We start from the raw sequence: 72,089 nt of genomic DNA, 5'->3' as shown, positions 1-72,089 counted from the left end.
TTTTATATTTTTTATCCTATTACTTTTATATTTTTAATTGAATCGAACCAAAATAATCATAATTCATGATTTCATGGTCATGGTAATTTGAAATATGATTAATTACTTTTATATTTCAACTTGAATCTATGTGCGATTTCATGAATACACTATGATCTCATGAATACACCATGAAATAATGAACCAAATGGAACACACCATTTTTTTAGGAATACATCATGATTTAATTAAAAAATAATAAAAATTTTGTTGAACATGACATATTTCGAAACCCATATTAGAAAACCATAAATAAAATAAACCATGATCTCATGAATAAAATAAACCATGAATCGCACCAAAACATGAATAAATCTGAGCCATGAACCAATGATTACAGAACTAACCATAAACCTAAATCCCACTTTCTTTTGTTTCCTCTTCAATTTCTTCGGATATTGTCTCAGCAACACACAAAAGATTGTGGCAATAAACAAGAGTCTTAGAAGAGAATTGGAAACGCTATAAAAGGGATTTCCTCTAGACCCCAGTTAAATCGAATGAGAGTAGATCTATGAGAAATTCTAAAGAAATCGAACCAAAATAGCCCTTAAATCATGAATCGAACCAAAACATGAATAAATAAATAAAAACATGAATAATCGAACCAAAACAGACATCGCGACCCAAGCCCAGCCCTCGCTGACCACCGACGAACATTTTTCGGCCACTGGCAACTCTCGACAGACCTTGAAATCTTTAAATCTGGTACCTAGTGGTTGTTTCGACCCCCGACGCCCCTCCAAACACCTTACATTATCGTCGAACCCTCTCTAAATCCCGTTTTGGTTCTCGTCGCCTCTTGCCGCTAGCCGAAGCCACCGATGGGTTGCATGCGTCGCCTTGACAAAATCTGTCGACCACTCCAGTTTCGAGACCATTGTTGCCATTATGGGCAAAGCCGACAAAGCTGAAGAGGTAGTCGACGACAAAGGGCTGGCCGATGGCGGAAAGGCGAGGGAGGAGGGAGAGTTTGGACTTGAAGACGTCGGAGAAGAGCGGACACTGGGAACAAATTTTAAGATATTGCGATCGTGAAAACTTTTTCACTGGAATATTGTGGCAAGGAGTAATGGAAGAGAATCAAGAGAGAGGACAAAATCACTGGGAGGAAAATGAATTTATTGTTGGATTAGGTGGGGGTTATTCATTGTTGGGAAGGGTTTGTGGTGTATTTAAGTAAGAGCAATTTACGGGATTTCATCAGTAAATTTTCTATTAGGTCAAAAACTTGTACCCTGGGTTTTAATGCGTAATTTGCCCTATTTTCTATTCAAATTGTCATTTACCTGATGAATCTTTGACCGATATCTCGACGCAAATTTCGTTACTTACCCTTTCCTCAATAATATGATTTTATTGCATGCAGTTCGTAGCAATGTTGTTTAAAATAACGAGGGCTGAGTGATGCGCACCCAATATTGTAGATTTTTGGTGCGACTAGTCCCGTTTTATGTTGCTTTAACTTGCATTTATCTAGCTTTTATAACGATATTGCACGTAAGGTGTGTTTTTAGTGTTTTCAGGTAAAACGTGCAAATAAGGCGCATTTTAACCCCATGGATGGCCCAAGTGCTTCCAAGTACCCGAAGACCCTGTCGGCCCCTTAAAATCTGTCTAAGTATGGAAAAATGACTTTCAGAAAAAGTATCGATTCTCGAGATTAAAAATGGCGGTAATTGATCCTTGAATTTTTCTAAGAGTAACTACAAAGTTACAAGGTTTTATTTGAAGAGTAAGGTCATGTTTTGTGCCATTTTCTCTTGTGGAAAATGTGCAGTTTTCCATTTTACACTAAAAGTGGGGGGTTGACATTTTGATTTAATTGGAATCTTGAAATTCTGGTAATGCCATTGTTTCCAAATGGGGGGTACTTTCTTATTTTCATTAAATAAATTAAAGTAAAGAAAAGGTAAAAGAAAGGTTTAAAATGTAGTCTTTACTTAAGTTTAGAGAATGAAAATAAGGTGTTGTGGAGCTGTGGAAGTTGCTGGGAGCCGTCGGGTGTCAAGTCTGGGAGGCTGGCCTGAAGATTGAAGATAAGCTCTGCGTATCGATACGGATTAAGGGCCGTATCGATACGCGTTTGTTACCTTTCCAAGCAGAGCTTCCCGTATCGATACGGCCATAATCTGTATCGATACGGGATTGTTACGGGAGATTGGCCTTTTCAGCTTAACGATGTGGTATCGATACTTTGCTTATTCTGTATCGATACGGAGAGCCTTCGGCCAGATATTTTGCTACTTTTTGGGGTTTCTATTTATGGAATACTTGCCTTTTATAGTATGTTTTTAGATATTTGAGGAGAGAGAAAACCATTGTGTATAAATAGGGGTCTCCTCTCTCCCTTTTGTAGGTAGTTAATTATTAGCTTTATTTTTTTCCTCCATTAATGGTCTTTTAAGCTTTTCAAGTTATTTCCTTAAGAACTCAAGTAAGTAATTCTCGTTTGTTAATTTCTTGTTTATTAAAGTTGTTCCTAGTGACTAGATCTTTTATAATATCAAGTTTGTTTTCGTTTTCATCGGTTAAAAGTCATGTCTCGTTTTTATGCTTTCTTTCATGCTTTAGCTATGTGTGAGTAGTTGATAGGCCAAGTCTCGGGGTAATCTTTCCCGAGTACTTAGGTGGTTATTTGGTTCTCAAACCTTCGGGCTTAAAATTATGATTTTCGGAATCGGATTAACCTAGCCTTTTTGGTCTAAGCGAGGCGTGTTAACTCCTTGGTATGAAGTTTAGTCAAGCGGTCTTGGCAAGCGACATATTGAGGGCTCGTGACCTCCTACGTGTTAGATACATTAGCAAAAATAGGTTGATTTAATTCCGGTTAATCACATCTTTTGATAAACGTAGTCATTAAAGCTAAATCTTCCGGGCGTGAGCACGCGGTCGTGACTCTCGCCTGAGTTATAATCGAAAACCGGTAACGGCTTAAGTCAACGGTTAGACGATCCCTAGACTTGCCTCCTTTTAGTTTATTAAGCGTTATCCTAGTTCTTTTGCCTTGACAATTTTCCACCGTTAGAAGCAAAATCAAGTTGGCTGTCTTAAACGCCACAATCCACCATATAAAATCTACATTCCGATTAAGCTACATTCGAATTCTCTGTGGGTACGATCCCGGACTTCCGGATATTATGCTACCGACGACCTAGCCCTACGCTTGGGGTTTTCAACCTTATATTTGAAGGCGAGGTTTGAAGGCGAAGCATTGAGAATGCTGCAAAGAAGTATGAATACTTAAATGTGGTGGAACTAGTGGGGTGTGTTGGGTCCGTAGTTGTTGAGTTTATTGCGTTGGTACTGGAGCATGTTGTGTTGCTTGAGAAGGTGGTAGTAAATCCTCGTATCACATGGTGGGAACGGTTGCTGCATGAGTATGAGCTTAGGATGAGCCGATGTACAAATTAGCAAGAGAGTACGCTAGGAAGCTGGTATCACTACTACCTCCGGGGGTTGAATTTGTCATACATTAGTACTCAATATATTCCTGAAAAAACTACTACCCCATTACTTAATGTTACTCTCTCCGTCGCATAATTTTAGACTCTTTTTGGAATCCCAATTTTTTAAGGGAACATATATTTAATGCACTTTAAGTCACTTCAAAAGGTGCTTATTGCCAAAATTGCCCCTTAAATTCAAATTTTGAAATTGTTCACACCCCTTTGTGAAGGACATTTTTGGAAAATGACAGATTTTGGATTTGATTTTTGAAAGTGGACATATATTTTGGGATGGTCCCAAAATGGAAAAATGGACGCAAAAAATGGGATGGAGGGAGTAGATATTTTCACCACTTTTTCTCGTCTCAAAAAATTTGTCCTTTTAAAATAGTCAGGAATAAATGTTGAATTTCAAAAACAAACCCTCAAAAGTGATTAAAAATGGTTGCAAAAGTAAGAAAAGAACAATGCTGGAAATCAAATCCATGAGACATATGTCCCCTTAAAAATTGAAATCCCTAGAAAGGTCTAATTTTTTGGGACAAGAGTAGTAATGTTTATGTACCGCAAACCCAGTCGAGGCACTACATGATGATGCACGTTTAACTTATTTATTGTTATTTATCTTGTTATTGTTTTAATTGTTGTTTTTTTTAGATTGGAATTTAAGTATTTTACCTGTCCTATAAAAGCATTGCCGAAAAGTAGTGGTGGTTGTGTGACATGTTTGTAAATTTCCTAGTTTATTTTAACTGTTATTACTCTGTTTGTTTTTGCCATGACAAGAACTTTTTTTTTTTTTGATAATTCAAATTTCTCATTAAGAACTTAAGCAAGGCCTATCCTTCATAAGAAGGCGGCTAAGCCCAGAAGGGATACAATTTGGATTACAAGTAAAGCTCATGTCTAAAACATGGGTTGCTAGCCAATGAGCAACAAAATTTTGTTCTCTGTAGATCCAACTGATTTTCCAGTTCCTTTGCTGAACCCATTGTTTAATGTCTTCCACCATTGCTTTAATTTCCCACGGTGGTCTACTGTTCTTGTTGTTGGTACAGTCGACTAGTTCTTTGCAATCCGACTCAAAAACTACATTAGATAGGTCCATGTCCACCATACCACAAGCTATCTGTAATGCCCAAGTTTCTGTAGCTAAGGCTGATGAAGCTACAATCCAACCAGCTCTGTAACATTGGATTCCTCCACCACTATCTCTGCTAAACAACCAAAGGTAGCAGAGCTGCGGGAGGAAGAATAAGCACCATCACAATTGAATTTAACAAAAGAAGGGGGGGAGGATTCCATTTCTTTTCTCTATATACTTTCTCCTTAGTTGTCCTGGTTCCATTGAAAGTAGCCCTCAGATAATCAGAGTTTGCAAGTCTTGCTTTGTCCATTGTTCTTTCTGGGTTGAAAGGAATCCATTTAAAAACAAAGTCGTTCCTGGCTTTCCATATAGCCCAGCAAACTTGGAAGATAAACCCTACTTGTTCGCTATTAGTTTCCTTTACAAGATCACCACAAAGCAAATCTTCCACCCATTTATCTGCCAAACTAATGGGCTGCTCTTTGATCCAGTATGAAAGGCCACATCCAAACCAAATCGTCTCAGTCCAGCTACATCGAAATACCACATGCTCAATAGATTCCTACTCTTGCTCACAAATAGGGCACATCGGTGATTGGGAGCATTTTCTTCTGCACAAATTATCCTTGCATGCTATCCAATTCTTAATAACTCTCCAGACAAAGTTGAGTACCTTGGGAATAGCAGGAACTGTCGAGAGTTTTACCCAGAAGTTGTTTGGAAAGCAACGTGAAGAGGATGGTTGATGGCTTTTGGCTCTGAGCTTAGCTTTAAAAGCTTAGGCGTATCCCGTTTTGACCGTGTAATTTCCATTTTTTGTGTGGCTCCAAATGATGTTATCCCTAGCATTCATTACACTGATTGGAATTTTCTGAATGGCCTTCACCTCTTCTCTTGACACATAACTTTGTAGTTTCTCCACATCCCACACTTTTCCTTGCTAGCATACGAAGTCCGAAACCAAGGACCATGGGCAGTCTGCAGGTGGTGTTGTTATAGGTTTTCCATCAGCCCAATTTGGTATCCAATTGTCTCCCCAAAACTTGATACTATCCCCATTACCAACATTCCATCGAAGCCCCCCTTTTCCAAGAGCTTTGCCTTCCAGCAGACTACTCCAAAGCCATGAAGGTGAGGCCCCTCTGCTTGCATCCATGCACGAGCTATTAGGAAGGTAAAGTCCCTTTAGCACTTGAACCCAGAAAGCATTGGGATTGTTTAGGATTCTCCAGTATTGTTTGGCCAGTAATGCACAGTTAAAGGTTTCCAAGTCTCGGAAACCCATACCACCGTTTCCTTTTGCATTCGTTAACTTATCCCAAGTTCCCCAATGAATTTTTCCCCCTTTCTCACCATTCTCCCACCAAAATTTCCCCACAATAGAATTCAGCATGAAGCATAGAGATGTGGGCAGCTTGAAACACATCATGGGATACATTGGGGTTGCTTGTATCACAGATTTAATTAAGACTTCCTTGCTAGCTTGGGGGAGTGTCTTCCCATTCCACCCGTGAATCTTTTTCGAGATCCTATCTTTGATAAAGGCCAACGACTCCTTTTTTGATCTCCCCAAAAACATCGGAAGGCCCAGGTATTTAGCTCCGTCAGTCATCTTTTCCATCCCAAAAATATTTTTGACTTCCGTCTTGGCAGTCATGGAGGTATTTGGAGTGAAAAATAGACTGGACTTCTGGAGATTGATATCCAACCTTGAAGCTTCACTGAAGCACATCATGAGGTCTTTGAAGTTAGAGCAGCATTTTGCATCTGCTTCGAGAAAGACCAAAGAATCATCAGCAAACAACAGGTGCAACACAATAGGACACTTCCTTTTGAGCCGTATTCCCGATAAGGACTTTTTAAGAATAACTTTATTGATCAAGACTGAAAGCACGTTTGAGGCAATGAGGAAAAGATACGGTGAAAGAGGATCCCCCTGACGCAGACCCTGATTAGGCGCGACATTGCACACCTGCTCTCTATTAGCAGTACTTGAAAACTTCACAGAACACATACACTCCTTTACCCAATTTCTCCAAGTGGGAGAAAAGCCCATTTTTTCGAGCACCCTTAACAGGAAGTCCGAGCAAATTCTGTCATAAGCTTTGTTCAGGTCTAGCTTTATTGCCACTGCCCCTTTCTTTCCATCTTTCTTATGTTTGAGATAATGGAATGCTTCATGAGCAACAATGATATTATCATGGATTTGTCTTCCTGGTATGAAAGCAGACTATTGCTCCGAAATAATGTCAGTAATAAAAGGTTGGAGACGATTTGTAATGATTTTGGAAAAAAATTTGTAATTGAAACGACATAAACTGATGGGGCGGAATTAAGACATGGATTTAGGATTTGGTACCTTGGGAATGAGAGTGACATTGGTATGGTTCAATTCCTTCAAAAGCTGGCCTTATTCAAAAAACTCCTGAGCTGCCTTGAACACATTTTCACCTACAATGCTCCAATATTTTTGGTAAAATAATCCAGGGAATCCTTCTGATCCCGGAGCCTTTAAAGGACCCATTTGATAGACTGCTTCTTGTTATGGTTCTAGTCATAGCAACATTCATCTCTGGTGTAATGACATTGTCCACTAAGGAGATTATATCCTCAAAGTCCTTTCTCGGTGGGGGTTGGTACATTTTTTGAAAATGGCCTTTGATAATACCAGTAATGCTTTCTTTCTCATTCTGCCAGACTCCACCCTCATCCCTTAGTTTCACAACTTGATTTCTCTGTCTTCTATGAATTGTAGTTAGCTGGAAGAAACGAGTATTCTTGTCACCCATCCTAAGCCTGTTCACCCTTGATCGTTGATGCCAAAACATGGACTCTTTTTGCCATAAATCCCCCAATTTGGTTGTCAATACTTTCTCATTCACGTAAATATCAGAGTTGCTCTCACTTTCCTTATGTATTCTGATCAGCTGGTCCTTTATTGTGGCAATTTGGAGTCTTAAATCCCCAAAGTTTTTTCTATGTCACGCTTTCAAGTTCTCCTTACAGCGTCTAAGCCTCTTACACATTTGGAGCATCTCTGTGCCATCTACTTCTCGTGCCCACGCCTTGGAAAAAATGTGATGACACTCCTCTTCCGTTGTCCAAAGATATTCAAAATGAAAAGGCCTTTTAACTTTGTTTAAGGAGAAATCTGTGTTAAGTAGCAATGAGTTATGGTCAGAGCCTATTGCTGCCTCCACAAAAACCATTGTCGTTTCAAAGAGAACTCTCTATTCCACATTGGCGAATGCCATATCAATCCTCTCCATGATAAAGGCTCCATCTGCTCTATTGTTTCTCTACGTGAATCTTGGTCCTTTGCATTCTAAATCCACCAGTTCACAGTCGTTAAGCATGTTATGAAAAGCACCAATTCTACCAGAGTCTGAAATGTTGCCCCCAACCTTGTCACCAACACTAAGGATTTGATTGAAATCCCCAATGCACAGCCATGGCAGTCGTTCAAAGCCAGCGATGTCACGAATCTCATCCCAAACTTTTTCCTTTCTTGTATGCGTAGGACACCCATAAACAAAAGTTGCAGCCCAACTCAAGGATTCTGCTTTTATTGTGATGACTGTGTGCATTAAGTTCTTGTGAGAGAACTCCACATCAACAGAAACATCATTATTCCACCATAAAGCTAACCCTCCGGCTAGCCCTTCGGGATCAACATAACTACCATAATCAAACTTTAATCTACAGCGGATGGTCTCTAGCTTGACCTTATTATTCTTTGTCTCCATCAGATAGATGATGGAGGGGCTTTTCTTCCGAACTAAATCACCTAAAGCCTAGCTTGTCAGGGTGCGCCCAATACCTTGACAGTTCCAGGTTAGGATCAGTATTGGGGGTGTGGCTATTTCGGGCCAGCCATAAGCCCCTTTCCATTTTTTGAGACGTCGGCTTCATTTTCCTCATAACCTCGAACAACTTTAATGGGCACCATTCTGGTATCGCCTCTCTGACCTTCCAACTCTTGGCCAATGTTAACTTCGCACAGAGTATTCTCGGCACCATGGTTAATGCCAACATCTAAACCATTCCCATTTGAGGTAAAGAGAGGGATTGACTTCCTCGGGGATCGACGGAGCAGGTGAGAGGTTTTGGTTCTAGATGTGGGTGAGAGGTTTTTTCTGGTGGTGGGTTTGGTAGTAGGTGGATGGTCGCATTGGTTGGGGTTATTGTCAGGGGCACATAGATGAAGGATTTTGGATCTATGGGGTTCTTCGACATCGTCTTGTATTTTTCGTTTGATAACAAGGGAACTGAACACCTTTACGAGGGAGACATCAGTGATTTGGGTTACGGTTTTTTGGTTCGATGGAGAAGAAATGGGTGAAGTGGGGCTATTGGGTGGGCTGATTCCCGTAATAAGAGCACTGGGTTCTACAAGAGAGTTCAAGGAAAGGGCTTTTGGGCTCTGTCAAGGGGTTCGGTTACAAAGTATTGGTGGACAGTATTTATGGAGTGGGCTGGATGAGGAGTTGGTGTAGGGTTATTAGGGTTATTATTTAGGCCCAAAGGAAGGTTAGGGATATAGACCGAATCAGGAGGGTCCGAACCGATTTGGGTACTGGATAATAACATTGACTTTAACAAATCATTGTGGATAAATCCCAAACGGGTAAGGTTCTTAGGGGAGGATGATGTACCAGTTTCCTTTGTCGTTTTGCCACCTGTCCCATCCAATACGCCCGCATAGGCTTGAGAGCGTGATTGCCTCATTCCCAAAGGACGCGGAATATTCTGCTCCTCCTGGGTAGTTCTCATGCATTCCCTCGTATCCCTCATGTCACGCGCATCACCATCATCGTGGGCAATCGGCCGCTGCTGTAGGAGGAGATTAACCCTAGCCTCTGCTTCATCAACCTGCTGTTGAATTTCTTCTATAGGGATAGCTGACTGTCTTGCTCTGCCCGCACGCAGCTCCGGGCCGTATCTAGATCTCTCCCCAACCTCTCGGGATACAAACTTGCAATTCTTGTTCTCATGCCCGATTCTCCCACATGTATAGCAATAGTTAGTTAGCTTCTCATACTTGTATGAGATCCAAAGGTCACTACCCCAACCGGATTTCCGACAGAGGAAGAAGCCCTTGGGGAGAGGCTCATCCAGCTTGACTTCTGCACTGACTCTTAGAAAGCTTCTTCCCAGAAGGATTCCGTCATGAGAGTTTTCGACGGCCAACAAACGTCCAAATCGTCGTCCCATGAGTTCAGCGTTGGCTCTATTCATCTTTTCGACAGGTAGCCCATGAATTTGTATCCAGAACAGGCAGTGCGTGAACACTACATCCGCCACAGCTCCTCAATTTGGGAGAGGTTGGAGAACAAGAAAGTTATTTGCCACCGACCAAGGTCCCTCATTTAGGATAAAATCTCTGTCCTCGTTCTCTTCAAAACGGAAAAGGAAAATATTGTTGTTCCAGGGGATAACAGAGAAAGAGGCTCTTGTCTTCCACGCCACATTACAAACATTTGAAACCGCTGTAAGGTTACACGGTTTAGGACTGAGGATTTTCCCAACTAGGCACCGGTTTTGGAAAATTCCGGTTTCCCCAAATCCTTCTTCGAGATCTAGAATTTCTGTAGCCGCCATGGCTCACGAGCAGTAAAGAAAGGGGACAGTAGTTGAGATGGGTTAGGGTTATGGATAGGAAAGGAGTGGAAGGAATGGAGGGTGGGTTAAGAGAAGGAGGTGAAAGAGACGGGGGGATAAATGGATCCGAGGATGGGAGGGTGTAGGGAGGAGGTGAACAAGGAGGATATGAAAAGGACAGGAGATGGTGGTGGAGGTGTATGGGTAGAAAATGGTGAATGAAGGGCGGAGGAAGGAGGCACGGAAAATAGAGGGACAGTCTATTCCACAAGTCCACTATGGGACAAATCTCTCATTTTAGAGAGAGAAACTCTCATTCTAGAGAGAGATTGAACAAGAACAAACCATCTATCCCATGACAAGAACTTCATATTACGTATTTATTGAGAAAAAAATTATATTAGTGAAATGTATCTTTAGTTCTGTTACATTGTTTTGATGGCGGAGCACAAGCACAATCGGAATAGAGAAGACGAGCACTTTCGAGTACATGGGGACCATCATTTGAAACAGAGAAGACAAGCACTTTCTGTAAACATAAGTTATGAGAATTGTGTATCTGCAAATTTGAAATTCGAAACATAACAGATGGTCTGGTTTATTTGCACTCTCTCTCCGTGGTACGAATTAGATGTGTATACTGTATTGTAAGTTTACAAGATGTGAGGCCTCATTTCGTGTTGTGGTGATAGGCCCCTGAACAAGAATCAGGATGAGTTTCATTATATTTAGGCCGGGCTCTCCGAATCTATACTTATATTTTTAAGATGAAATTTTGAATTTATTGTCTAAAAATTTCCAGCGTTAATTTAGAGCTTTTGGTCCTCCAAAGGTTGTCGGTTCAAATGACACATACTCGCCATTTACCAGTCGCGTCTCTTGTGGACTATATATTCCCAAGTCACGCTAATATAGATTATCTCCCTCCCTCATTTCATTTTCGACTTTCTTCCAAGTGTGTTTTGCTGTTCTGCATACTCGGTTTGCATTTGCATTCAATAGTGTGCAAATTCCGTTCTGGTTCCCTAAGGCACATAGATGAAGTGAAGTACTGTTACTTTTGTGTGGATGATCGTTGTATCTTGGGAGATAAAACGTCTGGGGCCATAGTGAGCGACAAATCTATCGTAAGTACACAGTGGATACTGGCCTTGATCTGATCTGTACAGGTTACTACTTCCGAATACATGCAGCAATTCTAGGGCACCACAGCCACTAATTAACCTCGTCGTTCGAACGAGAGGAGGATTCGCAATCTGCTAGTGGATTATATTGGGAAGTCATATTGCCAGGTTATGGATTTGGACTGGTGTTTGGAATTGTTACTGGTTATCTTTTGCTCTCAGCAGGAAGACCTCAATGGCTTGCGAGGATGATCGAAGATGGAGGGAGCATAAGTGGGAAGAGGGTGAAAAGGCATGCTCAGAGGCTAGTAGAGAATTGCGAATCAATCCAGAATGCATGGGCCCATATGATTAGCCGAATAATTGTAGAAAATGCAAGCAAGAGGGAAAAAAAAAATTATTAGTTTTTACAATATCGTAGAAAGTGGTAGAAAGTAAATTTTTTTGTATAACCCCTCTTTTGAGCTTGCCTTATTTTTTTCTCACAAAAAGTGCAAGAAATTTTTTTTTCTTAACAATAATTACTATTACTTCCTTATTTACCCTATTCAAAAAAAGATATACATTTTTTTATTATTATCTTCTTGCAAAATTTTCATCCTAATCAAATGGATGCAAGAAAAATAATATTTTCTCTTTATGTTCTTTTACTTCACTTTCTATCATTTTCACTTTAAATTAGTATCTTTTTTTCGTTAATCAATCGATCCTTGGTGTTTTTTAGAAACGCTACGTTAACCATCTCTGGTGATCCACCTTTTGGGTACACTAAGTGATATGTCACCACTAGTGATGTGTACAATGTACTCTATCAATACAATAGTGACACATTACATGATACAAAACGTAATCGCCGGAGATGGTCACCAGAGCATTAAGAAAAGTCATTCTCTCATAATATATCAATTTTAATTCAAAAAATAAATACTTATTTTTCTTAGTGGAATGGGAGCTTATTCCAAATAGCATTACTTTCACATTGTAGTGAAAGAAATTTTCCCCCGGCCGGTCCTAATTTATTATGGAAGGGGCCAGTTTACCATGACCGTACAAGTCTTTTTGGGTGTTTCTTGATTGCTTTAGACCTGATCTGCGTGAGAGTTTTACAATGGCAGTGTAAAACAAATTATAGAGAATTTGTAAAACTTTTAGGAAAGCGATTTCTATACTTCATTTTTTTTTATAACCACACTCCCTTTTTCAGATTTTAGTATTCAAAGTGTATGTTTTTTTTTTCACTAAAAGAAAAAAAGAAATGTGGATATCAAAAAAAGGGAGTAGAAATCAATTTCCAACTTTTACGATGGATATTTAGTTGATTTGGTTTTATGGTTCTTGCAACTTTTACACTAACGGATCACCGATTGTCTGCGCGTTCTACCGAGCTGATGAGGATATATTTCATTCCGAATCAAATTAAAGGAGGGCCAGACTGCGGTTATAATTAACGAATCCCATTTAACTCATATGTGTTGTTTTCTTTTCCCCAAACCATACCTATGAGTGAAGGTCTTTTTGGAACTTGTGGAAAATAAAGGGAAAAGAAGACAAAATTATGGAGAAAGAAAAATGTAGGGAAAATGTATTTTAGTTTTCTATTTTCTTCTCTTCCTTTCTTTTTCCTAATATCCAAACAAGCCCTGGGTAAATTTTTTAAGTTGTCTGGAAGCATGTTGAACTATTTAGGAGTAGCATAGTTGGTCACCGTTGTCAGTAACGGATCCAAGAATTTAACATTATAAGAACCCTTATTTATAACAGCCGTGAATATTCTTTCTATTATCAACTGCAACAAATACCTTAGACTAGTATAACTATCTACAAAAATCTATAATGCAAGAGTGAGATATTATTCAGTGAGATGTAGAAATGCGTATATCTTTTTAAAGTTTGAATGGGGTACGTAACCCCTACACAAGTCTGCCCCCGACCATCACACACTTTCATTAAGCCTTGAGGAGTAAAATTTTATCACAAGTAAGAGTTGGAGTAATAATTAATCTTTCTTTTAGGGAAGTATTTTTTGTTAAATTTTCTCTTTATTGTCAATTTATATTTGTAACCCACTGAGATTACGAATTCCCACATGGTTAATAAAGTAAATAAAATTGTATGACCTGCAGATCATTACTAAGGAAAAGCCATAAAGAAAGGGGACATAAATCAGCCCCCCTCATTGCTTTTTGCACTACGGATCGCAGCATAATTTTTGCTCAACTAATAAAGATTTGAAACAACATAAAATTATGGGAATTATGGGAAATCGAGATTGCATTCTCACTCCCATCAAAGATGCTTGTCATCCAAACTTTTAAAACCAACTTTTCTCAAGCACAAACAGAGGCCAAATTTACAAGAAGAAGAGACCACCAGCTTCCCAAACTTCATTTGTGCTTATACATATCTGAGGATATTATTGTTGTGTAATAACGTTTGTATAACAAGGCCTTGTAATGCCTAATCTTATTTTTCCTAAGAATGATACAAGTGGTTATTCAAAGTTCAAACTATACAAATCCCCAGACTTTACAAAAAGGGAATTCTTAGGGTTGAGAAGAATACCCTTTTTTCCCCGTCACTAAGACATACATATTGGCAACCAGGGATTTCCATGCAACCCCGTATGAGTTTGAATTCATGCCTCTTGTTGATAAGCTTCAAGAAACTGTCTTATTTGGAGTCTTTCACTTGTTGTAAGATCGGGATCATTGCTCGTCAATCTCGCCCGCAGCGCTGCTGTAATGCTGTCCGGATCATCATCTGTGACCTGCACATAAAAAGACAAACACACGTATGCAAAGTTTGTTTTTTTCCAAGCCAAACAAAAAAAGAGGAGAAAAAAAAAAGTTTGTTTTTCTTTGTGTTCCCCTACCCTCCAGTTCACTTTATTTTGCTTCCACAAATTCAAGATCCAAACACAACCTAAAAGACAAAGACCATAAGCCAGCAAAGGCCCTTTGTGGGGGTCAAAAATGGAAATAGGGTAACCACCTAAAAGGGGATTTCAAGACACACGTATGCACTCAAAATACTTTATTAAGGGCTACGGGAAGAAAAAAATTCCTTCTAAAAGATATAACAGAACTCCATTAATCCTTGAACTCCATTAATCCTTCAATCACCATCAAAACTCCTCGTGAACGACACAAAAAGAAAACCTACTCTTAAGATGGGAAAATATCTGTAGCTTAATGTTACCTGGACATAGTTGTTGACATGGCCGTCTTTGTTGGCAGGAGTTACAAGCTCATAATAATTGCATGTCCACTCACCATCAACAACATACTTGTATTCATAACGTCCTTCCTGCGAAAGAAGAGCCCGTGATTTTAATCTCCTCTAAATTAGCAAGATGATGGCAAGTTGCAAATTCCATTCGGGTTCGACAGGTATCCAGCTAATTCCTAGACAAGAAGTTAATGGTGGATCACAATTATCCTCATTCATATTGGTGATCCACGAATGCCATCGTGAAAGGGGAGTGAAAACACCTAGGTTCTCTTTAATGAAAGTAACATGAGTGTGGTCACACCATCCCTACCCAAAACTTGAGAATCCATTGCTTGAAAATGAAAGCAGGGAGTTTTCTCTTCTTCCCCTTTTCTAGGGGTGGTTAGTAATTTGACTGCAGTTGGAAGCTATAAATTGTAGAACGCCTTCCAAATACTACAACAGCTGTCAAAAATTAAAATACTAAAATAGAAAGAAAAAAGAACTCCATAAGTTCTAGAACAGAACACCTATGGATGCCTCCTTTCACCCAAACTTTCAAAAAATTGGCTATTACCAAGTACCTTTATAAAATAGACCATGGATTGTGGTTATTGTGGTATTCAAAGACGGTTGCCAAGTCTTAGAAATGATTAGCAACAAAAAGTTGTCAACAGCAAAAAAAAAAAAAAAAACTGAATCAAACACTTTCACCTTCTTAGGACCACAACTTCAGGAGCTTACCGGCAATTCCCTCTGGAGAATCCACAGACCTCGTTCCTTATCAAATTTCATAGGTATCCTCTGAGAAGTTCACGAGAAAATTGTCAGATGAGTTCCGAGTCATGAAATGTAATGTCTGAAAGGTTCATGAAAATATCACATGTGGAATGCAAAAAATGTTAAATCTTTTCACCCCATATGTGTGTAAAACTTGAGACCAAAACTTTAACTTCGAATCAGAATTCGTCAGGTACAGAGTGGTTGAGCTTGATATGTGTTACTAGCAGCCTTTGCAGGCATCAAGTTCTCCAACACCCTCGGTCGAGTCCCTCACGTGCAAATCAATTTTGTGTAACCCAATCTTGCATGCAGAGACAAAAAAAAAAAAAAATCCAAACATAGACAAGTAGAATGCAAGGGAAAACGAACAAACACAAATCGAGAGAATTATCCTAAAAGCTTAAGCTATTAGGAAAGAAACTCTTCAACACTTAAAGAGTCCAAGGCAAAATGTTCTCCAGGTAACTATAAGAGTCAACACAAAAGGCCAATTATCACAAAATAAAAAGAAACAGAAAGTCCTAATTCTGTTAACCATGACTCCATTACCAATCCACGAACCCAAGCCTGGAACATCCAATGTAACATTGCAGTCATTAATTAATGTGATGATATGATGAGTGGGGTAGAAAACCTATATTTGCCACCCTGACGACCTCTGTTAGCAAAGAATCTTGCAAGAGGAAATTCCTGCTTAGTTACAAATGAAACCATCTAAAGCTCATGTACCAAGGCATCAGCAATAAGAGAGCAGCAAAGGTTAGAAAGAAAAAGAACACAAGTATGATGGTGATGATGACAGCCTGGATGGCAGACCCAACCAATTTCGAAGTTCTACAATTGTTTCTTAAACCCCCAGCGGCTTTACTGCCTGCAGGAACAGACAAAACCCCATTTTCACACAATGATACTGGTCGAGCTGAATGAGCATTAAGAAGAATCCACCTTACTAGCTCACCTAACTTGTTAGATGTTTGTTTTGAATATATTCGGACGACGGAATATCCATTTTGCTGATACAGGGAGAAAAATAAAAGTAGCAGTGTTTCAAGTTGGGTGAACCAACTAATGCAAACGTTCTTAGGTCATAATTGATAGATTCATTCATACATCAAAAGTCAAAATCATAGGTACACCTTCGGCAATTTACAGGCAACAAAAGCAATGAGAACAAAGTTTCATTATCTAAGAAAGATATCCAAAATCAAAAACTTGACCATTACCTGACCCCACCCAATATCAAGTCCCGAGACTTCCACATTTGAACAAGTGCTGCATTCCCAAGTCAAAGTGACAAGCTTCTTTTTGAGGCCTGTAAGCTTTAAACAAGAAGATTTGCATATAAATGCCCAAACAAGGACGAGTCCTTTTAACCAAGAGAAAATGGTAATCTCAGGGAAGAGCCAACTCACAATATCAGCAGCGGCACTTTTTATAGCATCCAGTTTTGGGAAGCATGAGCGCTTGCTCTACAGGGAAAAAGAAAAACATTGAGTTTCTTCATGGAAAGTTGAATGCATGCCCTTTTCTCTTGTAATTCATAGTAATAATGATGACTAGTTCAGAAACAATTTCCCTCACAAAATCCGCATTAAAATAAAGGTTGATACAGAATTAGCAGCCTATGGAATGTGCAGGAAGGTTCTGTTTCCTTGTTACAATGATCTGTCATTGTCAGTAGTCCAAGGCTCCAAGCTATGGAATTCGCCAGGACAATTATTCAACTTGATCGAATTCAATAGTTAGTTTGTAGGATGGCTCATGCATAAATTTCAACAACCGTTTCAAATAGACCATGTTTGATCTTAAAATAAATAGGTCAAATACCAACACATAGAAGAATCATATAAGCATGAAGTGACACCATTCAAGAGGATTACACAAAAAGTAAATTTACCAATAGCAAATTGTTGGCCTCGCTTAGCTTGTAGCCTTGAATCCAAAACATGTATGCCAACTGTAATTCACAGCAAAGCTTCAGAAAATCTTTTACAAGAGAATCAATCAAACCGCACACAAATGTCAATATCTACCTAACCACCGTATGAAACATTGTGTCCCTTTTTTTTCGGTAAAGAAACATTATGTCCCCTGTTCATGAAGGATGGCAGTTTCAACAGAGTAGTTGAAATAAATTAACTGTAACGACAAAAATTATAAAGCTTGACAATCTATAGTATTTAGTCTATTCAAACAATGACAATACTCCACTTAACAAGAATAACAGTTGAATGATACATGTGAAAATAATGAAAGGTACAAGCAAAGACAGATGAAAGAACTAGCATGACCATTGACCTCTATAATTTGTGTTGTCTGTTTTTGCCCTTTATTTATATCCTGAGGGTAAGATTGTCCTTGAGCTGTGATGTGATATCCTGGGAGGTCAAGGGGTCTAACTATGTCTCCTAACTTGTTCTCCAACCTCAAACTTTTTGCACATTGAGCACATTGAGTATAAAATAGAGCTAAGGAAGATTGTGGCAATTTGTCACGACGAGTAGAATCTGAGCATACAAGGAAAATGGATAAAGATTAGACACTTACTGCAGTTGCAGGAGCTCTCCCTAATCCAGCTGTACAATGTATATAAGTTACACCTCCATTCCGGTTAATGGCCTTGTGTAGTTTGCTCACCACAGCTGGAAGCCGCATCCGCAAATCAAATGAATCAAAGTCCCTGTGACGCTAGACATTACTTCGCAATACACAAAGTAGAACTGCACTAAGAGGGTACCATATGCAAGTCTGGAAGCAAAATCAATGATTGGACGTAGTGGAGAAAATTGTTGCACGGTCTTGAGTAGAACTCAACCCCAAAAGCTAACAATTGAAGTGAGGGTGCCCTCGCGCTTATATACTTCATATCACTTGGTACCCATGCGATGTGAGACTTCGCTTCATACACTCCCTTGTGCGCAGCTTGCTCACTCGGCAACACCTACCGCGTGTAAGCTAGAGACACGCACCCTACTCATCTCTGGTACCTAGCGTTGATACCATGTTACACAGTCTTGAGTAGGTAGACTTTGGACCGGGTGAAGAATTTAAAATGTTCACTAGAGCTCAACCCCAAAAGCTAGCTATTGAATTGAGGGTGCCATCACGCTTATATACTTCATAATACTTTGGTACCCAGGCGATGTGGGACTTCGCTTCACAAAAAGTTTTACAACTTTTTTTTTCTACTTAAAGCTCATGTCTGCTTTAGGAATCTTCAGTTCGGTACACATATAAAACAACTATTTAGAATTATCACTTTATCACACATCAAGAAATCCAATCAGTAGTGTACACCTCTTTTGTATTTTACAATAGTAATATAACAAGAGAAAGCTTAAAAAACTCTCTTCTCAGCTGTCGAGTACCCAAAATTACACCGTTCCTGATATTAAAATTTCTCTGGTACATAAATAGGCAAGGGAGACAACAAATTTAGCTTTATGAAGGATTACCAAAGTAAGTAAGTAACCACATCCTGCAAGCAATAGAAAACCACAAGATGTTACTCCCTCTGTCCCAAAATGTTGGTCCTCTTTGGGAGTGCGTGTCATTTTTCAGTTGATTATATCTTGCAATCTATATCTTTTAGGTGATTTAAAAAACTATGTATAATAGAGCTCATTGAGATCTATCAAACAAGATCCACATTTGATATAAAAAATATTATAAATTAGAAGATATAGCCAATCTTTTGAGACTTCCAAAAAATGAAAGAGGACCAAGAATTTGGGACGGAGGGAGTAGTAACTTATCTAGAACAATCACCATTATCGTTGACTAACCTTATTTCAGCACGTAAGTGTTCAATGTCATCGTGTGTGCTGACATATGCACGAATGGCAGTGATATCAACCCCAAAGTATCTACGAAAATCAGTAAAGGACATCAAGCGAACATTATCACCAAGTCAATCTGGTCAAACTTTGCGTCATACCCTTGACTGCTATACGTGAAATGACTACAATGATCATGAAAGAACATGAATTATATGCAATTCTTTGGATACTCAAGATCTGGATCTTGTTGCAAGCAAAATATAGTTTTCACTCCCACGCTACGAAGCTTGTCAACATCCTCAGGAGTCTGCCATTTTCAAAAAAAAAAAAAAAAATTAGAATTTAAAAAAAAAAAAAAAACTGAGGACAGAACAGAATACATTAAGCTCATATACTCAAGCGTAGAATTAAGGATTACCTGTAGGCATGAGCCCACAATCAAGTCAGGACGGATGAAGTTGTAGTTCATTCCTAGTTCATGTCTATAGGTCAACACTGTAGAAACAAACAAGGAAAGGTAACCCAAAACAACATTACATCGGGCAAAAGCAATATCCATGAGGAAACCCTAAACTAGGATATGCCAACTAAACTTACCTCCCCCTCCCGCACGCACACCTCTCTTTTCTGGGGGCCCTATAAGAACTTCACATAGTGTGTTTGGTGCTAGTGTTTAGTGTTAGATGACAAGAGGTGGTCTGGGTGAGGCTCAGCCCCAATCAGAAGTGATGTTTGCCCAAGGCCTTATCATCGGACTCAAGTGTCTTCTTCCAATATGACTTTGAGGGCCTGCCCATTAAGCTAGTCTGATCCAATTTTTAATTTTTTTTTTTCTGCAGGCTACATAGCTTCAAGGTTGAAGAGCAATGAGAAGAATGTGTCAATAACCAAGAAAAACAAAGACTCACCTAGGTAGAGTCCTACATGGAAATGCCTAACTTTGGGGTTCATATTTTGTTAACGACTTGATACTCCAGGGTCACGATCAATCTTTATGCCTCTAACATGTAAAGCAAGCCTGAAGCTTCCCATGAATTCCTCCTAAGCCATGCATAAAGTCAAAAACATGAAGTCATGGAATGAATCAACTTACCAGCACCCATAGCTTCAGTCATAGTGTTGCTATATGTTTCAGATATTTCCTCCTTGACATTAGCATTAGCGTTGCTCATCTTGGTGCTGGATGTCGAACCAGAAACTGCCTAAAAATGACATTATATACATATAAAACCATAAATGGTAGCACAAACCCACCCATCTGAGGTAGTTGCAAACAATAACAGAAAAGGAATAATATATTTGCTGATGCAGCTCTAAAAATAACCACTAGAATATCTAAGTTCTAACACAAGTGAACTGTTCATGGGCTCCTTTTTTTTTTAACTACCTGGGACCAACCCCACCACCTGCAACTTTAGGTTGAGGTATGTTGGTTGCATTAACATGTTCTCCCTCTTTTCTTTATCTGATAGGGAAATCATATATTTCCCATTGACTGTCTCAAAAACGGGAAACTACTCATCCACATGTTTTCACTTCTTAATATCAAGGGAAAACAATCTTTTTCATGCTTGCTTTTGTCTTGTCCAATGAAAAAAATTGGAAAATGAAAACATTGAAATAACACATGAAACAATGGACCCAAAAATTTCACCACCCCACTCTGACTTACTCCCTCTGTCCCAAATTGCTGTGCATGTTTCCTTTTTGGAACCTCTCAAAAAATTGCCGACATTTCACAATCTATAATGGTTTTTTATGATTTCGAAATCTTTGTTTAACAAAATCAATTGAGATCTATCAAACAAGACCCATATTGAATATAAAAAATATTATAAATTAAAAGACATAGATAATTTTTTGAGAAGTCCCAAAAAGGAAACGACACAACAATTTGGGACGGAGGGAGTATTTTACGTAGGCAAAAAGGGTAAGGGAAGGAAAAGTTGCAATTCGCGGCAGTGACACAAACCCAGGCATCGCGCCTAAGCCGATAGCTCCTCAACCACTATGCCAAGCAGTTGGTCTTAGCCCATACTCTACCAATAATGTTAAATTGGACAAAATGCTCTATTGTTTGGCACCGAAAAATAGAAAATCCCGGTTCCACCACCGATGGTATTATCTTACTGGCAGTTGTATTAGACTATTCAAATTATACTCAAACTTAAAATAAATAAATAAAATTGAATGCATTGACCAATGGAGCAAAAAAGAAATAGAAGCCAGAACAATGAGAACAAAAACAAAATTGAAAACATGATAAAAGGAACAAACATCTCAAGAGGGGGACAAAATACAACAGAACAAACTAAAAGAATATTCCATATAAACCAACTGACTATGACACTTGCGAAAATATCTCAAAAAATTGTTCTCTATATTCCAATCTCAATGTTTCAATATGAATTGGCCCCTAAATACATTTTTAAAAAAAGGTAAAAATAATCTAAACAAGGGCAAAAAAATACGAGCCAATATAATTAGCAGCAAAATCAGCAATATAACTCCTCTACAGAATCGTGAGGTACCTTAACGATAATAACACGGGGACGATCAACCGAATTCATCATTCCCTGCAAAACAAACTTGAGCCTCGTATACAGACACAAAATACAAATATACAAGTACATATAGATACATGGATGCAAGAAAGGACGCAGGATTTTATAGTTGGGTGGGCGTCAATAAACATTGTAACGTTTTGTAGCTAAAAACTAGTAAAATTCTAGTAGCAATTTGAAACATGCGTGCAGCAGTCACCCGGGTTCATCCGCCCCTCGGTCCATCCTTGTTTAATGTTTAAATATATGTGTATATACTCAGTATATCTGTGGAATTTTCAATAACTGAGTTAAGTTAAAGCGGGAGTGTACACTACCACTGTACTGACACTACATGGAGGCTTGCTCGCATTGAATTTGAAGGTTTGAATGGGCAAAGCAGAGGATCTGGAAATTGAAAACAAATAAGTAAGTGATTTACAGATTTTGAAGTGTTAAACGGCGACATATAGAACTCAACATTACATGGAAATTTAAAGCGTGCCTGGAGAGTGAGTGAAGACAATTCATCTGCACCAAACGGAAGTAACAAATCTGCAAGAGGAGATAGAGAGAGAGAGATAGAGAGAGAGAGTCGATGCAACAAATCTGATGAGTAGACGGGAGAGCAATCTTGGGGGTGGATATTTTTCGAGTTAGATATTTTGATTTGTTTTTATAGGTATTGAGTTTAGTAAAAGAAAGGACTTTAACTTTCCGCAGATTCTCGAAACTGCCATCTCTAGGCCGGCCCGTTTGGCATTGAAAAGATGTTTAGGTGTTTTCGGCAGTGAAAAATTTGTATATTTTTATTTGTAGTTGAAAATATGTTAGGTGTTTTCAGCAGTGAATAAATTGTTGAGAAATGTCAATTTTATTTCTAAAAGTGAATAAGTTGTTGATGAGTTTGTGAGTAGGGTTCTGTATAAAAAAGATTTACGTTGAGAATTTTTTTGTTAATAACAACGAAATAGTAAAATGCTGAAACCTTTTTGTTAGTAGAAACGAGATGATAAAATGCGTTAAATATTTACGGCCCCTTTGGATGAAGTGATTTCAGGAGAAAAGAAAAGAAAGGATTTTGGTTTTCAGTCAAATCACTCGTTTGGATTGATTATTTTGATGAGAAATGGAAAGAAAAGTACAGAAATAAAATATTTTGATTGGCTTCTCCCCTTTCTCACCCAATCTCACCAAAAATGGTGAGATTTTATGAGAAAAGACTGCCCTTTCTTATCTTACTCTTTCTCACCATCCAAAAGGGCTGTTAGTGTTTTTTGTTAGTGGAAACACCCTCATTATAAAACAAACACACAAACACTTTACACACACTCACATCTTTTGGGAGTCTCACACATACTAGAGGTGTAGTGTATGTAGGCCCCAATGTGAATATGAGTGAATTTGTGTAAGTATTTGTTGTTATACAATGATTGAAAATACACTGAATCGTGAAAATCATTCAAAACTGAATTGATCCACTCGTTTCAAATTAGAATCGTGGACTAATGGATTAGATAAGGATTCAAAACTTAGAAAACGATGACTCGCAATTTGGTCCACGGATTTTTATCTACAAATCCTGGATTAACTAAACCGAACCGTGAAATATTTTTAATATATGTAAATAAAAAATAAATACACGTACGTATATGGATATATAAATAATTTTACCACTATAATAAATATTTTAACTATTTTAGTATTTTACATTAATGTGATATACTTTATATCCATATAAAACTTGGGGGTAAAGTAGAATTCTTTGCTAAATAGGATAAAACTATAGTAACTTACACATCTACTACACACTTGACTGACATTACGGAGTATACTCCTAAATCAAAACTAAACCCTAATTCCTAAATATGTTGCTTATACTACTTACTTTCTAGTTGCTTATTTTTTTTATTGAATGTAATCGGTAATTAAATTAGAACCGATCTGTGACTCACAGATTGGATTGAAATCGGACTGTATGACTTTTGGTCCAAACACAGATTGCATTTTATAAAGCCGTGACTCACAAATTGGATTGAAACCAATCCGTATGACATTTGATCCAGACATAAATTGCATTTTATAAAGCTATGACTCTTGAATTAGAATTGGATTCGTAAAGAATCCTATTACCGTGTGCAGCCCTACCTCTAACTCCATTTTGTATTTCATTACAACAGGTAATTAAGTAAACTCTCATATTGCTTTTTTATCCACCCACTTTATTCCATTCATTTCAATTACCAAACAAATTCCTTCTTATAATAAATCTCTCATTCTTAACTATTTCTCCCATATAACAAGTTTCTTAACTATTTCTCCCTACAACAAGTTCCTTTTTGAGAGAGTGTTACTTTTAGCTTGAGATTAGAAGACAACTTTTGAAAAGAGAAATTGTACGCGAAAATCATTTTCCAAAAATGAAACAATGGTTTGGGTTTTATCATGGAATTGATTTCTACACTCTCTTTTTAGTCATCCACACTCTTTTTTTTTTTTTTTTTAGTCTTTATCCATTTGAATTTATTATTTTGCCATTTTTTCAATACACTTCTTCACACATTCAAGGACAATATCGTAAATTCATGTGGATAAAGACAAAAAAGAAAAAAGAGTGTAGATGACTAAAAGGGAAGTGTAGAAATTCATTTTTCTTTATCTAAAGATACTTGTAGTTTGCTAGATTAAGGGCAAGTTTGGAATTTGGAAAAAAGAAAAGAAAGGAAAGGAAAGGAAAGGAAATTGTGGAGGAAAATTATTTTTTATTTTGTTATTTTCCTTCTTATTTCCTCTCAAACGAAATAATGAAAAATTATTTTTCCTTCGTTTCTTTTCTTTTCCATAGGTTCCAAACAAACCTTAAAATCTTTCTTTGCACGTGTTTGTAGCTTTTAAAGTAAAACTGTGACACCCTGTCCTATTTTTCTACATGTTAATTTGGCATGTTTGATGTAAATTGACTTTCACATGATCCTTAGTATTTTACGTGGTATAATCTTAATCGGACGAATTGGAGTTAACTATTTATTTTCGTACTGTAGTAAAATGATTTTGGGCCGTGGGATTACATCAATTAATTTTCGTTTTTCTTTTGTATATTAGCACCTCAATAGTGGGATATCACATTTAGCTAGCATATAATTATTTAAGCTTTTGGGGGACTGTAACATTAAACAAAAATATGATGTAATTTTGCGTAACAATATTAGACCCATAAAGTTTTAGTTGATGATTAACTTACAGTCAGGGCTGGCTAATATATTTTAGAGGCTCGAAGTGAATTTCCTATATTGACCTCCATACATATTCATGAGTTTTTAAAAAAAAATGATAAAAATACAAAAATAACAAAAAAAAAAAAATCAAACTAAAAGGATACAATTATGACAATATAAATGTAAAAATATATTATTGCAAGAGTTTTTGAAGAAAATAAGATACAATTGTGTTTTTATTTAGAAACATTCTAATATTAATATGTAAATTACATTACAGTGCAACTTCAATTTTGGATCAAAATTCGGGGCCCGAAAGCAGCCGCTTCCCCGGCTTACGCCATGAGCCGGCCTTGCTTACAGTAATCGATGATGAAAGCGACCGACATCATTAAAAGAGATTGAGAATACTAAAACGCAAGTCTGTTATGTGAAATCCAACATCAAATAAGTAGATGCAAATAAAAGTTCATATAAAAGTACTTAAGGTGACCGGAGATAAAAACAAAAGCAATTGGGGAATCTAAAATATTTATCATGCGAGTACAAAGGAAAATACTATGATAAAGAAACTAATTAGGGAATTAACCTAAATTACAAAAAAAAAATAGCGATAATTTTTAAATAAGGATAATTGCTTCCAAAGTAAAATTTTGATACTGCTGCATGACAGTAGTAGATATTGAGCAAATGCAAAGGGGCTAGTCACTCACAATCACATTTCCTTAAAAATACATAAGCATGCACATGAGCCGAAACAGAAGAAATACCATAATGTTTACAGCTTTCTTTTACACTAACGGAAAATGTTTTTCGGCAATCGCTAAAGTTAGTAAACAATTCAGTAACAAAAATATGACATACCCTCGGCTGAAAGGACAAGAAACAGAGAGCAGTCTACATCTAGATACAATTTCCCCCAAAAGATACAAAAACAACATGTTGAAGGCCAACAATGGCTAATCCGAGTTAGAGAAAGGAAAAAGGCCAAGCAAAAAGTGGGACCTTAATTCGTAACCCAGGGCTAATTCCACCTTTCGGATAACTTTGCAACAGCTTACATACCCACTCCGAAAGCACCCCAAATATTTTGATCATCGGATTGTGGATCTCCTATAAGAGATTCAAGGTTTGGTCTAGCAGGTTGATCCCTACCAATGGGGAAGTTCCAAAACCAATCGGACTTCTCAAAAACTACGTAGAATGCAACAGCTGATGCCAAAAATAATCCCAAAAGAAGCAAATAAATCTGCCAATCTGCACAGAAAAAACAAGGCATCAGCCTCATATAGCAAACTTAGGAGAGAGAGAGAGAGAGAGAGAGAGAGACCTTTCCAATCAGCAGGAACAGTAAGCTTAGTCACCATGGCTCCCCATTCCTTAGAAGTAGTAAGCACAACTCTGCAGAATATGTCCCAACAACAAATGTTTACGTTGAGTTCGAAGTTTAAAAGTGAAATAAACAGTCCAACAATAGCTTATAACGACAAGCCACAAAAAAAAACCCAACCATTCTCACCCCCCTCCTCCATTTTCCCACAAACCAAACCAAAACAGAACACAAAACATAACAAGAGTGAGATTAGGAGCTGTAGGCTTATAGTTATAGATCAATGCAGAGTTTTAAACGTTAATTTTGTGACCAGCAATAGATGCATCGACTTTGGAGATCAAGTATCCTTACATGTGAATGATCCACTGCATCTAATTCCTTGTTAGATCTAGTCATGATAACTCGTCAAGCAAAATATAAGAAATCTCTACCGGATAACAGCTAGAACCTAGTTCTTCCTATAAAGCTTTATAGGCTATGTTTCAAGCAAAGATTTCAAAGCAAATTAACTTGGGATAGAAATGACAGGAATCCAAAAATAAATGTAGCTTTTTGACTTCATTTTTCACCCGTCTTTTCCATTTCTCTATAAATCCTTCCACAACTTCTCCGTCCAAAAAACAACCTTAACAATTCCACTTAGACATCCTATTTAAAACATGCACATCAGAGTCGGGTGCATCATATGATCATGAGAAAAGCGCCTTTGTGCTCTTACCATACCCTAACCAGAACTTGGAGCAAAAACATCCCAGGCATCCAATGACAAGAACAACTGACTTGCCGCTGATATTCATCAATTATCAAAGAAACCAGCCTTCCCATCAACGCCAAAGAATAACTCCACGTATCTCTATAGATCAGCCCTTTTTCCATAAACTAGAGGGGTGGCAATTCAATTTAGACATCCTATCTTTATTGATATTGTTGTAGTGGTTTTGATAAGGTGGTTTTTAATTGATTACTAGTTCTTTGCCCATAACAGTTATTTAATGAACATTAAAAGTAGTTGTAAACACTTAGTAATTTTTGAAGAAACAATTGTGGAAATTATTTTGTGACGGAGCTTCAAATTTGTCACCAAAAAGGCTTTAGATATTACAGTACATAAAGTGCAGTGCAACTAAAAGAAAAGTAATAGAGTGTTATATGTCGATGGTGGGAGAGAAAGAGGGCTGGACATAGCCTTCTGGGTTGCCTGTGATGAGGAGCACTCAACTGGAGGTTAGAGAAGGAGCCAGAAAATGTAAGATCCCGGTAGCATGCGTGGGCCAACACCTATAAGAGGTTGGAGGATGATCCACCTCACCAGAGGATCCCTAATGGATGCCACGTGGCAGCAGCTGTGTAGATACCCATGGAATAATTTACTTGGAAGAATTGGAACATAGGTACACAGTATCAATTCACATAATTCCATGGTGTCAATCCAGGACCAGAAAGTTGAAGGGAAAGGAACAGCACGCCATGCATAGAGTTTCAAAATTGTGATATTCCTGCGGCTAGTACAGTATACAAGACTTCAACAGTTGATTATCACAATGGTTTGACGAATTAAACAGAAGTTCATGTGTGTCCTGAAAGCTGTTTGGGTAAGATGGAAAGAGAGAAGTGTAGGACACAAAGGAGTAAATGACAATTGGAAACATGATTTGGTTCCAAAGAATGGCTCTATGAACGTGGAACAGACACAATCATTATTGCCGGGCCTGATTCAAGATAACGAGGGATATCAAAATGTTTGGCCAAACAAACTGACTATACAACAGCAGTAAGAGAAAGAACCAGCCTACCTGTAAAGATTTCTCAAGTATTGCTTTTTCTAACGCACATACTGTTTCTTGCTTATTTTCTGTGTGCAAATAACCAATCTAGAAACAAATAGACTTGCCAACCAAATCAATAACTAGCAACATTTATCCTCAAGTTTTCATTTAATACTATCTTGGCTTTCCAACTGTTCTGATATACAAGGGATCAGAAATCAGAAGGGAAGATAGAAGGGAAGCAAAAAGTGCCAGGAAAGGAACCTCCTATTTGGTTGATCAGGAAGGTGACAAGGAAGAAATCATGTATTTTCATACTAGAATTGAACCTTCCCTCTTTTACCTCATCCTTTCTACCACTTCTGGACAGGAAGAACAAGGTCAGCCAGGAGGCATAACCCGAAGCTCCATTCCTTTCCTTCCCTTTTTCCTTCCTAAATGAGGAATTCTTTCAATTGCCATTCCTTATTTCTGTTTTTATATCTCATTAAGTACCACCTGAAACACGATCGCCTCAGTATGAGGAAGAAAAACACAAATGGTGAACGCTGCAGCTGGTGTTATGGGGAACAAAGATTGCTAGTACAGACTAATTGGCTGGAACATCTTACGATACTCCTAAATATGGGAGTGATTTGATTGGAAACATTTGTCTTTCAACTTTGGGTATGTTTGGTTTGATGGGATGGAATTGACAATAGAATGGAATTGAGGTTGGAATGGAATTGGAGGAAATGAGATTGGAATATCCACTCCCAAGTTTTGTTGTGCTTAAGAATAGCCATTCTCATCCGCAATGGAATGGTGTGGCAATAGTAATTTTTGGAGAAGCAATAGTAATTTTTGGTGTGGCGATAGTAATTTTGGAGTGGCAATAGTAATTTTTGGAGTGACAATAGTGAATCTTGGAGTGGCACTAGTAATTTTGGTGTGGCGAAGAAATGGAATGGCAATTCCTTTGGTTTTTTAGTGGAATGAAAATGACCATTCCATTCCAACTTTGATTCCATCGAATCAAACATACCCTTAGTTAAGTATCCACTGTGCTACCGGGCCCTGTCCTCATTTTTCTTTGCAACCAACCCTTATCGCACTATTTTGTGGTAGATTGCATGTCGTGTATTCCGAGAAACAGAAAATCTTAAGTAACCAGATGACCCATAGTACCTGGTATATAAAAACTTATATATATACCTCATAACTTATCGGAGAAAAAACAAAAACTGTCATTATATATCAGTTAGCCTCACAAACTTCTCCAAGAGAAATCCACACACACACAAAAACATAAATAAATAATAAATAATAAATAATAAATAATAAATAATAATAATAATAATAATAATAATAAATATATAAATCCCGAGACGAAAGATCATATCCGATTTTAATAGCACATTGTATATCTCATGCAGAAATTCAATATACAAGTCCTATAGCAAAATGATGTTAAAATAATCCTTTTCTTCCTTTCCCCAAGTTATTATCGCTACAATCGCAGTCTAAGAAGTCTGTGCAAGCGTTTTTTTAGACAAATTGAAATACACTTTCTATCTTAGCATTTATTGCAATCGTGATATTTCACATTTGCACATACTGGAAGAAAATATGAACCCAAAGTTACTGAAAACAACCAGAATTTCTTTTTTTTCACAAACATCAGGATTAGGTAAGATCAGTTGAATTTTACCTTTCACTGGGACAGAACTCGAGTGACGCAATGCATGAACCCAAATGAAGCTTCTTACTCCAGTGGCTGATCACCATTTTCTTAACCTCAACTACACATACGTCCCCGTCTTTGCTTCCTCTTGAAAATTTGATTAAGATTCAAACCAAAATCACAACCAAGGAGCAAACTAGAATAGTGTTGTGACAAAATAGAAAAAGAATACAAGAAGTGACAATCAATGTCATCAAATTCCTGTTCTACAAGATCGATAGTTCCTAAACATGGCTCATCAAACTATGGATTTTGTACCTTTTCCAGCAAGTCATGTACAGCATAATGAGGATTCTACCTTGAAAAGTTCTAAAGACCATTTACAAACAGCCTGAAGAATCTTGCCCTAAGAAAAATCTGTTGGCACTACTTTCTGCAAATGAAGGATCAAGCTGAATTTTTGGTTGGGTACAGAGCAGTGAGGGTCTGTCAAAAAGATAACACTATCCAGAGCAAGCAACCTGACAGCAAAATGGAACTAAGAAACTTTGACGATAATAAGATGATTGAGGCTTCTGAATCCCATTCCCATACCAATCCAAAAGAAAGGGAAACAGTTACTGTATAAGAGTTAATATATGACAGTATTGCAAAGAAGAAAGTTAGCAAGTGGAACAAGGACGAAATGCCTGATCAATCTCCAGAAAACATCCCATTTAAAATGCCAGATCAAAAAACCTTTTTCCCGCAAAGGAATGAGAGGAGGATATCTGCCAATTCATCCATATATCCTAATTTAAAAGTTTAGAAGTAAAAAAATAGATGTATAAGCATTTCATCCCAAACTACATCCAAGAATCTAACCCAAATGCAGATGATATACTGCAGAAAGATATAAAGAACATTTGCAGAAACCAGAAAAAAAAAAGCCTTCTAAACAAACTACTTATTCCTGAGTTAATGAGATTAAGCTAATTTCCATGACTAAATTGCATAAAGACAAACCTAATGGTAAAAAAGTGTACAACAGAAACACATTTCCATGTTCGAAGTTTAAGACAGATGCTAACAATAAAACAATAAATTTGCTCCACATCTACAAGTTTCCTTGCAAATACAAAGTTTCAGCTATCTCAAATGAACAAAGAATTAGTAGTCTGCATTTTTTTCCCATCTTGTTCAAAAGCATACTTGGTGAACAGAAGTGCAAAAGATCCAAAGAGCACTTACAAAGCAAGATATTTCCCGTCCAGACTGACAGACATTTTAGAAGCAGGCTTTCTAAGTAGTCTCTTGTGCCCAATTCTTTCCCACGTACTGATGTCCCAAACGGCAGTGAGTGCTTTATTACCTGCTTCATACAGACAAGGATATTTGAAGTTAAAACTTTGCATGGAATAAGGCAAAAAGGGGGGAAGGATTTTGTAGAAGTGTAGCTGAAATGTGGATTTCATGATGAATGAGTGCTATGGGTAGTAAATAAATGCTACATTGGAAGTTGGAAGTGGAAACAATCACCAATAAATAGGATAAGAGTTAATTTAGCAACTAGTTAGAATAAGTGATTTGACACTGGTAGAACAGGTGCCACGTCAAGATCAGTATGACTTGACGCCTATGTTACATGGACTTGGGGGCTTAGTTGCATGAAGCGGGAGCGGGAGCAAGGGCGGGGGAGCGGATGATCATAGAAGTGTGGGAGCGTTGTCGGGAGCATTTACGAAAAATTAGTTATTTTTATGTATTTTAATGTAGTTAGATGTCAAAAAGGGAATATTATTCTACCACTTAAAATGCAAAACTATATATATATAGTTTTAATATGTGATTCCAGTTGTTCTCCATATCTTAGTTGCACAAAGCAAGGGCGGGAGCGGGATCGGTGGTGGGGAACTATATGGGCTCCTCTTTCAGGACGGGTAGCGTTTAGGAATAATACATGAAAATATGTAATGCAAGTAAATATTATTATGCATCATTCATGTCAATTGCAAAGATTGTATTAGTAACTAAGTAAAATTATGTAATTGAGCAAATTTAAGTTAATATTTTTTCTAATATCTTATCATTACTTTGTCTTTTATCTTGCTTGGTATATTTTATTTTTGTTTCTTTTGGGATTTATATGCCTAAGAGGTTATATCCTAGTTGGGAGCGGGTTCCTTCTCAATGGGAGCGAGGTTCCTGACTTGGGAGCCCGAGAGTGAGATTCCGAGGTGGATTCGCCACCCACATTGAATTTTTTTTAAATTCCTGCAACTAAGCTTGGGGGCGAGTATCCGGTGCGGGTGCAAGTGTCGGACCTTCCTAAACTTAAATATTAGGATACTCGGATATCTGTCCCCAAATTGGTATGGATACAAGGACATGTCCTGAACACTTGTTTGAAGAATATATTGCGTAATTTTTCCAGATCATGTATGGTAAATTATATTTAAAAACAGTGTTCTAAAACAAGGAATTAAATTGGCAGGCAGGGCCTAACTGATTAGGTCCGACTAATGATTAATCACTGATTACTAACTAATATGCACTGATTAATCCAATTAACCGCTTAAAGGTGCCCGACTGCCCGACTAGCGCCGAGCGACTCTTAGAACATTGTTTAGAAATGTCCAGTATTTAAACAAGAAGAGGTTACGAAAAATATGTTTTTGCTATTTTCTGTCCATGTGAGAATAGAAATATCGTTTTTTAGCTAATTTGACATTAATTTTTCTGTAAATATCATAACAAGTAGAGGACTCGAGTGTCAAAATGGATATTGGGTATAGGACACATCGACACGGGTACTTCAGCCAAAATGAAGAATCCATGTAACATAGCTTGAGGCAGTGAAAGGACTGTAAGTTTCCAGAAAAGAAGAAGAGCGGATAAAGAAGAAGAGCTGATAAAGAAGGAGAAAACTAAATTTTATTACTGATTGAAGTACATATGAAATAAAAAGCTAATACACGTTTAAATAGAGAAAATCTGCCTAAAATGGAAAATACTACAAGATACGATCACGACATGATAAGATCATGATACTACCTAAAATAGAAGATACGATAATATACATTCACAAGGACATGGTAGCCTTGAATTTGACTAAAGATACGCCTCCAAAACGTGGTAACAGGAAAAATGAACTCTTGTAGCTAAACCCCACTAGCTGGGATTAGGCTTTGTTAAGCTGTTTTATACAAGGACTATAGGAAGTGCTGCAATAGTGAATCTTATGTCTCGGAAGTTACAGATGAATACCTTTTTGAACAGTGCAAAATAAAAATGGTTTTGTCCCATCCTTTGAAAACCGGCATAGTTCTATCTTTTCATCCTGGTGCAGAGAAAGAGAGGATGTGAATCAAGCCAGGAACCCACAAAGAAGCATAACTAATAGCGTTGTAGAGCTAATTGTTGGGAGATTAAATGAACTATACCGAGTTGCGCATCAAAGAAGTCACCGGAACACCATCATCTGCCTTCCATATTCTACCTGAGCCATCACTAGATGTTGTAGCCAAGAACTCTGAGTCTAGGCTGAAAGTACGATGGGAAGAAGCTAATTATCTAAAACGAAAGTTTTACGTCGTTTCAATACATAAACAAGTGTCACGGTCAAACAGAGATTTATAAACTGCGTCTAAATGTGGATCTCTCCTTCTAAATGTGTCTTTAAGCCATTCTTATAAGCTATGTGACTACTATAACCAACTCAGGACTCATGTTGTCTTTAACTGCTCTGTTCATACACTTCTACCATGTACACCATCATGGAATCAATTCAAACTCAGGTCCCCCTCCATAATCAAGGTTTCTATCCAAGATACATTATTTTCTAGAATAAGCACAAGATTTAATCAAGGCGAGTATTTTGATGGAGTGGTACTCTCAATAACCTTTCATGGGTGTAACAGAGAGCCGTGATGTTGAAGTGTATTTCATAGGTAAAGTGCACCTATTTAGCTTCTCCTACAGGCAACATACCCATTGTTTTCATGTAAAAGGCACATTAAACTGCCATCACGATCAGCATGAAAATTTTGTAGTGAACAGGCCTAGATGGCCTTTGATTGCAGGGACCGTCTACATATACTTGTCCAAGAAGGGGTTCAGATCCTCTCTCACAATTCTCTCTCAACATATCTTATGGACCTTTTAACCACATGACATGTCATTAATGAGCTTTTAAGCACATCTCTTCATTGGCACATACATCAAAACAGATACAAAAGAAGTAGGAAACCATCTGTCCATGTCAACTCAACGAAACAAATATGCATATTATTACCTCCTTCTATTCAAATTAATTGTGAATGCAAATCCTAGAACATGGACATAATACTTAAAGCAAAAGGAGATGAGCGAGGGAGGACATGTCGTGCTGGAGGCAGAATAAGGGGACGAAAAGAAAAGAAAACTACCCTGCAGGTATTTTATAAGGTAGAGGAAAAGATGAAGAGGTATTGGAAAGAAAAACCTACTGAAAGTAAGAAAGAGAGTTAGTTAGGCTTATGATGTTTTCCATCAGTAGAAGTAAAACCAATAAAATAATATTGAAACATAGTTAAGCTCATAAACATTGCTTATGGCCACACAATCATGTATCATCTAGTTTGGCATTTGTCACATAATAGACAACAAGAAAGCTATATTCCCACCTGAAATCCATATCTTGGAAGGACTTGTGAGCTCTCGGTTCGTCTAGAATGATGTTCAGGCTTGGCCACTCAAATACTCTGAGATTCCCATCCTAAAATTAATTAAGGAATAGAGTCAAAATGCAGAAGCGCATTCAAGAGCAATAATCTGTGCATTCCTGAACCACAAGTAGCAACTACTCATTAGGTGGATTATTGCTTAGTGCTTACCACCCCACCACTAGCAAATCTAGATCCATCAAAACTAAAGGCAAGGCATTTCTGCAGGCCAGCGCCTTGTAGAGGAACCACGTCTTTGGCCAACAGTTCAATATTATCTCCGTGACCACGCAACTCAATCCATCTGCACATCACAAGACAATAAAAACCGTAGCAAGATTTATGGTCACAATAATCGTGAGTAAGAGATCCATAAGCAAAACCAAGCGAACGGGTTCAATGAACTCTCAGAAAAACCAAAAGATACTTTACCACATTTAGCCCCTCAAATCAATGTTTTAAAAACCTGACCGCCGAGCGAATTGGAAAAGGGACTGGATGGATGGGTCACCGGTTCAACCATGGTCGAACCGAAACCAAACCGTGATTTCATATTTTGCATAAAACTAATTAAAAAAAATATGATTTATGCATAAAAAAATTTGGAATGTGCATGTACCTCTCCTTATTTGAAGTGAAAGAGGAGTATGTTAATCTTCAAGAGAGAGAGCAGTGTTCGTTTTTAGTCCCAATCCCACATCGGTGAGGAAAGAACTTGTGAGCCAGCTTTCACTGCCAGCCAATCAGCATTTAAATGGCCAGCTGGAAAGTTCCTCTTGAACAAATAGTTCAAATTTTTTCCCCTCCGGTTCGAGTGACCCGTGCGTGGTTCCACCGCCTAGTTCGAGCGGTTTCTATTATAGAAGCCGGTTTTCAAACTAAGTGGTTTTCCACCGGACAGGAACCAGCTCCGGTTGACGGTCCAATCGGTTGAACTAGCCAGTCCAGTTTGGTTTTCAAAACATTGCCTCAAATATCTCCTCTGAAGAAGGAAAAGGAAACACAAAAGAAAAAACTGAATTGACTACACTTATATATCTGTATTAGTTCATAATTACCCGCCTTAAATCAGTGAATCACAATTTCTTTATGCCAATTATCTTCAATTAAGGCTCCATTTGTTTTGATGTAAAATGTTTTCCACGTAAAATGTTTTTTTAGAAAAGAAACTTCAAACTTTTATTTTCCGGTGTTCGGGTGGCAAATGAAAATATTTTCAGAAATCGAAAAAATAGTGTAGAGAGAGAGATCAAAGAATAAGGGAATTGAAACGTGGGAACGATCGAGAAAACTAAGCAGTGAGAATCGCAGTAGATGGCAACAGGTTTATTTCGAAAAATGACTTACGGAAGATTTATGGGTAAGTCATTTTCATCCAATTAGTGAAAAATGTTTTACATTTAAAAACGTTTTCCTCATTTTTTATACAACCAAACACCGGAAAATAGATAAAACGTTTTATCGGAAAACATTTTACATCCAAACAAACAGAGCCTAAAGATATGTTTTCCAGCACTTGGGGCCATTGGCAACAGAAAATTCCCGTCCAAAGTGATGTTAGTGGTGTTCATAATTTAAGCGTATGCTCTTTTGAGTTTCTAAGCCCTCTAAACATATTAAACATTTCCTAAAAGGGGTTTCACAATTTTCACATATTGTTTCACTATGTAGCACGAATACAGATATAAAATAGACACGGGATTTGTAAAAAAGTGGGTTACACGGACATGACAGGTGACACGACAAAATTAAATAAATAACATTTATATTATATAAGTGGAAACATAGTTATATGAAGAAGCATCAATATATATACACACACACACACACAAAACTTTAAGTAAGAGCGCCCTTACCGTATTAAGTTAAGAACGTCCCTTTCCCGACCAATTTGCGATGATCCGAGCCACTCAATATGTTCAGAACGAGATTTTAAGGTTACCCGCGAGAAATCAGCAAAAAAAAGACCAGAAAGGGCTTGATCCGAGCAGTTTTTGTTTATATTTTATCGAACGGTTCAAATAAAAACTGCTCAAATCAAGCCCTTCCCGGTTTTTTTTTTTTTTTTGTTGATTTCTCGCGAGTACCCTTAAAATCACGTTCTGAACACATTGAGCAGCTTGGATCATCGAAATTTGATCGGGAAAGAGGAGAAAATGAGACGTCCGCATTTTATTTAAAATGACGGCGCTCTTACCTGGAGGGGACTCTCTCTCTCTCTCTCTCTCTCTCTCTCTCTCTATATATATATATATATATATATAAACAAGCATCATATATACATCACATACACATCATATTACACTTTTAACCCAAAATAATTTTACGTAATACGCATTTACCCCAAAAAAATTAAAAATTGCATAATTAACCCCTACCATGGCTCTTCCGTGTCTTTGTTGTGTCCCTCCCATGTCCCCCTCAAAATATTCATTAAATTTAATGGACACACGTATACGTTTGTTGTCGTGTCCCTTGTCGGACGCAAGGACATTCTGGCATCTAGGAGTGTCAGTGCTTCATAGCGATCTTGAATCTCAAATGAATAAACAGAGAGGCAAAAGATATAGCAATTTTTAAGCAGTCTTTGGTCAACTAGAATGAAGCTGGCCACAATAGTGTTCCCCTTGAATGATGATTTAGGTTCTAGTTCACTAAAAACAGGACTGTATCTTGTTGGATTTTAACTGAAAGCTAGATGATATACATGACACCTACAACTCACGCATATTGAGATCCTACACTAAGTATTACCACAAGGAAATTTTTTTTTCTTTGATAAGTAAAGTATTACCACAAGGAAAAACAAGAGTGACACAAGAGATTTACGTGGTTTAACCAAAAATCAGCCTCCATCCACGGGAGAGATCCGTTCTTTACTATATGATGACAATCAGAACAAGAACAACACTCGAGCTAAATTACGTAACCCAAGCCCTTGTACACTCACCACCACTAAAAAAAATTACGATACACCTACCCTATTATCTCCCCCCACAAGAATAGAAGTCTCAATTTCTTTTTTTGTTCCTTTTCTTCACTCTTTCCATCTCTCCGCTCTCTCATATTACAGATGCTGAAATATTCAAGTTTGGGCGACCTTGAGAATACCTAAAGTACACATCCCACCTTTCAACATCACCCTTCAAGCCATTAGTACATGGAGTACTATTCTTTCTTTGACAAATTGAGCCAAAAGATCAATATACTTTTGTAGGGGGCCGAAATATCCGAAGGGGCACAGGGTCCACAAGGTCCAGACGGGGGATTGAAGGTTCAAACCTTGTTTGACCCGTCGTCTAAGGTGTCTCAATTCGCCTGTAGATAAGTTTGGGATTTGGCCCGGTATGCCAATATTTACCCGACGGATATACGGAACCACGAGTACTTCACCGAACATCATAAGTCGTATCCGAACGAACGTACACTTGAGTTCGCTCGGGGTTCTCACCAAACACACGGATAAGAACATACCCTTGTTCGGATAAGTTTCTCTTCGGTAAGGGCACCAAACATTCGGATAATTTCGTGTGGCCGAAGTGGGTCCCGCCGAGTACAGGCGATCATGGAACCTTCCATAAATATCTACTGATAAGTAGGTTGTCTTTTCTGATATTCGAAGTGACATCTCTGAATGATGTGACCTTTCTGACATCAACCCATGTGGCTCTGTAAGACTTGGGAAAGGGTGTTCATTAAATGGCCCGGCTGCAAGGCGCCAACCGAGCAGAATGCGACACGTGGAAAGTAGAGCCAACTTGCTCAGCACATTACCCCCTTGCCTATAAATAGGGAAGCACTACCACTGAGAGAGGGATCCCTAATTCTAAGATGAATAGCACTTTCTTCTCTCTATCAGCATATTTTTCTTACTAAACATTTTTCTTCTCTCTCCACCTACTGACTTATTTGTCGGAGCTTCTTCCCGGAGGAACAGCCCCCTCCGGTTCTGCAGGTGCATCAAGACCGGTGTGAGCATTCACGGCTCCACACACGGAGGCGACCACACCAAAAGGTTCACGAAGAAACCACGCCCCCACAACTTTCAAGTTTCAAACCCAGAACCAACCATGCTTTCCAAGCATTAATTATGAGCCACAAAATCCTACATATGCATATTAAGTGAAATCATCATTCACAAATTTACACGAATGGCCAATTCGTTGTAGGCTAATTCCATTCTTCACAAAATCATTCCAATGAAGTGATCAACCCACACCATAGCAAAACCAATAGTAAAAAATAAACTTTGTTCAGAAGATGAACGAATTCTTCATCTCCTCTATTCTACTCTATCAAGAGCTATATGCTTGGTACAGCATGCCACATAAAATTTGGCCTCTCCCTGCCCTTAGCAGTTCAGTATTATCACTTTTATTTGTTGTTGCATATAGTGGTCTTCATTGTATGATACCAAAGCACCTTAGCCAATTCTATCTCATTTTATTCAATTGCTGCTACCCTACCTACTCACAAATGCTTTCATGTCTAACCATATCTCTCCTAGTCTTAGCACACATGCATCCATCTTAACATCCTCATTTCCCCCAAACCCACACTAACTACAGTGTTACGACTCAATTTTCAATTCCAAATCATATACAACCCTAGAATCAAGTCCTGTGAGGAAGCCCACAAGCTTTAAATTGATGCCAGCATTGACCGCCCATCTTCTCTTCACATAGTTGATCCAACTTCGAATAGACCTTTTTGGGTGTGGAGATCTCCAAACCCTAGTTTTCACATACACCTTTCACAAGGCACCTAAATGTGTAGAAAAGTAAAGACACTTTGTAAATTGAGTAAGTCCCCTCATGTGGTGCTTAAAATCAACATTATATATTACATTCGACAACTTACACAGTAAATTGACGAAGTATATCTAATTACACAGGAAGAGCTCGGATTTCGCAAAATAAATTACTGGCAAGCAACAATTTACTACGCTGGCTTCCGAATCGGGCGATAAGATAATGATGTACGAGTAAATTTGTGTGTGTGTGTGTGTGTGTGTGAGAGAGAGAGAGAGAGAGAGAGATACGCACTTGCAGGCACCAACCGTGGTAGAGCAAACGAAGTCGTCACCACTGGGGTGCACCACGATGCTCACGGGCTCGCCTTCTTCGATCACGTACATAGCCTATCGCATAAGAAGAAGAGACATGAAACAAATACATACTATTATTACGAATTTACATAATACACGAACGAGTTTGTGGAGAGAGAAAGAGACCGAGGGAAAGGGGAAGAGAGAGGAAGTCTTGGGATCGAAGGAGAAGATCTCGAGCATCGACGGCTGATCGCCGTGCCTCGCCTTCCCCACCACCGCGAGGTGCGCGTTCTCCGGCCGCCGGATCCACGTGCCGCACGTGACGCTGCCCTCACTCCTCGTCGAACTCCCCTCCATCTCTACTTAAACACACACACACACACACACAGAGAGTTCTGGAGATGAAAGAGGCGGGGCTGTTCTTGCCTTGTTGGGAACCAGGAGAGAGAGAGAGAGAGAGAGAGAGAGAGAGCGTATATTTTTGTTCTGAGAATAGAGAAATGGAAGGGAAGTAGTGTAATTGATTAGTGGAGTGTATGATGGAAACCGAGAGAAGAGAGAGAAAATGATGAACGGAAAGAATGAAGAAGAATGTCAACGACTTTTTTTTAATTGGGGGGCGGGGAGGTAACGGAACAGATCCAACGGAGGATATTCGCTTATGGATGCCCCGGATTGACCAGAGTGATTATTCGGGGATTTGGGGACCCCACGCTACACAATAGCGATCGATTGGAGTTCTACAATATATTTACAACATTCTCACACCTTAGCACCGTGGAACACAGCTGCTGGTAGGAGAATACAAGACAGTGGGAGAAATGGTAGGCTGGTAGGCCCCAGTGCTGACGTGTAATATGTTACTCTATAAGATTTTGTTACAAGTTTAGCATTTTTTTGTCAGCTTGATCATTCATTTCAGTATGAACGGTTCGTATGTAATACAATCTCTTACAGATTTTAATTCTCTATTTCTCAAATTGGACCATTGCCAAAATGGATAATCGAATCTACCGTACAGTGTGCGGAGGCAGGTGCAATATACCATCCCAAGGCCATAATGGTGCCTCCATGCGGTGAAGTTCATGTATTTTGTCTTGATCTTCAAATCAACAACGTTTTGTAGAAAAAGATCCAAGGGCACTGAATGAAATTGATTTATACACTTGCCAAATTGATACAAATACTCATTTTTTCGTATTTTAGCGGATGAATTTGCGGAACAGTTCTTGAAATTTGTTAAAAGAAAAATTCTATGTACCCCGAAAGAGTACTCAGAAACTACCCCGAATTTGAAAATCGATAGTCCAGATTGACTTCAAGTGAATCTGGACCATTGATTTTCAAATTCGGGATAATTTCTGGGTACTCTTTCGGGGTACCTAGCACTCCTCTTGTTAAAAATGTATGCATACAACGACTGTTTTGTAAATTCCCTTACTAAAAGACAAAAACGGATTGTTTGCATTAATTATGAGAGTGTAGGAACCAATTTCCTACCTCTCTTAAAGAAGATCAAGTTTCAGGTGATTTTCGCTTGGCAATTTTTGTCCAATTTGGACAATTTTGGCCCTCGAATGTTGGGCTTGTGAATTGCCTCTACTGTCCAAAATTGTAATTTGGCTCTTATCCACGTGGCGCGAAGAGGCGCCTCACTCCCACGTACATCATCTCCCCACCACGCATAACACACCCATCCTCTCTCTACTGAATTGCCTCAAAACACACCCATTCTCTCTCTCTCTCCACTGCCCATCCACGGCCAAACGCCCCTGCCGCTCGCCACCGTCCAATCCGCTCGTCGTTTCTGCGAGGCCCAGTGTTTCGATTTCCAAACGGGATCAAAGGACCGGCTTCTGGAACCATTCCTAGGTCTAGCCGATTCGACATCGACATCGACATCGACGCTCTATCTAGACCTCTCCTTCAACCGCCTACTCGAGTCCAGGCCTTGTGATTCGGACCAGAACGATATGATCGAACGAGCGATGAAGATGGGATCTGTGCTCCTCGAAGCCCATAAGAGATCTGCCAGAAAGCGTGCCACAATGCACAACGCCGTCGTTTGGGCCCTGCCTCCTGATCTCACTACCAAATTTCGTGTGGATTGATTTTTTTTTTTGGGGTAAGTGGATTTATTTATTTTTTTTTTGTAATTGGAAAATTTTGTGTGTTGCATGTGGGGTTTTGAGTTGATTCAGATTAGGGAAATTTTCAGAAAGAAGAACATCTCTGTGTTGTAATGGGATTAGACTTCTCTGCGTTTTGGGTGCTTTGGATTTTGTGCCCTGAGCACGCATGTCTCTCTTATCCCTAATCATTGAACTATTTCTCGTTCGTTGATTTTAGGGTTTGGGTTTCGGTTATTTGTTCGGTTGGAGTGCACAAAACTCTTTAACGGTTTACCTGGAACACTGGATATGGAGTCTACTATTGTGATCAAGGTTTGATCTTTCACAGCTCTAATTTATTTTGTTTCTTTTTGTTATGATTCGCAGCATCGATTTTTAGTTTCCCATGTATTTTTTGTATGTGATTTATCGTGCATGTGTGATTTTGTTTCTATATATCTGATTTGCATGTCTTTGTTAGTGCTAATTTCTTTGGGTTGCATGTATATATCTATGATTTCCGTTTGGAATTTGTCTTTGAATAAACCTTGTATTTTTTCTGGTTGTTTTCCAGAGTTCTTTGCAGAGGGTGCAATCTAAATGTTACTTGCTAGAATGCATAAATTCTCAGCTGGCTCAATGATAGAGTTTACATGGGCTATCCTCAATTTCCCAAAATCCCATTGATTTGTATTTTGTGCCTTACTGATTGTTGACTACACACCTCTATTTTGATTAAGGTAGGAGGAACTACAAACAATCTTGAATAAAGTTGTGCAAAGTTTGCTACTTGAGCCTTACCCGTCAGATTGATAGTTGCTTAGAAGGCTGGTATGATATTTCAACTGGATTAAAATAGCTGTGTGTTTTGCCATTTTATAAACGAGTTTTTGTTAATCTCTTCCTATCTATTAATTGCAGCCTTGTGTTAGCTAGAATGAAGGAGTATCGTTCAATGTTCAGTGTTCCATGGAAAGATTAGAGTAAGTTCGTAAATTCATTTTCTGATTCACAGAGTACATTATGACATATCCAGAGGAGCGCTTTTCAAAAAAGAAGAAGCAGGCTTTTCAAAAAAATATCCAGAGAAGAGCTGCAGCCTAAAGTGTGTACATCACATCCCATAAAAGGACAGCCTCTACGAATACGCCCATCCAAGATGAAAAATATGTTGTTTTAGCTGTGGACTCTGCTATTTCTTTTACATTTCTGCTTCGGGCCATTCCCTCTGAATCTTTGTATTTTCTATCATCAGGACAAAAAAGTGAAGAAGTTGTATCTTCCTCTTGCTACTGCTGCTCCTCTTCCTGTTGGAGTAATTACCCAAGCTATGTGACGTGTCAATATGGCTCCAAGGATTCTTTCGGAAGGTAACCAGCTCTGTTAACCCACATATTCATTTTAAACATTTTACTAAGTTGGGTTAGTGGCTAGAGTATGTCTATTGGTACTACCATACTGCAATGGATATATGGTATGACCTGGACAGATGTGGTCATTTTTTGTGTATTCGTAGACTTGATTGAATTAAAAGAGCTTAATTGCATTTTGCTAACTTGCGAGATATAAGAGATTAGGAAATAATATGATAATTGAAACAATAATAATTGGCTAGATACATGGTTTCATCACAATAAGAAGCCACTATCCTTCGAATTTGGTTTCTAAAACAAAGAACTTGCCGATGCTGAGTCAACGATAACTTTAAACCTTGTCTGGGAAAAGGTATATGATTTTTCTATTGCATTCTGCTTCATTTTCCTTAATGTATTTAGTAAGAAATCAAACTCATTAAACCTGCAGGGCTATTTAAGGAAAGGATGTGTATTAGAGGTGATGGAAAGATATGACGATGTAAGCATATCGTTTAATTAGTTCATTGGAATGCTTGAGAAAATTTATTCTATTTTCTGATGTCTTAACTGCCTACCTCATGTAGGCCTTGACTGCCTTTCAAATAGCGCTGTAACAAAATCCACAAAGCTCAGAGGTGTCAAAAAGATCAAGAGGCTTGCATAGCTGGCAAAAGATAAAAAATGAGTTCAAAAAATGGAAAACATGAGATTAAGATATCAATCAACAAAAAATGGAAAACATGAGATCCAATATTGATATCGCAAAGTACATAGATCAATTAAAATCTGAACTGGTATCACTGACTGGTTTGATGAGGGCATTGTTGAGGAGTAATGAGCTAGAGGAAAAATGTATTTTGTTTGGATATACGGGCTGAACCAGCATCAGTACGACTTGTTCTTTTTCTTCTCTTTCAGGGAATAAAAATATATATGTTGATCTGAAGTGATATCGCTGACTGGTTTGATGAGGGCATTGGGGAGTAATGAGCGAGAGAAAAAAATGAATTTTGTTTTGATATGCAGGCTCAACCAGCATCAGTACGACTTGTTCTTTTTCTTTTCTTTTTCAGTGAATATAAATATGTATGTTGATTTGTCTTTAATTACTTTATCCATTGAAATGAGTCAATTTGTTGTAGTTTGATGACATTCTCAGTAATACTTTCGTGGCTGGCCTTCGATTAGGTTGATGAGTGATTAGTTTAATTCAAAATTTATGGTTTTGGTCACTCAATTGTCATTGCTTTGGAAATATAGCTACAAATTTGGAATCCTTGATATCATACTCTCTTCGATATATATGTTTCCTTCTGTCTTCTGTTTCCTTGATATCGTACTCGATATGTTCTCGCATTTTCCTCTTCAGTTAACATGCATATGGAGTTTCCCAGTTGGACTAAAGTGAAGAACATGTTCATCGTGCTTCAATATTCTTTGTAGAACAAGTATTTCCTATTTACTTTCAAACATTCATATTAGTATTTCGGGTGCAATTTCTAGATATGTTGCTTATATTTTCCATGTGCAGGTGGGGTTTTGGCTCCTTCAATTAGGATCATCATTCTTTCAAGTATATCTAACTCAAGGTACACATTTGTAGCCCCCCTTATCTGCAAGAGACGACCAAGATATATGTGTTCGGAAAATATATTCTAGCTTTGAGCATCCGGTTCCGCCTATGAAGCACCGACACCTCTAGAAGTCGAAGAATCGCAGTGTCAGGACACGGGGACACGGGGACACCGCGGGACACCTTGGAGATACGTACGGGACACGCCACGTGGCGTGTCCCATATTTTAATATTAAATTTTGAGGGGGACACGGCGGGGACACCGATGGGGACAAGGCAGGGGCCAAACTGCAATTTTAAAAAAATTTTGGGGGCCAAATTGTAATTTTTAAAAAATTGGGGGTCAAATTGTAATTTTTTTTAAAAAAAATTTGGGGCCAAATTATATATATATTTTTAAATTTCTGGGTGCTAAACTATAATTATTTATAAATAAATAAATAAATATACACGTGGCGTGTCTCCCGCCGTGTCCGTGTCCCCATTTTTTTAGAATTCCCGTGTCCCGGTGTCGGTTTCGGTGTCCGTGTCCGTGTCGGTGCATCATAGGGTTCCGCCAATGTCGTTTTCATGTTTGAAAAGGTAATTTGTGAACCAAAGTAGCGTCCAAAAGGTGTTTACTTCATCAGTCACTTGGAAAAGCATTTTTGTTCATGCTTTGGATTGGATGAATTAGAAAAGAATGTGATTTCCTGGAATGCATTTCAATAGCAAAGATGAATTAGAAGCTAAAAGTAGCAGGCCCTTTTAAAAGAAGTAAATTGCATTCATATAATAGTTGTAATGTTAGGGATTAGTGGTTGATCGAGATGAAGTCACTATTGGATATACTGCAAAAGTGTTACATGTCAGGTTGATTTGTCTCTATGAGTTTGTCCTTGATTTGCTTGTTATGCATGAGCTTTAATTTCGGAATCAATTGTACAAATAATCTTGGGTTTGCTAGGGGTTCGGCAATGGGCTCTATGTTTGGATACTGAGAAAAATGGAGGGGAAAATAGAAGTGAAATTTCAAGGTATCGATTGTATTAGATATTAAACCTGTCAAGTGGAGAGTTTTTTCCCCTCCATCCCATGTTCTAGGCAACCAAACAGAAAGGGGTTGTAAATTTTCTTGATACCCGGTCTGAAAAAAATGCAAATTATGTTAGAAACCGCGAATCTCACAACCTCTCTCTTGTGCACTTTAATTAACTGTCTCGAATACTTACTGAAGAGAATTCAGGTCAAACAACAAAACAATTCCAAGTACTTGGGTTTTCAGTCCCTTTGGCAGCTTAATTTATGTACAAGGGATGATATTTGAGCGAATTCTTATGGTGATCGTCGTTTTACTGGTACATGTCTTCCAGCTGTGTGGGTGAAAACTACCGAGGAACCAACCCTACTTGATGTCAACTTGCTTGTATGCCTATTGAACCAATGTACATAATCTTTGATTCTCAAGAATTTTCAGTTTGTTATTGTAGTGATTTCCCTAATGGGTGTTAACTGTTAAGTTTTTTCCTTACTTGAACTGAACAGTTTCAAAATTTTCTTATTTGCAGGATTGATATTCAGGATACCATTGTGATGACAAACTTCATCATATGATGTTTTCAAGTTCTACCATAGCTATGGGATACAGAAACCATACAAACATCAAGTTCTGAGTGTAAAATATTTACTGTAGTTTGTTCAGATTTTGTTAGTGTTGAAGTGTTTGTGCTTCATTTTCTTATTTCTGTTGATTTACAACTTTTTCTACGCCCATTCACATTTATATCTTACTGTGGATAGGCCTTTTGCAAGCATAAATATAACCTACTTATATACAGAAAACTATACATCAAACTAAAATATCCTATATCCCAACGAAATTAAAAATCGATCAATTCAACGGGCATGGCACACGTACCTTGCATGTGGCAAAGTACCTAGTCCTAGAAAAATCGTGGGATTAGTGGAATTTATAAACAAAATACTTAGATATGCAACTATGGAAAATTATATGCAACAACTAAAGAAGTGTCTTTGTTTAAAAAAATTAACGAAAGTAGTCGAAACTTTTTTTTGAGCGACTTTTGTCTGTATTTTTGTTTAGATCTTTTGATCGTGTTTTTTTTTTGGCTTCTTTTTGTTGTAGTTTTATTTTCAATATCTTGAAGTTCTTGCTCTTTGAATAAAAAACCCTAAAGAAGGAATGGTTGAAATGATAAAACTAGAAGGATGAATTGAAGAATGGAGATGGATGCCGTTCAAAAAAAGAATAATAATTGAAGATGGAAAATACACACATTCCTCCAAAACGAAGGCTCCGTTTGTTTGGACGTAACATATTTTCGCCAAAAATATTTTACATTATTTCCCGTGTTTGGTTCTTGAAATTGCCGAAAAATAATTTTTTGGAAATTTTTTTTACGCCCTTAACGATAAAATGATTTACCTCAGAAAACCCGGTAAGTTATTTTCCAATGTCCAGGTTCTCCCATTCCATGACCACTTCTCATTCCCTCGTTCCATGTAAATAATCTCTCTCTCCCCTTGCACTCCTACACGCACGAATTTCCTTCATCTCTCTCCAAGGCTTTCTCCAAACATCAAGTACTCACACTTAAATAGCCTATCGATTTGTAAAAAAATTATTAGAATTCAACCAAACACCAGAAAAAATTGTAAAACTTGTTTTTTCATGTAAGTTATTTTACATAAACAATATTTTCAGTTGTAAAATATTTTACGTCCAACCAAACGGAGCGGAAGCCTTGGATCAATGGATTCACATTTGTTTTACATCCAACCAAACGTAGCCAAAGCCTTGGATAACCAATTGGGTTGAACATGAGGACCAAGTCCGAGCCCATTGGCCTCCAAAATGGACTCTTAATTGGATGGGCCAGTACTAGCAAAGGTTCATCATAGATGGGCTCATGTATTGGTGGCATTAAACTCTGGATTGGGCTTTTATTGAATACCGTACAAAAAACCAAACAAACCGTACCAAAGTAAAATGCTTAGGCTCAAAACGAAATGTTGCTTCTAGCTTTCCATCTCATCATCATCATAATAAATCAGTTCTATTCTTGGTCCAGCCTTTCCCCCCTTCTTTTCTTTTTTTTTTCAATTTTTTTTCTGTCTATATTCCTTCTTTTTCTGTAGAAAGTTTATAAATAAAAATATTTTTTTTTTGTTTCTCTATCTTTGTATATTTTATGTAATTACTCGGGTTTTGTTTTATGAATTTGAAATTTTCAATTAGGTGTATTCTTTTAGTTTTTTCGATCAAGACTCATTGAAATGCCTACTTCGTATAAGAAAACAATACTTAATGACTCGTTACGATTTGCAGTCAGAGAAAAGGAAAATATGAAGATAGTTGTGCAGATTTGGTTTATATATTGTTTAATTCATTTTTTCATATTCCCTTTCTGTACAAATCCAAGGGACAAGTGCAACAAAGTGTACCAGACTAAATAGCTATCAGCAATACTGTTCAAAAAAAAAAAAAATAGCTATCAGCAATACATCAGGCTACCGGGCTGAACTCATAAGAAAGTTATTAGGTACTCCCTTCTCTCTAGAGACTCTCTCTCTCTCTAGTACTTCCTAGCCCTAGCCGCCTCCCTCCTTCCCTTCCTCCCTCCCCTAGGGTTCCCACCCTATGATGGGCGGCGGAATGGGGAGCGTTCTCTACAGTGCCGGCCCCGACATTTGGGTTGCCCAAGCCCGACCTTCCGTTTTGTTGTCCACTCAAAAATTCTAATCGCAAGGAAGATTTACAGGGAACTACGCAAGGAAAAATGCGTTTGGGCTCATTCCGGATCTCACAAAAATCTAGAAAAATATCCAAAATTTTTTGAATATTATTTTATGGGGCCCTGTAAAAAATCGGCTCCAAGGGATATCGATTGGTAAGTATTACTTTTGAATTCGTTGGAGCGAAACTGCTCAATTCGCCCATATGAATTCAAAAGTAACACTTACTAATGTCCATTGGAGCTGATTTTTTACAGGGCTCCATAAAATAATATTAAAAAATTTATGGATATTTTTCTAAATTTTTGTGAGACCTAGAATGGGCCCAAACGAGTTTTTCCTTATGTGGTTGTCTGCAAATCTTTATTGCGAATAACAGGGCTCGTTGCCCACTGGTGTTAAGTATAAAAAAAAAAGACATACAAGCAACAACAAAAAAAGGACAAAAACAAGATTATATTGTCCATTTAGCTTGAATTATATCATCCGTCTCTTCTCGTTTTGACTATAGCGTCCCTTTTCTTTTTTTCTTCTTATCTGATAGCCCTCCTAATTTTCTCTCATAATAATTTACCCTCCTAATTTTTTTTATCTGTTATTTACCCCAGGTATGTAAAAACCTCTCTTTTACCCTCCTAATTTTCTCAAGTATCATAATTTTTTAAAGTAGGTGCAAACCATACATATTTACTTTTTAAAAAAAATTTGTACAAAATTTTTTAGATGATGCCCCTAAATATATTTTTTGCTGGATTTCTATTTTTTTTTTGTTGCCCCTTGCCGAGGGGTTGCCCGAGCCAACCGACTTGCAGGGCTTACCCCCTGGCCGGCCCTGGTTCTCTATTCAGTTTTCCCTCTGCCTTCCCTTTTACATCTTCGTCAACCTCCTCCACCGTCCTCTTTTCACTGCCTCCTCTCTGTCTCGCCTCCCTCTAGCCGCCTCCATCGCCGCCATTGAACAGATCCTCGTGCACGACCTCTTCCCTGACATCCTGAAGTTCTGAGATTGCCTCAACTGGCTCGAAGTCATCCGCTGCTGGGCCTCCGTCCAGATCCAGCCGCGACGCCTTGCTATAAGTGTTCTGACAACCAGGGGGGTTGGGTTACAGAGTTCAGAGTCAGGAGGTTGGAGAACATGGTCCGATTTGGAGTTGATTTGGAGAAGGGAAGGTTGGGTTGTCCGATCCGGCACCACCGGTGGTTTTTTTTCTATTTTTTTGATGTGATGTCTCGCTTGCGGGTGTTTCTCTCCTTCAAGGGTCTTCCTAACCCCCCTTTTGGGCGTAGTGTGTTTTTCTTTCTTTGATGTTGGTTGTATGAGTTATGTGTGAAGTATTGTATCTTGGTGGCCTTTGTAAGAAGTTTGGGGTGTAGGTTTTTCCTCATCGGAGCCTATCCGCCTGGTTGGCTATTCTTTTCTTTTTCAAGGAAGAATATGCCCTTTGATGTTCTCTCTTGGCTATCAATGAAATTTCTAAACTTTTGGAGAAAAAAAAGCTATCAGCATGTTGTTTTTGTTAAAATCCACCCTTCAACTATCAACTACTTGTATGTTTTGGGTGTGGTGTTTCTCTTTCGGGGTTTTTTTTGTCTTGGTTGGCTTCTTGCCATCTTAGATTTTTTTCTCTTCTGGTTTTTGGTGGCATGTGATTTTCGGAGTGAGAGGGTGATTTCTTTGAGGATATGCTCTTGCTCCATTTTGATGTTTCATGCTTAGGGTCCGTTTAATCTTTATAATTTATTTACAAAGAATGATAAAATTCTTTTTTTTCTGTTCAAATAAAAAAACTATCAACTATGTTAGTTACATCTGGGGAGATTTTGTGGTGTCTCCCAAGCTTGTCTTGAGAGTACCATATCACCGTTGATTTTTATCATACAAACGTCAATATTAACTGTACCAGAAATCACAATAGGGTACAAAACTAGTATAAAATGGCATAACATTTACTACAGGATGAAATGACAATTTTTTACCGTATGATGCACCACACTTTTTAAATGACGTAACATTTTTAAAAATCATATGGTGTTTATCGCCACAAGATTCGCCACAAAAGTATTAACATTAGCCATAAAAGACATAACGTTTTATGGCATCGTCACAGACAAAGGTGGGAGACACCTTAGAATTTTCACTTATATTCTATCATTTTAGTGTTATAAACTTTAACGAATAAAATAAAGGGATTAATGAATCGCGTAATTTACATTTTAGGAACTATGTTATAGCTGAAGAAAAAATGGTACTGTATGAGCCAAGAAAGAACTACTCCCTCCGTCCCTTTTTTTGTGTCCAGTATTTCATTTTGGGCTGTCCCTTAATAAGTGTTCATTTTGTAAAATTAGGGGGGTAAAAATTGGTGTATTGTCTATTTTGTCCCTAAAAGTAGATTTTATTTTGAAAAATTAGTGAGTAAAAGTGTAATGATGATGGGTAAGTAAGGCAAGTGGAGGAAAAAGTTGATGTGAAAGGTGTAATGATGATATCTTTTTAATAAGTTGGAGTTACGAAGTATGACACTTAAAAAGGGACGGAGGAAGTAATTTCTTTATTGGATGTACCTAGCTAGTAAATTGCCAATGCCCGCCGCCCCCCCCCCCCCCCCCCAACACACACACACCCACCCCCGGCCCCACCACCCTTTTTCCGGACTACCCCGCCTCTCTCTCTCTCTCTCTCTCTTTTTTTTTTTTCTTTCTTTCTTTACAGTTTTCTTCTTCTTCTTCCTTTTTTTTTTCCTTTTCTTTACGGTTTGGTTTTTTTTTTTCTTCATTTTATTTCCTTTTTTTTCCTTTCCAGATTGAATTTTTTCTCTCTCTTTAATAATAGGTACAAGTCTAATTTTAGGCTTTGTAAAGTAATTGAGAGAAAAAAAAATGTTTCAATTGATTATGTTTATCCGACTATTTTATTTTTCTTTTTTTGTCCTTTATAGATTAAAAAATATAGTTACGAAAATAAGTGTTTCAATTTTCAATCCGTTTGAACCAGTGCAAAGATGTTATTTTTCTGATCATTTCATCCTAAATGGTCGTAATAAATTTGTTGCTCCAATGCCTTTCAATGAACACCCTAAAAGAGTCCTGAAACTAAATAATAAGTCTTAGGGTGCTCGTTGAAAGGCCGTAAAACAAAAAATTCATTAAGATTACAATTAGTGTTCGGGAACTAATTACGAAATGTATTTTGCACTGGACATAATAATCCAGAATACAAATGTTATATTTAGGATTACTTTTTTTTAACTATAGTATAATTTAATAAATTTGTTAACCATTATTTAGCATTAGATCATCTTAACTGATTCAGTAGTATGTTGCTTCAAATCACGTTTCTACTCCATAGGATTGCAAATGGCTGGTTTCTATTTTTTTTATAACTAAAACGGAAACGTTTTAGGGGCTTCGTAGGGGCTACTGTGCCAATAGGGGCAGCAGAGCCCTCGGGTCCCTCCTACTTTTAAATTTATTTTTTTATTTTATTACTTATATCTTATTTATTTAATTTCTATAAATACACCCCATGTATATTTAAAAATATAATTCAAGAATTAAGTGCTTTTAATTTTTAATTCAGTTAAATCAGAGCAAAGATCGTTTTTATTTTATTTTATTTTAAATGGTCATAATGAATTTTTTGGTTTATAGCCTTTCAACAAACACCCTAAGACTCATTATTTAGTTTCAAGACTCTCTTAGGGTGTCCATTGAAAGGCCTTGGAGCCAAAAATTTATTATGACCATTTAGGATGAAATGATCAGAAAAATAACATTTTTGCACTAGTTCATTTGAGAATGATGTTCTTAGTGGGGAGAGCATCTCCCATAAATAGTCGCGATTATATACCGGAATTTACCACAAACCAGAATTCATTGTTAAGACAAATTAATTAACTAATTAAAATAATATAAATTTATTAAGTATAAAGTAAATTTTAATTGAAAATAGAATTTCAGTTAACCAAAAAAAAAAGAAGGGAGGTAAATGGGAAAATAAACAAATAAAGAAAATAATTGAAAATTAAAAAGAAAAAAATAATTCAAACTGGAAAAAAAAAAAAGAAATAAAGAGAAAAAAAAAAAAAAGAACCAAACTGGAAGGAAAGAAAGAAAGAAGAAGGGGGCGTGGATGTGGAAATCGGTTGTGGGGTCGGGGGTGGGTTGTCTCCGGGGGGGGGGGGGGGGGGGTGTGTGTGTGTGTGTGTGTGAATAGCAGGTCTCACCTAGCTAGCTATATATATGCCACTACCTATCTATATTTACATGTTCAGATATATCGACCAAAATATTAAAATCTATTTCTTTTTGAATGATGCTATCAAATGGGTCGTCTCACCTAGCTAGCTATATATATGCTACTACCTATCTATATTTACATGTTCAGATATATCGACCAAAATATTAAAATCTATTTCTTTTTGAATGATGCTATCAAATGGGTCATCAACGATCGTATTTCGTAATTTAATAAAATTCCAACGACCGAATATCTGGAATCACTTAACTTAATTTTTAAGCAAAGCGTTAAAGTTACTATATTGACAAAACTATATGGCCGGAACAATAACTTGGGGGATCTTCTTTACTTAACAAATATCAAAAGTCAAATCCCAAAATTTATCCTTCCACACTTTTCAATCGTTTTGATCATCACGTTTTTGGGTTTTCATACCTGGATTTGAACTGAATCACCAAAGTTTCCCTTTTTTAAAGGGTTAGAACATCTTTTTTTTTTGTCAAAATTGAAAAGATTATATTGATAAAAGCCCAGCGGCATTAACAAAATGGAGATCATTACAAAGAATTTGGACAAAGCCAAATTAATCGTCTACCAAATACAAAACGAGTAAATCACAAGGCAATCGATGTCTTTAATCCTTATCTAGGTATGACCTGACACAATAACGACCACTTTTAAACTGCCTAACATCTAGTAATTAGGAGTTTCGAACGAGAAAAAGTGTAATGTTAAGGACAAAAGACACCAAATGCCCAGACAATCAGATGCACTTTAACCAATGATGAACGCACCAATGAATTAACTCTCAAGAACTACATATCTTCCAACTAAAGAGTTAAAACTTAGAAACTTGATATGTTGTACGTTAAATATAAAATTTCTAAAGAGAGAGAAAAAGAAAATATATCAAACTTGATTATTGATCACGTAAATGCTTCGCTTAATTAATACTTAAGTTTTTTTTTTTTGGTGAGTAATACTTAATTAATTAATTAATTTTTGGTGAGTAATTTAATACTTAAGTTGAAGTCATTCTATTCATGGGTTGGGTTTTCTCTATCCGAAATTGTCACTGACGACACATTCGATGGATGGCTTCATTCTAAAGGAATTAGGATTTGAATAAGTTGTTGATTTTTCTAAATTTCAAAACATTTTTTTATAGTAGCAGACGCGCACTTAATAAAGACCATATACCTCCCACATCGGGAGTTTAGATTGTTGTGTGCTTGTGAATAAGGGTCCTCCATTACAAGAAAAACTTATTCATGGAGGAGGAGTGGATAAGTTTTACAGTCCTCAATCTCGGCCGTCCAAGCACTTTTGGACGATCCGAATTAAAAACAATCTATTAACGATAATAGATAGTCTATTACTTTCACAATTTCTAATATATTGTTTAAAGTTTAGACAATTTGGAATAATAGAACCATATGATATTTTGCGAAGAAGAATGGAAGATTAAGATGAAGGCACAATTCTATGATACAGGCAGAGAATCTGCATCTAATTCAATTGATCAAAAGTAAATAATAATAATTTACTATGAACATATTATTCCCTATGGACCCATTTTGCTGAATTAATTAAGCTAAAGTATTTTCCAACATGCAGGATCTCCATTTCATAAATCAATCTAGTTATATTTTTTTAATGCAGTGATGATGTCGAAGAAACAAGCAACACAATTTCTTGAAGTGAGATAAAGAACTGAGCAAGTTGAAACAAAAATAGGTTTACGGTTTCGTTGAAAGATGAGGGTATAACAAAATGAGTGTTAAATTTTAAATGGGTGTTTGGAGAACAGAACACGTGCCTCTTCAGTCCCTCCTAGGGATTGCACGTCAAAATTCATATTAATCGAATATTATTTAATTTATTTTCAAAATGCCTTTATCTTGCCAAAAATGAGTTTTTAACTTTTTATCCAATGTTAGGAATACTTTTTTTTGCTCGGCAAACGAATGATTTTATAAATCTCGAAAGGGTACATCGAGGAAGTTACACCTCAGCTCAAAGAGTCAGGATACAACAGAAAAGAAAGAAACATACAAATAAACAACACATCCAACAAACGGTTGAATGAAGCACCTAAGGTTCAGTTACAACTTTACTTTCCGAATACCATCTAGGAACACCTTAAAGTCCTCCACAATATATATTTTTATATCGAATTTTGCCTTCATCCACATCGCAACCCTTGTTTTGATATCGAATGTTGGAATATTTTGTAAACCTATTTTTCTTGAGATAAATGTATTTCAAAACTAAATTAAATGACATCTGTTTAATTAAAATGAATTTTGGCGTACCTAATATTCTTGATGAGGTCTAAAATATAAATGGTCCTGCAAAACGGATCCGAAAAGAACCCGGAAATGGTCCAGGAGAGGACCGAAAGTCCCTTTAAAGGGACTATAAGGATCTTGTTTGTAGGAGAAATTGGATATATAATTCTAAGTACCCCGAACAATTACCCCAAAAATGTCCCGGAAAGAGAAATTTGAATATGAACCACTGATTTCTGGCATTTTCAGGATAATTTGCCAGGTTCCTTACATTGCTCAATTAATTCCGGCTGTCCTCACTAAATTTGACCTTATTAAAATGGGAGTTTCCTTATCATAATTAGATTAGATAGATAACTCAAAAACTAATTCAATTAATTAGAAGCCGTCCAAATATTCTACAACTTGATCGTCAAGTTTCAACTATCATCATGATTTTAAAAAAATTGGCTTTTCATATCCTAGAGGGTCAGCACATGCATACCTCATCATCAAACTTTCATGTTCAAATTGAGATATATATTGCCCCTCTTTCCCACGTACCTAAGGAGAACTCGTTCAACATTCAAAGTACTCCGTAGTACGGAGTATTATTTTGGTACAAATTAATTAAAATCAAAGTCGTTTGATTTGGACAGACTTTAGCCCATACATCACCAAATTGTAAGATCGATCTCCACCAAATGATTTGTTCGTCATTGCATGTGCAGTGGTTGTTATTTTTGTTTATTTTGTTTTGATAGGGTCAAATCACGCGGTAGCGTGATTTGAATGGGTGTACGTACGTTGTGTGTCGTAGACGTGTTAAATATGCTTAGTACATAGTATAGATAGATAGACGCGGGTGATATATAGTGTAACAACTGTGAAATACAGTTGGCCTGCGACCTTGAGCTAGAATATCTTGTTTTCTTTGTTAAGGGTTGTCTGCTTAATTGGATATGAGTACCGCATTAATATATGATATATTCAAGAGTATCATATAATCCGTGTTTGGTTAAAATTCTATGACCCAAATTAAACACCTATTAAATATGTATAATTTCACTAATTAAGTATGGGATGTATGATTAAGAAAAATGGTATTGGCACTCCAAAAATTGATGCATGCACTCCAAAAAACAAAGAAAAGTGGCTTTGAAGTTATACTAATTTTGGAGCATGCACTCCAAAAAACAAAGAAAAGTGGCTTTGAAGTTATACTAATTTTGGAGTGCCTGCATCAATTTTTGGAGTGCCAATATCATTTCCCATGATTAATCCAATGAAATTATATACAGTATCCGTTTACTATCAATCTCATCAAACAAGTAGATGCCGTAAGAGTTTTTTCAATAGTTAGTTAAGATCATTACATTATTTTGAAAAAGCTGAGTTCAGCAAGATGCAATAGTGGCCTCAGCCAGTGGGGTTCCAGGGGTGCAAGGGGAGATCTGAGCTCTTGCATAACTGCAAATATTCTCGTTTATTACACTAATTAAGAAAATTTCTATGAAATTAGCCCTACAAGTCCCTTAAGTGAAATTTTTTCTTAAAATTTATATATATGTGGGGTAAAAATCTCTAAAATTTTTAGTTATCAATAATTTTTAAGTTGCCTGTATAATATTAAATGGTATCCACGAACATACACAAGATTATCTCTTCTTCGGACCTCCCAAGTAGCAATATACTTCTAAAATATATATTTTGGTATCAATATGAAAATACACGTAATTCATGGCCCACTAAATACAAATTCTGCGTCCATTGAGCTCAGCAAAGGAGAACAAAACTTTGCCTTCGACCCCCAAATGTCACTTTGAAATAGGGGCTCCAAACTAGATGTAGCATCTAACGTCCAACTAGCTTGGTTGATTAGAACTTTTGCATCTCACTAGTTATGAGATCAGGAGTTTGAGTCTCTCTGTGTGTGGGTGTTACTCCCCTTGTATTTGCTTTTAATGAGGCTTGTAGTTGAGTTGGGCTTATAATGACTGTAGTCCATTTGATGGGCTTATTTATTTTGTTGGTTGAGTTGTTGGGCTCGATTATCTCGTAGACACACAATTAATGTAATGTCCCATAGTTCGTACTTTATATGTCATGCATAATGTAAAGATCTCTCCTATCGCTTGAAAAAAAAAACTTGATGTAGCATCTACTAAATCATAACCATTCAGCAAGTGGAGCGGAGTACAGTTAGTGCCTCCCTTATACTCCCATGCATATGGACAAGTGTTTCATTCTCGTAAGCACCCATCTCCCTTCACAAATCCCCTATGATAAAGTAGATTAGGATTTTTTTTTTTTGCTCGGCAGTAGATTAAGATTATTAACGAATGAAAAAAAAAAAAAATTCATAACCAATCAAAAGACCAACCCATTAACTAAGGGAGTTCAAACCCAGTAATAAAACATAGAGGGTGCCCCAAATTCGGAAAATAAGGACCTGAAAATGCCCAAATCGAAGAACCTTTTTGTTAAAAAAAAAAAATGTCCAGATAATTTTGTTCAATACTCTCGCTTTTGATTTAAAAATTAATTTATCTTTTCTTTGCACTTGTTCAAATATAGGAAGGTATGGAGGGTTTGACCTAAAAAGCCAGGACAGGGCAAGCAAAAGAGCTCTCCCGCAATGAGAGCATCTTCATCAGTAAATACTTTAAAAGTTGGGCATTAATATTGTGTTTTGCTAACTATACTACACAATTTGGACCGCGAGTTTATGTGGTACACTTGATCATATCCTTCAAATTTCAATATTGTATTACTTTTTGCATATTTCTAATTTTGTTGATCTAAATAGAATATGATGTCTTTTAAAGTGCAAAAAATTTTATTTGGCCACTCTTCTTTGTTGGTTAATTACTTCAATCAAAATTTTCAGAAAAAAAACATGTCTAATTTTAATTATAAATATTATTAGATTAATGAAAGAAATGTAAGAATCGAGATTATTTCAACTCAAATATTTAAACAATCTCACCCATTACAACTCATCATAAATATTTTAATCAGAGCTAGAACTCATTTACAAAGTAATACGGCATCGAAAAACAAGGGAACAGAATAAAGACTATAGTTGAGAGTATTTTTTGCTGTTAAATATGTGACAAATGACTTTATTTAAAAGTAGTCAAGTTGCTAAATATTAAAAGAAAATAATTTTTTTATTGTATATTCTTTTGCAACGGTATCGGAATTCAAAGTTTGCAAAATGTGAGAGTAGTAGCAAAGGTATAAAACCCTACTTTAAATATGACTTCGATCGTGTAAAGTAAAATAATACTAATAGAAGATTTTCTTGGAACTTAATTGAGGGTGAAAGTATCCAAATTTGAGTCCAAAAATTTGGAGAGAGAGATAGAATTTGAAAGTGACGTCAAATTATTTGGTGTTTGAGGAATCTATTAGAGTATATGCTACTCTCTCTCTCTCTCTCTCTCTCTCTCTCTCTCTCTCTCTCTCTCTCTCTCTCTCCCCCCTTTTTACATTCAAAAATAAAAGCTACTTGAGGATCTTAAAATACTCTCTTCTTCTTTTTATTTATTTTTGACATTTTGCTGATTGAGGATCTGGTGGAGATGCTCTAAGAAAATACAACCGTCTCTGATTTTTTAGTCAGATTTAGAGAATTAAGTGGGAAAAGTGTAGAGTTGATTATTTGTCAAAAGTAATTTTCGCTTTTAACGATCTATCTGAAAAGGGGGGAAAAAGGATGAATATATATATATATATATGTGTGTGTGTGTGTGTGTGTGTGTCTAATATACTATGGAAATGTTTGTGAGCCTCCAAAACCTCCAAACCCCCAATCCTTAATTTCTAGATTTTTCATTTTCTTTACAAATAAAAAACCCCACGTCTACAGACTTTGCTGACAAAACGGTTTTTGTTTTTAAAAAAACCACCTACTTTTCCCATCTCAACTGCAAAGAAGAGGAAGAAAAAAAAAACTGCCTCATATCCCACGATTTCCTTTCACAGGAAAAAAACTGAAAACAACTCAAAAGAATCATTTCCATAGTACAGTATATTAAAAAAAATAAAAAACCCCCCGTTAAGCATTGTACATTTCCTTTAAAAATCAAACACCCCCCACGTTAAGGAAACAATCAAAAACCCCCCACGTTAAGGATTTTAAATTTTCTTTAAAAATCAAACACCCCCAGGAAAAAAAAAAAAAAATCACACACGTTTGAAACACCCCTACTCCGGCATCCATCTCTCTCTCTCTCATCTCCTCAACCGCCACCACCTCCCACCTCCCTCCTCTCTCCCATAACCCCTCCCCTCTCTCTCTCACTCACTCCCTCATGGGCTATGAATACCCTTCTTCACTCCTCCCTCAAACTTTTACAGATTTACTTGGCCGCCAACTGCCGCCCTGTCAAATTTCTTGGATTTTGTACTTTTTTAAAAACAGTAAAAAAAACCCTACTTAAATGTAAGTCCACCACTCTATCTTTGTTTATGTATCTTCACGTCCCCAACAGTCCCTCTCGTAATTAATGGAATTGTTTTGACTTTTTTGTTTCAGATTTTGAAAATAAGAGACTATGTTCATAGACTATACTGAATTAAAGGATTGCAAAATTCACTACAACGTTTGGTTTAAGTTCTCATCAACTGCTCAAAGGTTAAAAAAATACTCCCTCCGTCCCTTTTTAAGTGTTCTACTTCGTAACTCCAACTTATTAAAAAGACATATCATTACACCTTTCACATCAACTTTTTCCTCCACTTTCCCTACTTACCCATCATCATTACACTTTTACTCACTAACTTTTCAAAATAAAATCTACTTTTAGGGACAAAATAGACAATACATCAACTTTTACCCCATAACTTTACAAAATGGACACCTATTAAGGGACAGCCCAAAATGAAATACTGGACACAAAAAAGGGGACGGAGGGAGTAGTATTCAAGCACTTTGCTTGCCTTTTTCTTTTCTTTTCTTTTTTTTTTTTTTTGATATTTCCACATTCTCTTTCCTAATGGTGTTTTCATTTTTTTGTCTCTAGATTTTGATTAAGAGTTATATATTTTTTTTGAAAACCGGATATTTTATGAGAGATCTTTCAAAATCAGGGTTCATAATTTAGAGGGAACCGGGAATAAGAAGGGGAAGGGACCCTAAAGTCAGACTTATTCTTAGCTTAAACATATAAAGTCAGACTTATTCATAGTTAAATTACTAGCATTCAACCCGTTCTATGCACGGGCAAAACTAATCCGTTATAGCATTGTGCTCGTTCAAACCTTCTTTTTTTAATTGTCATGTGCATCGAATGGGCACAACGCTAATATGACGACTAACCCATGTATGGGTTAACATGTATAATAAAAACACATGGTCCAAATTAACAAACAACTTGTAAACCGGAAAGATGCAAAATCGCATGCATGATCATGTGGTGGGAGGCATGAAAACGTTAATAGTAAAAAAAATAAAAAACGATTTCAGTTTAACACAAAGATTAATCCCCTCACTCTCTCTGCTTATTACCAAAACCTGACCTTCAAATATAAGGTTGAAAAATCCAAAGTGTAGGGCTAGATCGTCGGTAGCATAATTGTGATAAACCAATTTAAACCTCCAAAATTTTTCTTGCAATTGTCACCCTAGCCATTCTCGAAATAAATATCCTAGTTTATGATAACTTTTGAATACTTCTCTGAGAACAAAGACCGAACAATATTTAACCAATCAAGGACTAAAGTACATATTGCTAGCAAATGCTTTAGTTGTCGGCGGATATTTTAAACCTTATTAATACTTGGATAAAATATTGGGAGAGCTAGTTGGGGTATAAAAAGTCTGTGGTTTAAAATTGGCCAAAATTTAATCTATTGTCTCAAAAAATATTTTCCCTATCTGATTTTTCGATTCTTCTCAATTCATTTAATAATGATTGGTAGGAGTTAGTTGGGAAATTATAATAGTTGGGTCAGGGTTATCTGGACACATTGACTAAGTTGTCTCACTGAGTGACCCTATAAATACCCCTTGAGCGTCTTGTGATTCACCGAGCAATCACATTGATTTTCTTAACTCTCTATCTCTCTTTCCCCTAACATCACACATCTTGGACACCCTCCAACTGAGCTAAATGGGTCAGTTACCGTTAAGATTTAGAGAATATATTAATTTGTGACTTAAGATTTATAAAAGTAGAGTATTTTCTGATGTATTTGTCAATTTTTATAAAACTTTATAGATATCGCTATAATCTTTTAAACAACATCGCGATACAGGATAAGGCACTAGTCACCACAAGGCAAAAAGAATAATCCAGAAAGAATGGGATTAAATTCCCTAGATTTTGTGGATTTTATTGGATTCACTAAGATTTGATATAGATATACTTGGATTTTATTAGATTCTCTAAGATTTGATATAGATTATATTTAGATTTTCTTAGATAATACTCCCTCCGTCCCAAATTGTTTGTCCGGTCCGCAAAACGAGGACTCAAAAATAATGCACTTATTTCAAGAAAAAATTCAAATTTTTTCATAAATTAAAAGAACTCATCGATATCTAGTGAATTGTTGAAAAAAATTTGATTTTTTCTTACAAAAATTGTATTATGTTTACATCATCGTTTTGCGGACCGGACAAACATTATGGGACGGAGGGAGTATAAGATTATTCTAGATATTAAAAGATATGGAAAGATTGCATTAGATCATTCTAGACCTTGTAATACACTAGTATAAATAGGCCTCCCTCCCCCTCTCCCTCCATATACAATAAGCACAAACCATGCACCACACACTTCACACACACAGCACTTAGCTAAAGGAAAGGAGGGAGGGAAGGAAGGAAGGAAGGAAGGAAGGGAGAGAGAGAGAGAGAGAGAGAGAGAGAGAGGGAAAAGAAGAAAGAAAAGAGAGTAATTATTCTAGATATTAAAAGATATGGAAAGATTGCATTAAATTATTCTAGATCTTGTAATACACTAGTATAAATAGGCCTCCCTCCCCCTCCCCTTCCATATACAATAAGCACACACCACACACTACACACCACACACAAACTACACACACAACACTTAGCTAAAGGAGAGAGAGAGAGAGAGAGAGAGAGAGAGAGAGAGAGAGAGAGAGAGAGAGAGAGAGAGAGAGAGAGAGAGAGAGAGAGATCAGGGAAGAAGGAGAAGGAAAAATAAATTTTAAAACAAGAGGTTCCAGAATAAATATGTAGATTTTCGCATGGTAATTGTGTTTCTCAAATGATGTGAGTTACGAATATACTCTGGCTACATAATTCTTTCGAATTATTTTTTTGTTTTTATAAAATGTTATGTTCGAATATATTAAAAATAGATATTTTGTACATAGTGCATATTAAGCACAACTTTTTGCGAAGAGGAATTTTTAAAGGAACATGGGATTAATTTTAAAAAGAAAAAGAAAAGTTTTGTGGCAATATCTGGGTAGCGAGTTATGTGTGGGCAGTGAGTTATTATGGGCAGTGAGTTGCTTTTGGTGCCTATCGATGGATACTACCGGGTATCCCCTTGGATTTGATATCATTTTTCTTGTTTTGCTGGGGTGGCTCCCCATTCTACCGCCGATATTACGCCCATTATGGATTCAAGCCTGGAAGTTGCTAATAAATATTGTTGATTTTATGCCTACGGGAAGTTTTATTATGCCATGGTTTATGTTGATGCCACGTTTTATGGTAATTAAGATTATGCTCTACATGCTTTATTCAAATTATCCCATGTTCTCTTATGTAACTTTAGTATATTGTAACTTATTGAATTGGTTTTGTGTTTCATAAAACCTTTTCAGGAAATCAAGGTTAAAGAAGGCTTATCCGTTGCGTATGAAAGATACCAATTGTCATGGCTAAATAAGGAAATAATGTGTAAATGAGTGGTGTTTGTGTGTGCGAGCCACAATTATGTAATTTTAAAGTGGTAATCGGTGAGCACGCTAGACAGCTCTAAATATAATATTTCATTAACTTTTAATTTACGGTCCTGGGAGTTTCACATGTAAAAAATAATAATGATAATATTCTTCTTTTGTGTGATTTCCAAGCCTGGGCTGGTTTTAAATCACTGGCCATGTCACGAATTTCTACCCATCAGATTTGGGTCTTGACAATAATAAACCGGTAAGACCGGGATCGTACCACAGGGAATCAGAGATAGCTTAATCGGATTGTAGATTTTATATGGTGCGATTCGGCGTTTAAGATGACCAACTTGATTTTGCTTGAAATGGTGGAAATGCGAAGTAAAAAGACTAGAAAAACGGTTTGTACTTAGTTAAAACAAGCGGCAAGGTCTAGGGGATTAAACCGCCCGATGACTTAGCCTATTTAACCGTTCTTCCTAACAACTCAAGCTTAAGACATAGACAATCTTGAAACAACAACACTCAACGTTAAAAGCGCGCATAGTCATGATTTTAGCTCGGAAAGGACTTAATCTCATTTTGGAAGACATTTAAATCAAACGCCAGAAGCGTTAAAAGCCCCAAGCCCCGTGTGCAAGCCGAAGGTTAAAACTCCGAGTGACACACGGTCAAAGAAGGTATTAGCTCTTTGGTTTGGCCGAAAATTAGAGATTAAGCCATCTCCTTACTAAAATCATGATCAAGTCAAAGAAGAACCATTAAAACAACTAAGCCATTGGAGAAGATATCACCCAATGACCAAGCCTAAGAGACTACTCAACCGTTAAGCAAGAATAAAGCATGCTAGGAAAACAAGACATGAAATTTAACCGTAGGAAATGAAAACAAACTTGATATTAAGGAAGATCTCAACCGTAGTTACAACATTAATACTTGAGAAATTAACAAACAACTAACATCTTGAGTAGTTCTTAAAGGATTACACTTAAAAGCTTGAAAAGCAACAATGGAGTTCCTAGGAAATCAAAGAAAGACTTAGGCCTAAAGTTATGCTATATGGCCATCCTTTCCATAAATGGCATACAAGCCTATTTATAGGGATCTAAAGTTAAGTTACAAAGGACTAAAAAGTCCACCAAAATATCCTTAAAACATTCCTTAAGTGGAAACCTTCTATAAATGGAAGGTTGAAAAAGTTACAAAAATCTACAGATTTTCCCAGGCAGTACCAGTACTGGAAATGCCTCAGTACCGGTACAAGGCTTCAATGGGCTGGAAAAATTGATCTCTGGACACCCACTACCGATACTAGGAGTTAGCCAGTACTAGTACCCGCTTAACAGATTTTTGGGCAAACTTCGCAAGTTCGCTCTGGACACTCTGAACTCGGATTTGGGTGTTCTTTAGACTGTTTGAAAGCTTGTCGAGTCTACTTTCTAACCCAAGTGGTTTGGATCAAAACTACTTTGTACATAAAAAGTTATGACAATTCTACCTCAGCTGGTTGGAAGACGAGTAGCTTAGGTAAAATCCTCACTTCTCCTTCATTTCCCTTGATCCTTGGGCGACTCGAGCAACCTCCAAACCATCTCTTCATGACTCTTCGGGTGCCACAACGTGGTGGCACGTGGCCTTGAGTACTTGGTTGCACCCGGAGTATTCCTTAGCATTCAAATACGCCTTATTTATACGAATTACCTGAAAACACTAAAAACACACCTTACGTGTAATATCGCTAAAAAAGCTAAATAAATGCAAGTTAAAACAACATAAAATGGGAATAGTTGCACCAAATATCTACAATATTGGGTGCTCATCACACCCCCTAACTTGAACTTTGCTAGTCCCTAGCAAACTAAAACAAAATGAATTTAACTAAGCTATGCAATCTTTCCGAAATTCAAGACACAAAAATTATGCTCAACTACTACAACTAGGCAAGAGTCCGAAAACACCCCTTCAAATCTGATCATATGCAGTCCACGCACAAACATGACATGTACTATTACGAACGAACTATGCCATTTTAGAGTAGTCAAGCATGCATGCACCACAATGAGTTTCAACTCCAAAACTCACAAGGATACGCTCTTATTTGACTTTTCACATAGTGAGATACAAGATACATCCTATGACAAGTGCTAACGAGTAAATGCAATAGCCCAAGATAAAAAGCTACGCATGCTATCAAAAGAGCGCTAGGAATGAAAGGGAAGCTAATTATTCACAACTATGCATGACAAAGAATAAATCATACTAAAAAAGCAGTAAATATCAATCATGCATCAAACGGAGTTAATTAGTGTACAAAAGATCAACGGAGGACTTTATTAGCTTATAACAACCTTGGATACAAAGGAAAAAAGACTACAAAAGGTGTAGTGGCCATAGACTTGCATGGTTTATCTACCCTTAGCCATTACTGACCCTAAACTACCTAAGGCATGGCCACATATTGGCCAAATACCAAACAAAATTATGAAGAAGAAATAAAGAACAACTACTAGATATGTCGTACTAAAACTACTACCACCAACTCTACCACACGTAGTCGTCATCCTCATCCGGCTCCTCATGGTATTGAGTATCGAGCTCCCCCTTTCCATCGGACTCTCTCATCCGGAATGTAATCTAGCCTGGAGCCTGGAGGTCACACCAATCTTCTCATCAGAGTATTCAACTCTCTTTCGAATATGATTTTGCTATTTTCATAGCATTTATTTGATCATTCTTTAAGGAATAGAGTCATTTGAATTGAGATTTGTAAGGAGAGAGTTTGAAGGGCCAATGTTGAGGGCTTTAAAGAGGGAAATGAAAATTTAGGGCTTTAGCTTTTGAAGTGGGAGAGGAGAGATAGGGAATCACGTACCAATTTTTTATCATTTTACATCCCAACCACTTCTATCACATTCACACTACCCCCAAACCTCCTTGAAACATGAAAACACACTTCTACACAACCCTCCAAACATCCGGTTTCCTAAGTTTGACAAATGGAAGAGACTCGGACTATGGTTCAAAATAAGGACGAGGAGACTCTTATGTGGTTTAATCAAACAAAAATGCCTTGAATCATTTTCTAAGTACGCCAACAACTCCAAAAAGATGCATAAAAGATATATACACTACTCAAGCATAAAAAAAAGATATTATTTACGCAAATGCGGAATAAGAGAACAAAAAGCATGGAATGCTTAAGAAATGAATCTCCACTCTAGCGATGCACAACACTTGACTTAACTTGTTCATCAATGTTCATGTATATGCATGTGACATAGATTCAAACACACAACCAAATTTGATGGGATACACAACTCTTGCCATTATTTACGCGATTGAGCATAATTAAAGCATTTAGCAAGCAAAATCACTGCTAACAAGGGAGGATTGCAAGTAAGAGCAAAAATTTTAAAATTTTAACGAAAACAAAAAGAGATAAGTCTCAACACACACACACACACACACATATATCCCTCCCCCCAACTTAAACGATACTATATCCTAGTAGTATGAAAAACAACAGCATTGAGAGGAAAGAACAAAAGATTATACCTTCGAGGGAATGTCAACCCCCATATACCTCAACCAAGTTGGAGGCTTTATGTCATTGCCTCCGTTCAATCTGGAGGTGTGTTGTGCTTCCACTACAAGAAAAATCGCTTTTTATAGTGTTTGAAAAACGCTATTAAATGATATAGACAGCGTTTTTCCGAACGCTGTATTAGCCGATGTTGTTAAAAGTCTTGGACATAAGACAACATTTTTAAAACGCTATAGAATGTTGACTTTATAGAGCGTTTTAAAAACGCTATTGAACGTCAAATTTATACAGCGTTTCAAAAATGCTATTGAATGTAAAGTTTGTGCAGCATTTTAAGAACACTATAGAATGTAAAGTATCTATAGCGTTTTTAGAACGCTACAGAATGTAAAATTTCTACAGCATGTTAAGAACGCTATAGAATGTAAATTTTTTATAACATTTTAAGAACGCTATAGATTGAAAATTTCCCATTGCAATTGGAAAGGTTTCCATAGCGTTTGAGGAACGCTATAAATTGAAAGTTTTCTATTATTCACCATAAATTTTCAGCTGCTGTCCATTGTAAATTTTTTACAGCATATTCAACCTGCTATTCCAACTGATTTTTAGCAGATTTCTTTACTTTATACAACCTACAATCCAACCTGAATAGCATTCCGCATAGCAAGTTCATACAATGCTTAAAAAGCGGCTCCAATGAATTCCTTGGCAATTTATTTTCACAATATTGCACACAAAACCAACAAAATGTCTCCAAACATCAAAGCGATTACCATTACATAAAAGAAATTCCATATAAATGTCCTTCCAACATTTCTATCCCAAAAGTGGAGTACAAGCCTTGTCACCAAATATCAACAAAAAGGCCTTCCAAAACATCTATGTATCCCAAAAGTGGAGTTCAAACCTTTGCACCAAAATATCAACAAAAAAGCTTGAACCAAAACGGCCCTTCCAAAATCTATCCATCCCATATGTGTTAACAAAAAGGCTTCAATCAACCAAGCGATCATGACAACCAACACACTAGCAAGATCATATCTATATCTTCAGCAAAAAGTCACAACATCACTTCTTTATCAACCCATAAACCTACATATGGTAGAAGCAAACATTTCAATTTGATGAAGTCATAACACAACAAAAGAAATTGATCAAATGTATTATAATGGACACAGTTCATTAACAAAAATTGCTCCAAACACAGTAGTTTGACATATGTAGCACCCAATGCAACAATAATCTGTAATTTTTATTTAAAAGAAATTAAAAGTCAAGTCAAGTCTAAGTCCTAATACCTTGAAGGGAAGCCAGATCACATAACGAATTGAAATCAAAATTTTTTTTCTGACTTTTTTGTATCCATTCTACTGCTTTGCACCTTGTTCAAGCTAAATCAAAGCTTTTGTTCATGCAATATTCAATCCCGCCGTGGTAATTTCTAACTCGCGGCCCTTTTTAACAATAGTTGCCCCAGCACTAGGCTTCTTTCTATCATCCCTAATTAAAGACTTCAACCCACCTATTGCTGCCACAACTTTTGTGACTGGCATCAATTGTTGCATAATTATTTATTCCATAAAGAAAACTTCAGATTTTACGGAGTACTAAATAAAATGGAAAGGAAGAGAAAAACAAGTATTCATCGCTTCACCATGATCAGCATAGATTTCAAGAGAAGAAAGACAATGGCATTTTTCTTGAATTGGGGCTGAATCTAAGTTTTATTCTGATTGAGAAGACCTGTGGAAAAAGGGTGAGATGGAGAAGTCACGGAGTCGTGGGGTTTTAATCTGATTTCTTTATACTAAACATTTCAATTAGAAAGAGCATCTTCTTTCAGATTATTTGAAGGTGAGCTCGGATACTCTCCGTACGTGTCCGTGTCCCGTATCCGTATCCGTACTTCTTAGCTCGGACTAAGAGAGGTGGTGGTGGGTATAACAAAATCAAAGCATTTGGCATATGGGGACATCCCAACTGAGTCTACACATTCTAAGGGACTGTCATATAGTAAGGCCAGTGTGGGAGCAACTCATCCCTCACAACCTTCAACAGCATTTCTTTTGCCTTAACCTCGGAATATGCTTAGTTCCAGCTGTTGAATTATGGTCCCTGTATCATGGCTTGATGATAGCATGGATGGAAAGCCATAGGAAGGTGGCTGTCACAGTGGACTTTTCTGCGGTGGTTTCGCGGGAGCATGATTCTAACAACCATCACACTATTTGCAGACATCTTCGGCTCACGTCTACGAACCTTCTCCCACGCAGTTAGCTTGGACTATCTCAAATGCCTAGAACGCATTAGGTGTTGGACTGTTCTCGACATCTATCTAAGGAATTGCTGGAGATCGGAGGACTGTCAGATAGCTATAATCAAAGACATTCTTAGATGTCCTTAGCTTCTATTACCCTCAAGAAAGAAGCCGGAAGTTGGTAGAATCTATCCTGTTTTGCTCTAAAATGAAAGGCAAGTAATCCTCGGGTTTAAGCATTCTTGAAAGTCCCATGGCGCTATCCTATATCCAAGAACCAACAACAGCAAACTCATCTAGGCTTTTCTTTCCTATATCCCTATTGATAAGACGATCAAACAATCATGAAAAGACAATCTGACAACATAAAAGTGTCTGCAGCAACATTGTCTTCTAGTTCTTGGACTCCAAGGAAGATTCTAAGTGTTAGACATTTAGTCCAACCTTTGATTCAATACCATATTGGTAACGGGCTGTCCACATAGATAGAGAAAAACAACATATTCTTCTTTTTAAAAAGCATGCATTACTTTGATCAAACACCTTCATACTCGATGTTCCTTTTAAAGCTATTAACTGTTTTCTCCTAAAAATGACCTTATCTTCAAGTTTCTGCATTCTCATAATGTTATGCCTACTAATGTCCTCCCAAACAGTTAACTGATGTTTCCTAGCCAAAAATGGACAACACTAAAACTAGGTATGCACAAATTCTGGTATAGCAATCTACCTTCCAACATGGAGATCATTAACACGGGCAATCAGACATACATTTATCATCCGAGAGAATACTTCGATATGGAGGAGAGTAAAAGTACAATACCCTGAGGAAGAAGAGTCCAGAATAAGAAAGTCAGCAGGCCATGCGATGGTACTTCCCACAGCATCTACGATATAGGTCATATCACTTGGAGTCCTCCACAGAAACTCTTCAGGTTTCTTTGCTACATCCACCCAAACTTTCATTGCATTAGGTCCAATTGGAACACAATGAGCACTGGAATGTGGATCACTTGAAGCCCAACGCCCCTCTGCAACTACGTCTCACGTCCCCATCCAATCTAGCAACTTGCACTTGGTAATGTCACTCTGTGGATGACATTTTACCGAGGGAGAAACAAGGGGTGTAATTGGTGTTGTTTTAGTTGTTGCCGGATTCTGAACCTAGAAAGTTCAACAATGGGGAGCAAATAAAATGCCATTACTCAAACTAGTCTGAAATGACCACCAACGAAGAAAATGATAACTGACTTACTTGGCTTTTCTTTAACTCATCAACTGTATTTCGCATATCCGACATTTGAAACTTCATCTGTGCATTTTCTTCACGTAATTCAGCAAATTGACCATTCATTTGGATAATATAGTTAATCTTGTTTGTGTGACTCCTTTTCCAAATGTTCTTACACGGCTATTCCTCTCGGCACCAAGCACTTTAGAAGCAGCATCTTCTTTCAGATTAGTTGAATTCTATCATTCCGTTCAATTTTTCCCATATCTTCTTAAAAATGGCATAGTAAAAAAACAATGCAAATGACTAATGAGACATTGAGACTGTTAAACATATATAACAAATAAAACACACAAATAAAGAATGAGCCATGGCCTTTACAATCTTTTGTGCAACATTTTTGTTCTTGGGTTTTCCATTCTTGTCTCTATGTCCATCGGCCCAAACAACGGCTCTACTTATGGAGGCCACATTTCTTTTCGCTTTCTAGAGTAAAAACAAATATTTGATTAGAATTCAATTGAAGTTATAGTTTATAATATGAAGTCCAATGATCTTTGATAATGAACAAAAGAGGTATTACCAGCTCAGTAGTCAACCGTGCATATCCCTTACAACTCATAGTATGTTGCAGCTTCAACTGTTTCTCTCTCATAGCCTTAAAGTTCTTGCATTTCACCTAAAGTCCAAGAATAAACTAAAATCAAGCCCTAAATGCTGCAGAGAAAGGGTAGTAGCAACTCCTAAATATAGGAGAGAAAAAGAAGTAGAATGGAGGCCCAATGACTGTTCCTCCCTGTGAGAGCAGCAGCAAATCCCAAATGTGTGTGAGAGCTGTAGAATTGATCTAAAGAGCATAGACAAGATTCATTCTTTCCAGTAATTATCAAAACCATTGCACATTGCAACCAAACTGTAAAGAGTATCGCCGATAAGAAAAAAAAAATCTATAAAGAAAGTGTCTTTTAGCCCTTGTTAGAAAATCCTGCAGGCTGGGTTTTTGGTATCAAACCTTAACCCCTATATCTGCTCAAACCACCCTTAGTCACGGACACCTAGTATAGTTGTAGGTTGTCCTATGAACTGGTAACATCAAGAATGGAGTAAGGATTGAATTTGCTATATTAACCAAACAGTGTCAGGAAAGCAACTTCTTGTGCAATTAATCTTCTACAGATTAAACATTCTCAATCTTAAAAAGGAGTCCCAGATTCTAAAAGTAACAAAAAGGATGAAGGAAAAAATTACTATATTTTCCCATAGAGTCCACAAACAAGGGCTTGAGTATTCTTTATTTGAAGGATGTAACGACAACATGACAAATAAGACATAGTCTACCAATAAGCATGAAAAAACTACCCATTTGTTAGGACTTTGACTAGTATCAGATTGTGACATGTTTCTGAACAGTTCTACTGTTGTTCTGTTATTGATTCTGTTATTGTTTTATGGCTACACACTATTGTTTTCCTCAGATGCTGATGTTGTTCTGTTGTGTGCAGCAGTTGTAATGTTTTGTTTTATGCACACTGTTGTTCTGCTTTCCTACGGCAGTCCAGTAGTACTGCTTTCTACTGTTGTTTTCTGCTGCTCAGTCCAGCAGCTGAACAGTTCTGTTACTGCTTTTGTGTGCTACACAAAGTATCTAGTGATCCCTCTTGATAGCTATGTGTTGCTGCTATTGTGTGATCCACTGCTATTGTGTGATACACTGCTATTCTGCTAATTCCTATCGATAGCTGAGTTCTTCTGAGTGTAGTTCAATGTGTATGCTAGTTCTAGCTTTATGTAAATGAACTAAAGCCGTGGCATAATTGCTGGTGGTTCCTCTCGGCAGTTTTGTCCAGTCATGGCTGTTACTACCAGTTAGTTCCATGTCTCTTTTGTAAAGCTTAGGAAGCCTAGGATACAATTGGCATCCCTAACCGGAATGTCCAAGCACAGGCCATGACATTCATTAAGGCATTGTTAATATAATTTTAACTACAACCATTTTAGTAGTTCATCTAAACAAAGTAGATACAAGATATTTTGTACGCTGAAACTAGCAAGATCATCTCAACAAAACAAGAGTTCATTCCAGCAACATTTTCAGGAACAAAGTGGAGTGGGATGAACAGGGTGCACATACCTTGAATTCTTTACTAGTCTTTTCCTTCACAAAATCCTTCCAATCATGCAGCGATTTGACATTATCAGGCTATAGCTTTAGCCTTTCTTCCTCATTTGAAGCATTTCTGTTTTTTTTTACTAATATCGACTTTGAGGCTCTCTAATCTTCATTCATTCTCTGGAAAACCATTTGTCTATGCCATTCTTCATGAAGATTGAATCTTACCTAAAATTTGAATGTAACGTGCATGATATTCTATAATTTTTACTTCCACAAGAGTAACTTGGGGAAAAAAAAGAGTTGAAGTCATGAGATTCTATCATGTAACTCTATGCTTTTCTTCATGAAGATTGGATTAGTCAAGATATGAAAAAAGAGAGTTGAAATTCTATTATCGTGTAACTAAAAGCATTATAATAGTTGGGCACTATGACATACCAAAATGGATTGC

General features: G+C 37.2%; 2 protein-coding genes and 2 long non-coding RNA genes across 12 annotated transcripts in view; 1 reads left to right on the top strand and 3 right to left on the bottom strand.

The window, feature by feature from the left end:
- Window positions 1-13,649: 13,649 nt before the first annotated feature.
- On the bottom strand, window positions 13,650-22,281 carry LOC131320839 (phosphoglucan phosphatase DSP4, amyloplastic). 4 transcript variants are annotated; one of them, XM_058351723.1, is made up of 14 exons: window positions 22,121-22,281; window positions 21,954-22,023; window positions 21,604-21,648; window positions 20,166-20,274; window positions 19,491-19,567; window positions 19,303-19,379; window positions 19,079-19,159; window positions 17,841-17,973; window positions 17,191-17,250; window positions 16,706-16,762; window positions 16,517-16,612; window positions 15,255-15,314; window positions 14,499-14,606; window positions 13,650-14,067 (listed from the first exon to the last, which is right to left on the bottom strand). In XM_058351723.1, the coding sequence occupies exons 1-14, from the start codon at window positions 22,144-22,146 to the stop codon at window positions 13,936-13,938; spliced, it is 1,131 nt and encodes a 376-aa protein (XP_058207706.1). In that variant the 5' UTR covers window positions 22,147-22,281; the 3' UTR covers window positions 13,650-13,935. The 4 variants fall into 4 exon arrangements, with proteins under 4 accessions (XP_058207706.1, XP_058207707.1, XP_058207708.1 ...); XM_058351724.1 differs by having other exon boundaries at window positions 21,957-22,023; window positions 22,121-22,263; XM_058351725.1 differs by lacking the exon at window positions 21,604-21,648 and having other exon boundaries at window positions 22,121-22,262.
- Window positions 22,282-25,532: 3,251 nt separating this feature from the next.
- LOC131320838 (SEC12-like protein 1) lies at window positions 25,533-39,922 on the bottom strand. Its single transcript, XM_058351722.1, has 10 exons — window positions 39,508-39,922; window positions 39,320-39,414; window positions 34,446-34,578; window positions 34,236-34,327; window positions 33,015-33,114; window positions 32,839-32,911; window positions 30,823-30,943; window positions 29,620-29,739; window positions 26,161-26,231; window positions 25,533-26,087 (listed from the first exon to the last, which is right to left on the bottom strand). The coding sequence occupies exons 1-10, from the start codon at window positions 39,679-39,681 to the stop codon at window positions 25,888-25,890; spliced, it is 1,179 nt and encodes a 392-aa protein (XP_058207705.1). The 5' UTR covers window positions 39,682-39,922; the 3' UTR covers window positions 25,533-25,887.
- Window positions 39,923-41,039: 1,117 nt separating this feature from the next.
- LOC131320840 (uncharacterized) lies at window positions 41,040-46,290 on the top strand. 3 transcript variants are annotated; one of them, XR_009198368.1, is made up of 8 exons: window positions 41,040-41,449; window positions 41,674-41,768; window positions 42,010-42,266; window positions 42,357-42,418; window positions 42,691-42,805; window positions 43,239-44,238; window positions 44,322-44,379; window positions 45,912-46,290. It is a non-coding gene; the product is annotated as an uncharacterized LOC131320840 (long non-coding RNA). The 3 variants fall into 3 exon arrangements; XR_009198370.1 differs by lacking the exon at window positions 45,912-46,290 and having other exon boundaries at window positions 42,176-42,266; window positions 44,322-44,466; XR_009198369.1 differs by lacking the exon at window positions 45,912-46,290 and having other exon boundaries at window positions 42,022-42,266; window positions 44,322-44,466.
- A 20,482-nt stretch (window positions 46,291-66,772) lies between these two features.
- Window positions 66,773-72,089, bottom strand: part of LOC131319496 (uncharacterized) — a 6,477-nt gene continuing 1,160 nt past the window's right edge. The window contains exons 1-6 of one of the 4 annotated variants that reach the window (XR_009197978.1): window positions 72,077-72,089; window positions 71,657-71,863; window positions 70,109-70,204; window positions 69,550-70,011; window positions 69,118-69,458; window positions 66,773-67,129 (exon numbers count right to left, since the gene is read on the bottom strand). The exon at window positions 72,077-72,089 is cut by the window's right edge and continues 1,159 nt beyond it. This is a non-coding gene — a long non-coding RNA (uncharacterized LOC131319496). The other 3 variants (XR_009197976.1, XR_009197977.1, XR_009197975.1) reach the window with 3 other exon arrangements.

This window comes from Rhododendron vialii, chromosome 3a (genome assembly GCF_030253575.1).
Source record: "Rhododendron vialii isolate Sample 1 chromosome 3a, ASM3025357v1".
NCBI lineage: Eukaryota > Viridiplantae > Streptophyta > Magnoliopsida > Ericales > Ericaceae > Rhododendron > Rhododendron vialii.
This window is presented reverse-complemented; position numbering and strand designations above follow the sequence as displayed.

Bases quoted from the DNA above. Each gene is read 5' to 3' on its own strand.
- LOC131320839 (XM_058351723.1), bottom strand. From the start codon at position 22,146: ATGAATTGTCTTCACTCACTCTCCAG. The intron at 22,024-22,120 runs GCACGCTTTAAA...TTCAATTTCCAG, and splicing joins TGTCTTCACTCACTCTCCAG to ATCCTCTGCTTTGCCCATTC. The intron at 16,763-17,190 runs GTAAATTTACTT...TTTTCCCTGTAG, and splicing joins AGGCCAACAATTTGCTATTG to AGCAAGCGCTCATGCTTCCC.
- LOC131320838 (XM_058351722.1), bottom strand. From the start codon at position 39,681: ATGGAGGGGAGTTCGACGAGGAGTGAGGGCAGCGTCACGTGCGGCACG. The intron at 33,115-34,235 runs GTGGGAATATAG...TCGTACTTTCAG, and splicing joins TTCCAAGATATGGATTTCAG to CCTAGACTCAGAGTTCTTGG. The intron at 30,944-32,838 runs GTATTCATCTGT...TGTATGAAGCAG, and splicing joins ATTTTGCACTGTTCAAAAAG to GTAATAAAGCACTCACTGCC.